This window comes from Sminthopsis crassicaudata, chromosome 2 (genome assembly GCF_048593235.1).
Source record: "Sminthopsis crassicaudata isolate SCR6 chromosome 2, ASM4859323v1, whole genome shotgun sequence".
NCBI lineage: Eukaryota > Metazoa > Chordata > Mammalia > Dasyuromorphia > Dasyuridae > Sminthopsis > Sminthopsis crassicaudata.
In genome coordinates this window covers 452,725,030-452,788,179 of record NC_133618.1, presented here as the reverse complement: position 1 = coordinate 452,788,179, position 63,150 = coordinate 452,725,030, and the positions used below count along the sequence as shown (strand labels likewise).

General features: G+C 42.3%; 2 protein-coding genes across 8 annotated transcripts; both read right to left on the bottom strand.

Moving 5' to 3' along the window:
• Positions 1-2,467: 2,467 nt before the first annotated feature.
• RBCK1 (RANBP2-type and C3HC4-type zinc finger containing 1) lies at positions 2,468-28,366 on the bottom strand. Of its 3 annotated transcripts, none has more exons than XM_074292829.1 (13): positions 28,185-28,366; positions 24,422-24,491; positions 23,343-23,487; positions 21,574-21,667; positions 20,777-20,975; positions 20,285-20,424; positions 14,873-15,046; positions 12,457-12,617; positions 10,957-11,068; positions 9,476-9,655; positions 8,425-8,523; positions 6,403-6,578; positions 2,468-2,504 (listed from the first exon to the last, which is right to left on the bottom strand). In XM_074292829.1, the coding sequence occupies exons 2-13, from the start codon at positions 24,441-24,443 to the stop codon at positions 2,483-2,485; spliced, it is 1,524 nt and encodes a 507-aa protein (XP_074148930.1). In that variant the 5' UTR covers positions 24,444-24,491; positions 28,185-28,366; the 3' UTR covers positions 2,468-2,482. The 3 variants fall into 3 exon arrangements, with proteins under 3 accessions (XP_074148930.1, XP_074148928.1, XP_074148929.1); XM_074292827.1 differs by lacking the exon at positions 2,468-2,504 and adding an exon at positions 5,310-6,073 and having other exon boundaries at positions 6,435-6,578; XM_074292828.1 differs by lacking the exon at positions 2,468-2,504 and adding an exon at positions 5,310-6,073 and having other exon boundaries at positions 6,435-6,578; positions 24,422-24,513; positions 28,185-28,309.
• Positions 28,367-33,992: 5,626 nt separating this feature from the next.
• Positions 33,993-46,490, bottom strand: TRIB3 (tribbles pseudokinase 3). Of its 5 annotated transcripts, none has more exons than XM_074292826.1 (4): positions 42,282-42,468; positions 38,517-38,759; positions 36,330-36,622; positions 33,993-35,422 (listed from the first exon to the last, which is right to left on the bottom strand). In XM_074292826.1, the coding sequence occupies exons 3-4, from the start codon at positions 36,482-36,484 to the stop codon at positions 34,939-34,941; spliced, it is 639 nt and encodes a 212-aa protein (XP_074148927.1). In that variant the 5' UTR covers positions 36,485-36,622; positions 38,517-38,759; positions 42,282-42,468; the 3' UTR covers positions 33,993-34,938. The 5 variants fall into 5 exon arrangements, with proteins under 5 accessions (XP_074148927.1, XP_074148926.1, XP_074148924.1 ...); XM_074292825.1 differs by having other exon boundaries at positions 38,504-38,759; positions 42,282-42,409; XM_074292823.1 differs by lacking the exon at positions 42,282-42,468 and adding an exon at positions 46,379-46,490 and having other exon boundaries at positions 33,995-35,422; positions 38,504-38,803.
• Between the last annotated feature and the right edge of the window lie 16,660 nt (positions 46,491-63,150).

Below are 63,150 nucleotides of genomic sequence, written 5' to 3'. Positions count from 1 at the left end.
AATGTCCTGCCTTAGAATTAGAACTAGAACATTGATAAGTGGGCTACAAAATGGGAGAAAGATGAAAAGTACTGCTCCAGTTTCGTGGCCTCAATTCTTTCTGCACCTCTTATATGTCACATTGAGGACAGCTTGTAGTGCAGTTTGAAAAGTTCTGGGTTTGGCAGCCTGCGTTCCATCATCAGTTCTTCCACATACCAGCCCGATGATTATGAGCAAATTATTTCCCCCCTCTAGGTCTGTTTCCTTCTCTGTGAAATGACAACAAGGATATTTGCAAAATCAGTCTCATTAAGTAGTTTTTAGATAAACACAGTCAGAAAAGGAAATAGTGTTACTTTTTCCCCCAGTGTCTAAGTTCTTTAAAAAATAAAGGCAGGACAGACCCAAAGCTGGACCTCGTACAGTAAGTCTGGAGTGTGAAAGACAGGAACAGCTGGCATGGGAATGCACTCTGATCTCAACTAGGAAGGACTGCTTTCATTCTCTGGTTTTGTTTCTTCTATTTTTTCCCCGGCTCTTGTGGTTTAGCCACATCCCCTTCCTTTTTCATAAAAGGTGATAGTTTTCTGCTGCTGCTCTGAACTTGTAATTACCACTTCTCCAGCCATGATCTGTTTGGAAATTCTCGTGTGATATACTGTGGCAGAGCTATTGGAATCCAGAAAAGAGCACTCCTGCTGTTTTATATCATCTTTTCCCTAAGTTCCCATGTCCAAAGCTGAAGGCAATATGATTTTAGGCCCTGGAAAAACCACCCTTACCTGTTCCTTAAAGCCCATTATTCCTGTAACAAGCCTTTCATTGCACGATTCCTTCACTGCTAATGTAGAATCACTCATCCATACAGTGAGAGTGGATAATTATGAGTGTGGAATCAAGAAGCCTCCTAAAGTTCTGAGTCATCTACTGAATTTTGCCTAGGATGTGATCCGAGCTGGTGAATAGTTTACACATTTTAAATATTGGTGCCTTTAGACAGTACTTTAATTCACAAGCACAAAAGCAGAGCTCACCTGTGTTTATTATCCTCATTTCCAGAAGAGAATGCTGAGGTTTAGAGAGTAAATTACTTGTCTTGGTGCAAACAACTTTGATGGAGTTCAAAAGATGATTGACTTTTGCCACCCCACCATTTCCTGCTGCCCTTCTAAGTGTAGATTGGTTAGTTGAATGAATGAAGGAGCAATCAGTCAGAGAGAAGGAAGGGTGATAGGATTCTTCAGGAAATATAAGTGTGATTGATTTCAGAGCCTTTCCTGAGAGGAAAGGGCTGGGCAAACAGGTGGGGATGAAGTGAAGCAGTGTAGAGAATAGGTAGGACTTTTTTTTAGTTCTCCAGCTTGTCCTGGGATTGAGCTTGCTGGTGTCTCCAGTGGCAGAATGTGAAAATCCAGAAGGGATGGGAGTTCCCTAGTACCCCTTATCAGTAAGAATATACCCAGAGGAAAATGGTGAGGGTAGACTTGGATCTTTCCTTCTCTTTCTCTGGATTTCTGCACATTATCAATGCCAGCTGGGGACCAGAAAAGCTAAAAGTTGGAATCGAATTGCCTAGGACCTGGTAGGAAAAATGTTTGTATCCTCCTCTGGGGCCAGGCTGAGGAACCATGGGCTTGCAGTCTGCTGGGCAAGCCTTACCTTGGCTGTTGATGGGGTGGGCTATGGCTATGGCTGTCTCTTTTTCCTTTCTCTCTCTCTCTTTCCCCATCTCTCTTCTTGATTTCCTCTCTCCCCATTTTCTCTCTTCCATCTTCTTCTTTTCCTTCTCTCTCCCCTCCCCAGTTTCTTCCCCAGTCTCACTCCTCCTTTTTCCTTTCCTTTTCTTTTTCCTATTCTATCTAGAAAAAAAAATTGAAAGATTCCAGTGAGACTTTGGAGGAAAATATGCCAGATCCTGAATGGGCTTATGAACCACTTTATTTTAAAAAATTGTATTCGTGTATCAAAATATGTCTTAGTAGTTTTAGTATAATTATTTTATTATTTCACTGCATTCCTTTTAAAAATGTTTCTGTGGAAGTATTTTTATATCATCAGTTTTCCTTCTCCCGCTCCCAGACAGTAATTGCATTATTTTTTTAAATCATAATTTTATTTCATATATATTTTGTTTCTGAGAGGTGAAAGGAGATAATGATTAAACGATAAATAGTCTCAGGTTGGAAAAATGGACTTCAAGTATGACCTGTTCACATACTGGCTGGGTATATGACCCTGAAGTAAGTCACTTCCTCTCAGGGCCCTACACAATTCTCTAAAATTCCAAATTATTCAAGAGGTGATCATCTATTCCTCACCAGGAGCACCTTACAAAGGAAATCATAGGTCCAATTTAAAAACGGAAAAAAGGCTTTATTTTGTTTTTCTATCAAAGCCAACTTTTATTTAATAGAGATATAGATTAAAAAAGAAGAGGGAAAGTGGTACAGTCCTAGAAACTAGGGGGGGTGCTCATCAATTTGGGAATGACTGGAACAAATTATGATATCAACATCATGTGCCTGTTAAAAAAAATAACAAAAGGAGTGGTTGAAAAGAAACCTGGGAAGACTTGGAAGAACTGATGCAGAACAAAAGGAGCAGAATCTGGAAAATAATTTATGTAATAATAACATTGTAAAGACAAGTAAGTTTGAAAGCTGGAAGAATTAAGATTAATGCAATGACCAGTGGATACTGAAATAAGTTTACCACCCACTTCCTGATAGATAATGGATTCAAGATGGACACTGAGACCGATATTTTTGAAGAGTTAATGTGGGAACTTGTTTTCCTCGCCTACACATAAGCGAGTTTTTTCTTTTTTTGCAATTTGTGGGAGTTGGGTAGGAGGTTAAAAAGAAAGAATAGAGAAGCTCACACAAGTATATGTGATATTCCCTGATTTGTGCCAAAAAGGGAAGCATTTTCCCAACTTTTTCTGGGGTGCAACTAGGTATTATAGGCCATTATAACCAACAGCATGCAGCTGTTTCCAGGTAATGTCATTGTCCATATGATTTTCCTGCTTCTGTCTGTATCACTCTACAATAATTCAGATGAATTTTACCATGCTTCTCTGAATTCTTCATAGTCCTAATTTCTTACAGTGAAAGATGATTCTGTTACATAAATTGTACCATAACGTGTTTATTCGTCCTCTAATTGATAAACATTTACCTTGCTTCTAGGTCTTTACAGCCATACACACACAAATGCTACTATGAATTCCGGGTGTATTTGGCTCTTTCTGTCTTTGACATTTGGTGACCCATTTTAAAATACCAGCTGGGATGCTGTGAGACAGTATATCCCATCATTCTATAACTGACACGGGTCTTTGATGGAAATTATGTTCAACTCAACTGACACTTTTATTCCTTTGGTGAAAGTAAAGTTTTGAATTTAGCCATTGATGGAGCTGTTGCCATTAAGCAGAGATGATTGTTGTTATTTCTTTGTTTTCAAAGAGAACCAGTGACATCAGAGGGTGATGATGTCTTGCCTTGCCAGGGAACTGAATTTAAGTGAGGCAGAATTGCACAGAGTCATCAGACTCAGTCTCCCAGGTCAGCAAAACCCAGTGACAAAATCAAGTCAGGATGACCAGCGATGGCTCAGGATGCAGGGAATGACCTCAAGCGTCTTCGCTGTCCAGCTGAGCTAGATGAGCTTGTAGCACTTGCTTCAGCCACCTTCCTGGCTTTTGGAACAAATTGTTCACACCTACCCATTCCACCAGAGGAAATCTTGGAGTACCTGGGGGAGACTCCCCCTGCCTCACCAACAGGTGGAAGCCACAGTTATCCTCAGCTTGGTCACCACAATTACCCTTAGCCTGGTCTGGCCTATGTGCTAAGATGGAGTATGGCTGCAGCTCATGCTCACAGCTTCTTGGAGTCATAAGTGAGAGCTGTGGGACACCAAAGGTGGATGAGGGGCCCTCACAATGGAGGTGCAGGCCCTCGCTCAACTCCCCGTGCACGGAGATGGCTGAACTCAGCAGTGCTGGCTGTTTGATTTTTTTACATTTTTGGTAGATCAGAATAGTTTTTTTCCCAGGGTATAAGTAACTCCCTCTATCAATGTGCAAGGCATCCATTCTGCAACTGACAGGTGAAAAATAAATGGCTTGCCCAGGGTTACTAAGTCGTGTGTCAGAGGTAGGTCCTGAACCCAGTTCAACCTAATTGCTCTATCCATTATTAGACATGATGCCTTTCATGGAGCTTTACTGCTCTGATATTTCTTACATCAAAGCTATTTGAAACTACAGTGAAATGTTTTCTTCTTAAGGGTCACACACAAGGTGGGTAGAGAAGTTAAAATAATGAGAAGCAGGGGCCTCCCCTTCCTCCCTGCTCTATATGAAGGGTATATTCTGCCCCACCATTACATGTAGATATTCACGTTCTCCCTATACTAGAAATCATATCACATAACAAGGCCTCGCTGAAGAAACTATTTAACCTAATGGAGACATTAGACTGGGAGGAGGTGGAAAGTGCTCACACCTAATCTGTAAGTATTTTGAAGTGCTATCTTGTAGAAAGAGGACAAGCTAGATCTTGTAGTGGATAGAGCACTGAGCTCAGAATCAAGACACATTGGGGGCAGCTAGGTGGTGGAGTGGATAGAACACCAGCCTTGAATTCAGGAGGACCAGAGCTCAAATCCAGCCTCAGGCACTTGTGGGCCCTGAACTAGTCATTTAATTCTGTTTGCCCAGAATTTTCACTTGAAGAAAGAAATGGCAAACCACTGCAGTATCTTTGCAGTTACACATGACTGAAAACAACTGAACAACAACAAACAGCTTGTGGAAGAGGGCAGAATGAGAAGCAAGAAGGCAAATTTCACCAACTTCATCTAAAAGTTCTGTGGACTACCTCAAGAGATAGTGAGTTTTCTGTTCATCTTTAAGTACAACATGGAGGACCACTTGTCAGAAATATTCTGGTCAGAGAAGATTCATGTTTCTTAGAATAAACCACTGTATTATGTTAATATCAGCTTTTATAAGTGACAAGCAATGATCAGTGGATGGAGAGAGCAAAACATAACTCCTTTGGTAATTCAGCCAGACCCCTGGCATGAGGAGAAAGTGTACTGTAGGAAAGGCAAGCACCTAGATCAGGCATCTGTTAACTTGTTCTGGGAACATGAGCAAAGTACTTGTTCTACATGGCCTCAAAGGCCAGGACTAGGAATGGGATGGAAGAAGTTGCATGAAAGTATATTTAAAGTCTTAAAAAAAAACCCAAATCTTCCTGACCATTAGAGGTTGCCAAGGACTGCCCTTCAGATAAGCTGACACATACACACTCTTAAGCTTCCTGTTCCCCAAAGAAAACTTTAATGTGAACACAGGATAGAGAAGGTCCATGATGCTTTACCCCAGGCAGAGGACTTCCCTCAGTAATCCAAGGGCCCAGTAAAAGTCAGAAGCCTCCCACTCAAATATGCTGGGGGTGGTCTACAACCCCAGAAGAGGGGATAAAGGAAATACCCCTCTCTGTGCCTGGTACAAGGTAACGATGCCCTGTGAGCTATAGGCATGTAGGTGGTCGGTGGCCAGAATGTGAGTGACTGTCTAGGCTATGAACTGTAGGTGATTAAGGCTCAATGTTGTCCACTAGCCAGAGCATGATTAAAGCCAAGAGCCAGGCAGTGGTAGCAACAGCAGCAGAGGGGGGGCTGGAGGTCTGTTCTGCTGAAGTCTGGCCAAAAGTTGCCAAAGAAACGAAGGCACTGGAATGAGCTCACATCCCGAAGAGTCTCCGGGACCTTCTGGTTCCTCCCCAGTGATGCTTTTGGTAGCATAGGAAGGCCCCAGAAATCTATAACCCCTGGGACAGGCAGCCCTGCTAGGGACCCGTGGGTCTGGGACAGGAAGGGGTGCAGGAGTTAGAGAGGGGGTGTCTGCTGGGAAGATTGGCTCCCTGAGGGTTGGCTTTGCCCTGGTGTCCTGTTATGGTCAGGATCTGCTCTCTGCCTCCTCAAGGACTCCTCAGTGGCAGTTCTGACAGCTGGGATGGCAGGGAATTCCATTCAGCCGGCAACGGCAGCCCCCACTGGTATCCCCAACGCCCTAATTAGCAGAGGGAGGAAAGAACTTTAGGGGAGATGACCAAGCCAGAAAGGAGAGGAATAAAGCAGGACCATGATAAGTGCCTTCCTCTCTGCCTTTCTCCAGGACTCACTTAGCGATGCCCATGAGAGTCTGGGGACTCTGTACAACACAGCACTTGCTGAAAGCCAACTGTACAAAGCACACAGACCCCTCCTCCAGACCCACCCGCTTCCAAGGGCCCATCAGACTTAGAAACACGAGGGCACACCCACTGAAAAGATCAATCAGACCTAGGACTTCTGCAAGGGCCATAGGAGGACAGCTGGCCTCTCCAGGACTCTACCCACCCAGTTTTCTGCCCCCAGGGCCCAGGACTCACTCCAGGGCCCCAGCGAGGCCCCTTGGTGACCCAGCAGATCTCCGTGTGGCAGACGGTGCAGCGGATCCAATCACAGCCGTCCTTCTTCTGCACCACAATCTGGCACTGAGGGCAGTGCATGGCCTCGCCCTGTTGCAGCATCAGCTACAGAGTGACAGAGAGTCCGGTTGTTAGGATCATCCTCCCAGAGTCAGCTGGCCAAAAACAATGGCTTCCTCTTCTATGGTGTGACACACAAAGTGATTCTCTCACAATGGCCCCAGGAGAGGAGGTTATACAAGGACTACCAGAGGCAGAACCAAAAATGCCAATTCCCTGGGGAAGACACCACAAAATGTGGCCCTGGCAAACTCAAGTGGGGAATGGGGCAGGGGAATATAAAAGGAAGACAATGGACAGACTTCCAGGCCAAATCAATGGACCCCAATGAGCTTCAGATCCCACACCATGAAGCTAGAAGTAAGGAGGTCGCCAACGTGACAGGGCATGGGACAGGAGCAAGGCTGGAAGACAGTTCTTTGGGCTGAGGGAGGAGGAGAAGGAAGTGCTCCACCTGGCATCTTTCAATTTTAACCATTTTTGCTAAATAGGAGCTAAGCTCAGTTGTTTCTCCCTATGGAAGGGATACAACTGTTGTCAATGCCCACAAAATTTTAATGCCCCAGGCCAAAGCCCTGATCACACTGCTCTAGTTGTGAGTCTGGTGATTATGTTCTCCATCTGCCCAGATGAGGCCTGGATGAGGAAAACAACCTAGCAGAGTTAGTGACCGAGGCTCCTGATTTCTCTGCCTGCAGTAAGCCCACAGCCCTTCTCCTTGCATCCACCTTTGGCCAACTAGTCCCACCTCAGCTCCTCATCTGGAAAATGAGGGCAGCGGGCATTTCTAGCACTTCTCCCCTTGCTGGCCTGGTCTTCCCCTTGTCTCTTTCATTACCAGGCTCGGCTCCACCCTTATGGCTCCTTCATATACCACTTCTTCTATGAAGGCTTTCCTGATTGCTCCCTGCTGTAAGGGATCCCTTTTTCCTTAAATCCCTCAGGCTGCGGTCACAAAGCCTAGCTGGTGTCCCTCATTATCTGTGTATGCAATGCACTGGCCTCTATTTGATTTCCTACTCATGGAGAACAAGGATTAGGACTCTATTTCTTTTAGCTCTAAGCAAAGGATAAAGCTTCAAAAGATTATAGGATTTAAAGCTAGAAGACATCTTAGGTCAGGTGTCAAGAGGTCCTGAGTTCAAATCCAATTTTGGAAACTTACTGTGTGGCAACAGGCAAGTCACTTAACCACTATCTGCCTCAGTTTCTCCATCTATAGAGTGGGGAATGATAACAGCACCTACCTCCCAGGATTGTTGTGAAAATTAAATGATATAATATTTGTAAAGTGCTTAGTAAACAAAGTGCTGTTAAATGTTACCTATTGTTATCATCTAGTCCAATCTTGTTTTGGAGATGGGGAAAAATGAGGCTCAGAAAAGAAAAGCAAATTGCTCAATTGATTCAGACAGATTTTGTATGAGTTGCTAAGAGTTACCATTAAAATACAAATTTTTTTACTCTAAATGCAATGTCCTTTATAAATCACCTAGTTTTTTACATAGTGATCACCAGAGTTCAAGGCCTGGCTATGATGCCAGCTCAGTGAACGTCATTTGAACCCCTTAATTTCTCTGAACCTTACTTTCCATATCTATAAAATGGGGATCTTTGCACCACCTACCCCCCAAGGCAGCTGTGAAGATAATGCTTTATAAATCTTAACAGCACTTTCAGAAATGAATCATTATTATTATTAGCCAGAGCCTACACACTCTCCAAAGCCAAGCTGAAGTTCCATTTCTTCCCTGAATTTTAGAACCAGGAAGGCCTTTGAGACCTTTAAGTCCAGCCCCTTTCCTGTTACAAATGGAAAAAAGGCCTGGTGAGGGAAGGGGCTAAGGCTGAGGCTGACTCACAGCACATCGGAGCTGGGAGAGGCCCTCACCTTGAGCATCTCTGTGGTCTGCCGGGCAGCTACATCGTTCTGCGCCCTCAGGGCCAGGTCGTCCTGGTACTCCTTGCAGTTCATGTTCTCATGAATGGCCTGTGAGTGGAAGCAAGCAGCGGATCTGTCTGTCTCCTGGAAGCTGTTCCTCCCTTCAGGCCGAGGTCCTCATTCTCAGGCCTCAGCAGGACACTGTGCCCAGGAGGAAAGCCCTGGGGTCAGGGTGCTCCCCCAGCTGAAACCTCCATGCAGTGGCCAACAGGACAGTGCCGGGGACCCAGATCCCACCAGCTTCCCTTTTCTTCAGCTCTCTCCCAACCTGACTTCCTGAGGCAGAGAGTCCATTCCTCAAAGGCCCCGGTCATCCCTAGAAGTACAGCTTCTAGAAGCTTTTTGTGCACCACAGACCCCATTTGGCCAGTCTGGTGAAGTCTTCCTCAGAAAGACAATGTTAAACGCATTAAAAATAAGATAGGATTACAAGGAAACAATTTTGAAATAGTTCCCAAGATATTTTTAAAAGGTCATGGAGCTCTGGGTTAAGAACCCCTGACCTAGAGTCATAAGACCCTAACATCTTACAGTGGCATTCGGTAGTTTCCTATGGCTGGTGATCGTGGCAATGGCATTGTTTTGCTTTGGTACCAGCTAAAGAAGCCACTTGCTTGTTTCTCATTGGCTCCCACAGTATTTGTCTCATGTGTATTTGTGAGGGTTAAAATATGGGGTCTGTGCTTCTTGTGGGCTGTGGCCCTGGGCCTCACTTCATTTTGTCCCTCTGCCCGCCTTCCCTTTATTCTGGGCTTCAGAAATGGATTCTGTCTGCTTGGAGATGATGCTTCTGATATCTCCTGAATAGGAAATGGGTTTAGTTTTTTTTTTCCCTTCCCACTTCCAAAACACAGAAGCGATGAACTGAGCAATCTAGCCTCCCTTTAATAGGCTCCTGAAAGGGCAAGAGCAGGTGAGGTGGCTGGCAGATGTTAGGCAGGATGGGTCTGGGGATGTTGGAGCTGAACGAGGGATGTGGGGATGGGGCAGGGATCCTGACCTTGCAGAGTAGGCAGTTAATGTGTCTGCACACGGGACAAACGAATTCGTTGACATCATCCTCAAAGAAGCACCAGCCTCGGCAGTCATTGGTCTTACAGTGGTAGCTGAAGGCACTTCTGTTCTCAGCAATGGAGATGCCCAGGTCCAGGAAACGCTGATAGTCCTCGGGACTCAGGAGCTGCCATGACAACTTACCTTCACTGGAGGGCCACTTGCACCAGACACCTGCCTCTCCAAGCATCCTTTCAACACAAAGCCCTCCCCAATGAACTCCACCCACCTCTGAGGTCTCCATTCCTCTGTAACACAACATTTCAGTGCCATCCCAAAGACTTTCCCAGAGGTAAGGCCTTTCTATCCAGAGAAAGCTAAATAGTTACTTCTCAGGAATATTGTAAAAATCACAGCAACATAGATTTAAGGCTGGAAGGAACCTTAAAGGGCCATTCAGCCCAATCTTCTACTCCCTTTTTACTGATGACAAAACTGAGGCTCCGAGAATTGAAATAGTGGGCATCAGAGCCAGCATTTAAGTGAGCCTAAGTCTTAAACCCATTCCAAATCCACAACTCCTTTCACCGAACCCCACTATCTCTTGATTAGATGACCTCTCATGTTCCCCTTTGGCTCTGAGACTCTAGAATTCTTGATACTCCATTGAATTACTAGTCTGACGCACCTTGATTCTCTTCTCTGAATATTATTCATTCATGGCCCAGCTTGGGATTCCCCTCCTCCAGGGAGTCTTCCCTGACCCCCTCAGTTTCTATTCACCTTTCTTCCTCCTGAGCTCCACAGCCCTGACTGTGAATCTCACACCTTTAGGCCTCAAATGGATTCTGTGCCTGTGCCAGTCGCGTGTGTGTGTGTGTGTGTGTGTGTGTGTGTGTGTGTGTGTGTGTGGTCGTCTCCCTGACAATACAGTGAGAGCAAGGAACAGATGCGGGTCTTTGCTCTCCCTCTATTCAGAGTTCTGATCACCTAGTTGTGAGCAGATAGTAGTACTACGGTAATAATAACAATAATATACTAAAGATTAGGATTGTTTGCTGTCTTGGGGAGAGAAGAGGAAAGGAGAAAAATTTGGAACACAAGGTTTTGCAATGTTGAAAACTATCTTTACATGTATTTGGAAAAATAAAATACTATTAAAATTTAAAAAATGATGATGATGATAGCTAACATTTCTTTAAGACCAACTACATGTTAGGCATTGTGCTAACTGCATAACAAACATGATCTCACTTGATCCTTACAACCTTAATAGGCAGGTGCTATTATTATCCCCATTTTACAGATGAGGAGACTGAGGTATAGTGACTAAGTGCCTTACCTAAAGTCACACAGTTAATGTCTGAGGTCACATTGAACTCAGGCCTTCCAGACTTTATGCCACAGACTGAGATCTTGAGTTCCTCCAAAGTTCCTGATTCCTCCCTTATCTTCAGTCCCCCAGCAGCCCCCCACCCTAGACCTTACCGCTCGGATCTCTCGCTCCTGCAGCTTCCCTGGACAAGAGTAAGTGTCATCAATGTAAGGGCAGGATACCTCGGCTTCCTGGCTGTTCAAGATTGTACCCTTAAGGCAGTCCCTGGCAAAGGAGTGGGGGAAGAGGAGAAAAGAAGATAAGGAGGGGAGGGTCTTTGGTCAAAGTTGGCCTGGAAGTTTAAAGAAAGGTAGTGTGGCCTAGTAGAAAGCATACAGTTAGAATCAGGACATCTAGTGCAAACCCTTGATCTGACTGTGAGTCAGGACAAGACAATTCATTAGTACTCATCTGGGCATGACCAATAATAATAACAGCTAAACATACAGTGCTTTTAGGGTGGTAAAGTACTTTAGAAATATCTCTTTGCTCTTTACAGCCACTCAGGAAGGGAGGTGTTATTATTATCCCCAATTCAAAGATGAGAAAGCTGGGACCTGGAGCAGTTAAAGGGCAACACTTCTTGACTCCAAGGTCAATACCCTTGTCACTTCAAGGTATTATTCTAAGCCTCAGTACTTTCATCAGTAAAATGGGGATAATACTTGAAATACTTGAGCTTTGGAAAGATTCCCCACCTGTGCAAATATTTACAGCAGCACTTTTTGAAACAACAAAGAACTAGAAGGAAAGTGGGTGACCATAGAATTGAGAATGGTTAAACAAATCCTCACATGACTGCTATGCAGAAAGCATTTTGTAAACTCAAGATTCTATAGCAATGTGAGTTGTTATTATTTTCATTTTAAGGCACTAAAGATATTTAGCCTGTAGAAGAGAAAATTTAAGAAGGTTATCACTGTTCTAAAAACTTCAACTCAGAACAAAGGGAGGATGAGAGGAAAAGTTACAGGGAAGAAGTGTGGGGTTTAAGTAAAAACTTCCTATCTTCCTACAAATTAGAGCTGCTCCAAAGTAGTATAGACTGCCTCTATAAGCAGTGAGTTCCCCATCACAGAGGTTTAAGAATGTAGCCTCTATAAGTTGTGAGTTTGCATTCACTAAATGTGTAAGAGAGTAGCCTTTATAAATAGTGAGCTCCCCATCACAGAGATGTAAGAATGTAGCTTCTGTAATTTGTGAGCTCACAGTCACTAAATGAATAAGAATACAGCCTCTATAAGCAGTGAGCTCCCCATCACAGAGGTATGAGTGTATGTAGCCTCTATAAGCTGTGAGCTCCCTATCAGTAGAGGTGTAGGAGGGTAGCCTACATGATCACTTGTAAGGGATGTAGCAGGAGGGAATTCCTGCTCATGACCCAATGGCTTTAGGTAACCTTTGTCCTTTCCACCTGAGATTCTGGGAGCCAAGGTAAAGTAGTATCGTCCCACTCCACCCTCCAGCCCCCCTCTCTGCTCCAACCCCTTAGGCTCCTGGACTCCATAAGGGACAATCCCCTCCCTTTCAGGCTCAGGCCCAGGCTTGACCACAAGAAAGGAGTAGCCCAGGCCAGGCTGGTGCAGGGCAGGGGTGAGGGAGCCAGGCCGTACTTGCAGAAGCAGTGCAGGCACTCGCGCAGGACAACTCCCTCGCCAGGGCCCAGGGACAAGTAGCAAATGGGGCATTCTACCACCTCGGTGCTCGGCACTAGATTCCGCTGGTCCAGCTGCAGGAGCTGAAGGTAGTTCCCCTCCTGCTGTTTCTGCTTCCGCTGAGCAAATAAGAGAAAGGAGTCACAGCAAGAAAGAACACTAAGGTTCCTATGAAGAAGCAGGGTCACCTGAGAGTCAGCATGGATTCATAAAGCATCTGTCAGACCAGAATAATCTCATTTCACTGTCATTTGTCTAAGTTTTTCATTGATATCTTTTGTTCTTACATAGCCTACATTTTCTCTTAATATTCCTGTCCTTCCTCCTTTTCAGACTCCTATCTTAAGTCAGGATTATAAGACTGCCACATAAAGATGATTTAGCAATAGAGAACATCAGACCAGGAGACCAAAGAGAGAGCTTTGGGAAGATCCCGGACTTGTAAAATATTTATACCAACACTTTTTGTGACAGCAAAGAACTGGAAGGAAAGTGGCTGTCCACGGAATGGACAATAGCTAAACAAATCCTGGTATGTGGATGTGATAGAATATTATTGCCCCATGAGAAGTGATGAATATGAAAGATGTCATCATGACTACAACAATGCAAATAGAATTGAAATAATCAAAATTAAATGCCATGAAACAATTTTAATAACCAAGTCTGGCCCCTGACCATCGCACCTTGCCCATCTTGTTTGTAGAGGTGGGGCACTATAGGTATGGAATATTCCATACACTAATCAGACATTTTCTATAGGTTCTTTTTTTTTTTTTTTTTTTTTTTTGAGGCAATTGGGGTTAAGTGACATGCCCAAGGTCACACAGCCAGGAAGTGATATATGTCTGAGGTTAGATTTGAACTCAGGTCTTCCTGACTTCAAGGGTGGTGCTCTATCCACTGTGCCAATTAGCTGCCTTTAGGTTCTTAATTTTAATGAAATTTCCCCCCTCTTTTTATTTTTTATTATAAGAGATGACTCTCTGGAAAGGGGGTAAGATAGGGAAGTCATGGGGAATGTAGGCAACATAAAAACAAGAGTATCAATGCACTTGTTTAAAAAAAAACCCAACAATCTACCCAATGATCAGAATAACAATGAAAAACACATAGAAAAGACATGAAGTTACTAGTGATATAAAAACAACATATCAATAAAAATTGATTTAAAAAAAACCAACTGCCACAACTATGTAAGAGTTGTCATATATACACACACACACACACACACACACACACACACACACACACACAGTTCTTTTTGTTGTTTTCTGCATACTGAAATGTTCATTCCTTGGTGATTAAATTCAGAACAATAACCAAAAAAATTAAAGAAATAGAACTCTGAGAAATTCCAGATTTTAATTCTTAATCCCAAAGAATTGTTGGGAAAGCACGCACCTGTTTCTTCTTCTTAGAGAATGTAGGGCTACGGGTACATAATGAGGCAAAGCCAACATGTGCCAGTTTCTTTTACTTAATTAAATATAAGGGAAGCTTCTCTTAGGGTGAGACATATTGAGAAGAAACTGATGTTTATAAAAAACAAACAAACAAAAATATACAGAATGTACTGGCACTTAATGGGATCTTAGAGACGTTTTAATCAAATCCTTTTTTCTTATACTTGAGGAAGAAGGGGCTGAGAAAGAGAAAGTTGTTTGCCTACAGTCACATGCTGAGCCTTGGTAATTCCAAGGACTCAAATGCTAGTGCAGAGGGCCTACAATTTATGGCCCATATGCCAAATCTTCAAGCTATTTGCCTGTTTTTGTCATGTTCTTGCAAAAAACCCAAGAGGTACAAAATCTGTTAGGTCAGATTTAGCTCTCAGATTGTAGCTGCTGAGGACCCTTGCCCTACCCATTCCCCCCAACCCAAATCCTGCACAAAACCAACTGTACTCGCCCAGGATGGAGAAGATCTGGTCACACAAATATTTATGTGAAAAAAAGACTTGAGGGTTTGGGTTGACCATAAGCTCCAAAAATGAGTCAGTAGTATGATGTACCAGCTTAAAAAGCCAGAAAACGTTGTCAGGCTGTGTTAAGAGAACCACAGTATACAGAGAGAATGTGCTATGTTGCTACATTTTAGGGCATGGTCTATACTTGAACTCAGGTCTTCTGGTGCTCATTCCTAAGGCAGCTTTTTTGAAGGTCAGGCTAAGAATAAGCCGTTGCTGTGAACAATGAGCCAATGACTTCTCTATCCACCCTGATTTCTCTTATGCAGAGTGCCCTGTGTTATGGTCACAGCAAGAAAGGCCTGCTTAGTGTGGGAGAGATCTGCTTCCAAGGGGCTCAGAAAGGGGAACAGAGGGGGGGACCCCAGCCTGGACATTCCCAAAGGATTCTGGGGCCTGACCTACCAGGTGGTACTGGCGCAGGCTATCTTCCTCATTCTGTAGCCGTGCCTGCTCCTCTTCATCTGGCTGGTAGGAGCTGGGCACTTGGTAACCTTCAGGTCTAGCCTCACAGCACATCTCACAGCCTGGCCTGGTGGGCTTGTTGACAAAAGTGCACCCTGGACATTCCCAGCCAGCCTGGGCAGGAAGAGGGAAGGAGGGTATGATAAAATATTTCTACCCGGTGTAGATCTTGGTGGCTACTGCTCGGTACCAGCCCCCACATCACTCTTCCTCTGATCTCAAGGAGTTGAACACCTGGTCTCCGTTGTCTCCTTTCCAACTCCCTCCCTTATTCTAGGGGATTTCAACATCCACATTTCTTAACCTCCCAATTCCTATGACCTACCTCTTATTCCACTTCAGTTATAAAAAGAGATGAGCATACATTTGGCTATTACCCATCTGCCCATAGCTTTCTAACATTCCTTCTTTCTCTAGGCCTCAATCAATTCTTCACCCCTCATCCAGACTGCCACTTCCTCCACCCCCTCAGGTCTTACTCAAGACATTGTTACTTCTGCTCAGAACTCTCATCCCTCCCTTTCCAGTCTCTGCCCCAGTCAAGTCACCCCATGTTGTGCTCCATTCTCTAATTCTTCGGGTCACTGTGCATCCCTTGCCAAACCTCAGCCCTAGCTTATTCCCATTCTGTCCCCCCTCCCTCACTCAGTGCCTGACACAAGCTAAGTCTTAGTAAATGCTAGTTTCTTCCCTTCCTGAATGGAGATCCAGAAGTCCATGGGCTGGTGATTGAACACATTATAAATTCATGTTACAAACCTCACTGTCTCAAGGAAGTGTGATTCTTTAATTCTTCCCTAATTGATTCCCTGTCTCACACCCCAAAGAAGCTATTTCAAATCTTCTCCCATCAAGACTCCGCACCTCCCTCATCCCTCTCCCCCTCAACTGAGAGCCTTGCTTCTTCTTCTTTTTTTTTTTTTGGCTGTATTTCTTGGTTTTATTCAAAACAATCCATGTTTTTAGTGTTTCATGGTAGATATTACACTCTGCTTACAATTACAATGTTCTGCTTCATTCTTAAAAAGAAAATTCTAAAACCCCAGCCCATGTGCAACACAAGAATATGCAAAACTACTATACACATTTTGTATCAGAGAGTATAAGATTCTGGTGTATTATTAGACAAATTACAAGAATACTCAAACTAGACACAAAGGGTTAACTGTTAGCTCTTAACTGCAAATCTGGATTTCTTCCTTTTAACTCTGAGATGTGAAAAACAATTTAAGAGAAATTATCTTTTTATTGTTTAAAATGAATTCAAAATTTTTGTTCAAATATGTATTTTCCCATTCAAAAGAGCTTACTCTTTTTTCAATCTCCCATTTTCCTATTTCTTTTTCATTTCCCTTTGTGCTCAACATTTGGATGCTATAATTAGATTAGGTGCATAATTCTGCCAGTGCTTCCTATTCCATCTATAAAATAGTTGTTTACTTAGAGGGCCTTGCTTCTTGCTAAATTTTAAATTCTCTTTTATTTGAAACTTAGACACCGAAAAAAAAAAAAAAAGCATTTTCACATATACAGTGGATCACAAAGACTGTTTTTAAAATCAAGAATCTCTATTCAAAGTATTTTTTAAAGAAAATAATAAATTCCACATATTAGTTTCACAACTCTCCTTTTCTAGGTTTCTTTCTGACCTTCATTTTGATGTCTTCTATTCATTTTAAAAAGGTTTTGATGATCCTCATCTAGGGAAACATCAGTATTGCTAACCATTTTCTACCTCGCCACCCCCAATTTAAAAACTGATTGGAAAAAAATTCTTGTAATAAATGAGCATTGCCAAGCAAAACAAATACACAGATACTATGACCAAAAACGTGTCTTTGTATCTTGAGTCCATCACTTTTCTTATGGAGGTAGGTTATATACTTCATCATAGGTCCTTTGGAGATAGGATCAGAGTTCTTAAGTTTTTCAAAGTTGCTTTTCTTTATGATGTTGTTCTTACAAAAACTGTTCTCTTGGTTCTGCTCACTTGATTGTATAGCAGGTCACACTAGTCAGCATTCTTTATGATCCTCTTGTCATTTCTTACAGAGCAATAATATTATTTACATGCATATTAATTACATGCATATACCACAATTATCCAGAATCTCAAAATGAAGGACACCCCTTAGTCCTTTTACTTTTAATTCCCCTCTTGAGGGTCAGCTTGTTGCTGTCCACCTCACCCACACATACACCCCCTCCTCCATTAATTATGCGTCCTCTTAGTACCTCTCACCTTCATTTGTTTCCGTTAAGTTAAAAGTATTTCTACACCAAATTATTTGTGGGTCTATTTCAGATAAAATTTAGTTTATCTGATCCCTTTCCCCATGTTTGTATGTGCTTCTCATAAACTTAGATGAGACAGAGTATGTTCTATCCTTTTCTTTTTTTTTTCTATGAGTCTATTTCTTTTATTCTCCCTTCTTATTCTCCCTTCCCCTTTAAATCTTCAAATCAGAACTAATCCATCCTTAGGAGTCCTCTTTTTTCATTTAATTCTCTCTAAATTTTCATTTAAGGTTCTGAAAAGACACTTGTTTCTTTTCCTCCTTTGGATTATTAGCACTACCACATCATATACAGTCCCTTCCAAATCCTCAAAGGAACATACTTTTTCTAGGTTTCCTCTTGATTCGTATTTGTACTTAAAAGTTCCTGTTTAGTGTGATCTTTTCATCAGAAATGCTTAAAAGTCAAATGTCTTCTTTCCCCTCATAGTAATGATACTTTGAGCTGTAAATTTATATTTTTTGCCTTATATGATGTTACAAACCAAGATTTTAGTCTTTCATAAAATGTTCCCAGTTCTGTGTGATCCTAACTATGGTTCCTTGGTATCTGAGCTCTTTCTGGACACTTGCAGCATTTTTTTCCTTTGATGTATGTGTGGGGATGTCCTGCATGTTGGCTATGGCATTCATTCCCAGGACTTTGGGATTCCTTTCAGGAGGTGACCAGTGAATTCCTTTACTTTGCCCTCTAATTCTAATAGATCTGGGAAGTTTTCACATGTCCAGGCTTTTCCCCTCTGTCAAAACATGGTTTTTAGGGAGCCCAATAAATTATCTTAAATTATCTCTCCTTGACTTCCTTTCCAAGTCCAGTTGTTCTTTTCTATCAGATATCATATACTTTCTTCTATTAAAAAAAACAAAAACCCCAAAAAAACACCAACTTGATTTTATTCTAATATTTCTTGCTATCTTGAGTCAATGATCTATGTTTGGTATATTCCAGTTGTTTGGGTAAAGTTTATCATTTTTTCTTCTAAACTATTTATTCTCCATTCATTTCTTTTCTCTAGGCTTTTATTCCAGTTTTCTTTTTATGTCTTACTTCATTTCTTCTAACTATTCATATAGTCCTTATGGAAAATCCTTTTTTTTTTTTTTTTTTTAAACTTGAGACTGCCTGAAGTTGTAATAGGTCTACTTGCTCCTTCTTTTAGGATTTCTAGCATCACAATCATTTTTCATTCAGATGTGTGTCTTCTTTGATTTATTCACTTTTTCCACCTTTTGTTCCTGTACGAGCTTTGGGCCAGTCTTTATCTCTTGCTATATTTTTGAGTGGGTTATCATTCCAGTTTGCTCTCTCTCTCTAATTCTGAGTTCCTGGGCTGATTTCATCTTCCCATCCTCAACCTGAGATCTCTAAGGTTTGGAATACTGGATCTTCAGAGCCTTTATGGCAACTCAGAACCATGTACTAGAGACCTCGGGGGCTGCTGTTCCCTAGAGCTTTTAAGGACTCTGAATTTACAACCACTCTGATGATTGTTGTCTCCAGACACAAAACCTTGCAAGCTCTACCAGTCACTTGTCCTCCACTGGCTTCTTGGGCTGAGTTATCAATGCCTGGCAGCCCCCTTTACAACTATCTAGGGCATGGGTTCTCAAACTACGACCCTCAGGCTAGATGTGGCTGCTGGGAACGCTTTATTCAGCCTGCCGGGTTATAACAAATGGGCTGAGGGGCGGAGACAGAGTGTGAGTTTTTGTTTTTACTATAGTCCAGCCCTCCCACAGTCTGAGGGACAGTGAACTGGCCCCCTATTTAAAAAGTTTGAGGACCACTGCTCAAGGGGACGCTCCTTAACTTTCTGTACAGTTCTTATATAATTTTTCATTGAATTTCTTGATTCAGCCAGGTATGAATTTCTGGGTTTTGCCAGAGTGGATTTGGGGGTGCTTGGCAGTGTGCCTCTCTGTTCAGGCAGCTGTTTTGGTCAACAGTCTACTTACCTACTTTCTTAAGAAAACTGAGGCCATCTAATGTGAGCTCTATCCTCTCTCCTTCTCATTTCAAAATCCCTTGATATCATCCCTGACTCTCATTCTGTCCTTCAATTTCTTATAAAGAAGTGGCTTTTCTCCTTGCCAAAATAATCCTTCTACAGCCACCTTTAATTCCATCCTCCTCATTTTCTCCAGTGTACCATATACACAATCATCCTCCCTTTCATGAATCGCTGAACTTTCAAACATGCTCAACTCTTTTAGACTCCACTAACCACCCAAATATTGTTCTTTAGTTTTCCTCCCTTTCTCAGCCAAATTCCTTTAAAAAAAAAAAAAAAAATCTATCTATGCCTTTTGCAGAGTGGATAGGGAAAATCCTCTGGAGTTTCATGACACTACTGTCTTCTGGTTCTGTTTTTTACCTATTCCTTTCTATCTTTTGACCTCTCCTTTTCATTCTCCTTTTCTGATTGGTCACACATATCCAGTGGTATTTAATTATCACCACTTTACAGATGACTCCCAGATCTATATATACAGCCTCAGTCTCTCCCAGTCTCTGAGCTTCAATCCCAAATCACCCATTATCTACTGAACATTTCAAATTGAGTATCTTAGAGATACCTCAAATTATCCTGTCCAAAACCAAATTCCTTGTCCACCCCTGCCCTCAGAAAAACTCCCCTGTCCCATAGAATTCTTCTTTCAAGACACTGCTCAGGTACCATCTTCTTATCTACATGAAGCCTTTACTGATTCCCCCTAACTGCTGGTACTTCCCTCCATAAGTATCTTGTATTTAACTGCTTGTGTATTTTTTCTCTTTATATTGAATCTGTATGTACATAAAACATTATACACATATCCTTTCTCATCGTCTTCCCTATTAGAGTATCAAGTTCCCTAAAAGTAGATATTGTTTCAAGCTTTGCATTTTTATCTTCATCACCTAGAAGAGTGCCTGACACGTAGCAGGCCTGTAACAATGATGCTTGACTGAGACTATGAACGGGGCTCAAAGACGCAGGAAGAGAGTTGGCTTGGTGAAAGGGTTTCAGTGGTGAGGGCCAGAGGACAGGCATGAGCAGAGTTAATCCCTTACCACGCAGGGATCAGGGGCTGCTTCCACAGTAGAGGGAGCAGTAGTTCCAGCATCCTCAGATGGCACTTTTTCTTGAGATTCCGTGGCTCGGGGTTCTTGTGGACCCCGAGGCTGTAGAGCGAGGTCTCTGAAGCCCAAGTCTGCAAAGGGGAAGAGGTATCAGAGGCACCCCCAAGCGCACCCCCATGCCCACCATGGCCATCCATCTAGTTGTTCGTATGAGCCTTACAATTCCCCTGCCCTCTGCCTGAAAAAGGCCTGAGTATTACTACGTCCATTTTATAAATATGGAAAAAGAGGATCAGAGAGTGGAAGTTACCTACTCATGGTCATATGATGAAAAAAACAGAATTCAAACCTGGGTTTTTTGGCTCCCAAACTATGTATTCTAGCTATGTATTATGTGGACAGAACAGAAGGTACCCTTATGTACTCTCCTAGCTACTACTAGACTTTGCCTCAGAGCCCAGGACTGGCCCTCAGCACTGTTACCTTCTAGGACCCGTAGTTGCCGCTGCCGCTGTAGCTCCTGCTGACTAAGCTGCGTGTGGTGGGCAGATAGAAGGTAGAGGTAAGCCTTGTCACCATCTTGCCTCACTCCATAGGAATGCAGGGTATCCTGGTCACGGGGCAGCCGCTGGCCAATTACCCACCTCTGTAGGCTTGGATGAAAGCCATAGTCCAGAAAGACCTGGCCAGTGGGAAAGAAGGGAAAAACAAGAGGAGAAGGAAGGTAAGAAAGGAGAAGAGAAGGAGGGAGAGAGAAGGTAAAGGGTAACAGAAGAGACAAGTTGGGAGAAAAAAGTAGGGGAAAAAAGGGAAAAGTGGGAAGGAAGGAAAGGGAGGCAGAGGAGAAGAAAAGATAGAAAAGATAAGAAGGAGGCAGCTAGGTGGCGCAGTGGGTAGAGCACCAGCCCTGAAGTCAGGAGGATCCAAGTTCAGGTCTGGCCTCAGACACTTAGCACTTCCTAGCTTTGTGACCCTGGGCAAGTCACTTAACCCCAGCCTCAGGGGAAAAAAGAAAAAATAAAAAAAAACAAGAATAAGGAAGATGAGGGATGGAGATGGGGGGGAAAAGTCATATTCTTTCTGAGGTCAAACAGTCCCAGAAGAAGAGTTCCCTGCTCCTCTTCAGTTTTCCTCTAATCCCCAACCTAAGGAGTGGGTCTGACCAGGTCCAGCCTAAGGCTGAGGGAGTGATCCATTCTGGCTTCAGTGACCAAGCCATTCTTGTTCCTTGAAACCCAACTCTTTCAACTCCAGTCCTGGCCAGTCCCAGCTCTCCATACCATGTCTTTCAGAGAAGCCACGGTCATCGTGGGCCGCACCATCAGCCAGATGTGAAGAGTGTGCATTTGGGCGTCCTCCACACCTACCCACAGCCTATAGGAAAACAACGGGAAGAGAAGCTGGATCACACACAAGGACAGAATACAACCTCTCCTCTCTCCTGCAAGCCTATCACACACATGCCTTTCATGGAGCAAATAAATCTGTCCTCGGACCCCAGGGGACACTGATCCCACAGGACAAGCAACTGACTGCCAGGGGAGAGTCCTCTGATTCTAGGTTCTGCCCCATTTGGCTGTGTGATATTGGGCAACTTCTCTAGAGGCTGCCTCTTTTATGGGGCTCCCGGGAAGGCTGAATGAGATGCTTTACTTAAGGGGTGTATAAAAATAAAGTGTTACAGACAAGGGTCACTGCTGTTAAAAGTCACAGGTTCTCTGCTGGCTCACCCAGGGCCTCATCCCAGCAAGTATTCAGTCTCCAAAAACAGCATATAGTGCTCTGTCTTCCATTCTCTTTGTATCTCTCATTCTTTATTCCCTATGTCTCTATCATTCTCCTTTCTAGGGCTTGATCTTCAGTTCCTTCTTATCCCCATAATCTTGTTTTGGACATTGTGTCCTTTTTGGGGGGAGGAGGGAAAAGGTCTAGAATTCTGGTTTTATTGGTATAAGATATTCCCCAATAAGGAAACTTTCTCTACCAATGCAGTCACCTCTTGTTGTACAAGTTATAGTCTTCACTCAAGTTTCCTGGACATTAGGAGATTAAACTACTTGATGAGCATCACACAGCCAGCAAATAGCAAAAGAGAGACTTGTACCCAGCTCCTAGTAGCTTTAAAAGGAACTTTACATCAACTACACCATATTATCTCAATATTCTTACTAAAATATATGTCCAAATCTGGACCAGTTCTCCAAAATGCCCTACAGAGATGTAGGACAAAAACTATTCATGACACAACCCAACTGAGGAAAGAATTCATCTGCTAAGTTAGGCTGCCTGTGTCCTTAGTGTCTTTGCTAGAGCTAAGTCTCTGCCTTTTGAGAACTCACTACCTATTAAGAGAGTGAACACAGGCATCCCTGGCTGGATAACACCATAGGGCTTGTATTATGAAGTTCTCCCTGTCTCCTAAGCTAAAATCAAGCCTATTTTTCGGCATCTTTCTAGAATAAATGCTCTCTGAAATTCTGTCTCACATTGGTCCTTCCCTTTAGAACAATAAAATCCAAAGCTTTCCTACATTTTAAAAATCTGTTTAACCTATTCTAACACTTGCCTGCCTTCTATCCCATCTGAAGGCCAGAATTTAGGAGGAGAAGGGACTTTAAGGGCAATGATAATAATAATAGCTAGTACTTTTATATTGCTCTCTAAGGTTTCCAAATTTCTTTATAACTATCTCATTTTATCCTTACAACAATGCTTGGTGCTATGATTATCCTCATTTCACAGATGAGAAAATTGAGGCAAACAGACTTGCCCAGGGTCATACAATTCCTTAGGAAGGCTAGTAACAAAGGTCAGATTTTGAACTCAGATCTTCCTGATTCATACACTAACCCACTTCCAGATTCATCCTCTAATCACTGCACCATCTATCAGCTACTTCTAATCATCCCACACAAGGCCATATCCTACTTCGAGGAGGCCCTAAGAAATATCACCGAGACAGTCATTAGAATTCTCTCGGAGATCAAGGCTTCCCCCAAGACCATCTCCCAAGCTTTCCCTTCTGCCCAGTCTGCTGCCCAGCACTCACTTGATCTCCTGTTTGGGATAGACTTCTGATTTAAGCTGCAGCGTCAGTAGAGCCCGCTGCTTTGCCAGCCAGGTGGCACAGCTCACTGCCATCTTCTCATCCCCACCAGCCACAGCCCGAGCCAGTTTCAGGGCCATCTCTTCCACTGCAAAGGATGTAAAAAGGACTGTAAGACAAAGTATTCATCTGGAGGAGGGAGGTAGGGGGAAAGGATCTGCTTTTTATTTGGGGCAAGAATGGATCTCCAGAGATCCAAAGTTATTTTTCTTAGGTCTCAGAATAAGTTCTACAATTTCCCCCCCTTTTCTAGCTCATTTTATTTTATATTATTTATTTTTATTAAAGCTTTTTATTTACAAAACAGGAAGTCTAAAGTTTGGTCAAGGCCACAGAGGATTGGCATTTCCAAAGGGGCAAAAGTGAACTATATCCTAGGGAGAACAAAAGGTTAATCCTTATCTCATCAAACCCCACTCAGTCCAGGGAAATAGAAATGAAAGACCTAAGCCAGAAGAGGTGCCCAGGTTAACCCATCCAAAGTCCTTCCCAGTCCTTCTAGGCATTAAACTCTCCCACCCATCCCCGATCTCCTAGATAATTATTTACAAAACCAACAACAACAATAGTTTCTAATTCTATTTTACTTTTACATATAAACAGGATTTCCCTTTCAACAACCTTATAGCATAGGAAGGGCTGATATTAGTACTCTTATTTTATAGAAGAAATGAAATTCAGAGAATGAAAGTCATTTGCCCAAAGTCATACATAAAGGATGGGGCAGCTAGCTGGTATAGTGGATAGAGTCTTGGAGTTAGGAGGACCTGTGTTCAAATCCCACTTCAGACATTTACTAGTTATATGACCTTGGGCAGCTCACTTAACCCTGTTTGCCACAGTTCTTTATCTGTAAAAAGTGCTGGGGAAGGAAATGGCAAACCCCTCTGGTACCTTTGCCAAGAAAACTCCAAATGAAGTTATGAAGTGTCTTGACAGGATTAAAATGGCTCAATAAAACCAACATACATCTAGGTAGTGTCAAAGCTGGATACTGCCCAACTCTGAACCCAATGTCCTACCTTTCTTGGTCTTCTCTTCCATTAGGCTGGATTGTGCCCATCACACTCAGATCCAATTAGCAGGGTCAGTCTGTGGAGAGACCATCCAGAAGCTATGGGAAGACCCAAGCCAAGTAGCAAACAAGGAAGAAGAAAAGAGATAATGCCCAAAGAGTAAAATTCCAGTTATTTTTCTTAGGTCTTAGAATGAAGTTCCACAATTTTTTTCCTTTTCTCGCTAATTTTATTTTATTTTTATTTAAAGTTTTTTACTTACAAAACATATACATGGATAATTTTTCAAAACTTTATGTTCCAAATTTTTCCCTCCTTCCCCCCACTTCCTCCTCTAGACGGCAAGTAATCCAATACATGTTAAATATGTTAAATCCAATATATGTATACATATTTATAGTTATCTTGCTGCACAAGAAAAATTGGATCAAGAAGGAAAAAAAAAAAAAGATTTTTGCTTTGAAATGTCCCAGCCACTTTTTTCTTTTCCCTCTCTTCCCACATCTCATAGGCAAGTATTTTCTTTTTTTGTTTGTTTTTAAATAATTTTTTTTTACCAAACACATGTAAAAACAATTTTTAACATTTGTTTTTTAAAATTTTAAGTTCCCAAATCAGTTCCAATTGTTCAATATGAAGAGAACCAGATACACACAGCAAAAGAACTATGGGAAATGAGTGTAGACCACAATATAGCATTTCTATTCCTTCTGTTTTGTCCGCTTGCATTTTTTATTTCCTTCTCAGGTAATTTTAATTTATTTCTATGTACTATTTTTCTTGTGCAGCAAAATAACTATATGAATATGTATACATATATTGTGTTTAACATACACTTTAACATATTTAACATGTATTGGTCTACCTGTCATCTAGGGGAGGGGTTGGGGGGGAAAGAAGGGAAAAAATTTGGAACACAAGGTTTTTCAAGGATAAATGTTGAAAATTATCCATCATATGTTTTGAAAATAAAAAGCTTTAATAAAAAAAATTCTAGGTTCCAAATTCTCTCCCTCCCTCCCTTCCTGCCAAACTCTTTGAGAAGGCAAGTAATTTGACATACATTATACAAGGGAAGTCTTGTAAAAGGTATTTCCATGTCAGCCACATTGCTAAAGAAAAAGAAAGTTATGGTTTTTTAAAAGTATGCTTTGACATACATTAAGATTCTATCAGCTTTTTCTCTAAATCTTTTCCATTCTAAGTCTTTTGAAATTGTTTTGGATCATTGTATTGCTGAGAATAGCTAAGTCATTGTACAATATTACTGTTACTGCATATACTGTTTTTCTGTTCTAGTCACTTCATTTACATCAGTTGGTATAAGTCTTTCCAGGTTTTTCTGAAAGCATCCTGATGGTCATTTCTTACAATAAAATAGTATTCCATCACAATCATATATAACTTGTTCAGCCATTACTCAAATGATTGGCATCTCTGCAATTTCTAATTCTTTGCCAACCACAAAAAGAGCTGCTATAAATGTTTTTGTATATATAGGTCTTTTTCCTTTTTTTTTTTTTTAAATTTCTTTGGGATATTAACCCAGTAGTGATACTGCTAAATCAGCATATGCAGTTTTACATAGCCTTTTGGGTATAGTTCCAATTTGTTCTACAGAATGGCTGAATTCAGTTCACAACTCTCCCCACAATGCATTAGTGTCCTAATGTTTCCCAGACACCCTCCAATATTTGCCATTTTCCTTTTATGTTTTATGAGTTAATCTGATAAATGTGAGGAGGTACCTCAGAGTTGTTTTAATTTGCATTTCTTTAATCAATAAGAATTTAGAATTTTTTTCATGTAACTATAATAATTTTGATTTCTTCATGTAAAAATTGACCATGTCCTTTCACCATTTATCAATTATGGAATGACTTGTATTCTCATAAATTTGACTCTGTTCTCCACGTATTTGAGAAATGAGAACTTTGTCAGAGAAAGCTTGGAAAAAAAATTCCCCCCCCAGTTTTTTGCTTTCCTTCTAATCTTTGCTGCATTGGTTTTGTTTTTACAAATCATTTTTAATTTATTGTAATCAAAAATATTTATTTTACATCTTATAATGCTATCTCTTGTTTGATCAAATTCTTTCCTTTTCCATAGATTTGATAGTAAACTATTCCATGCTCCCCTAATGTGCTTAAGGTATTACTCTGTATGTCTAAATCATTTACCTGTTTTGACCTCATCTTGGTACATGGTGTGAATGTCGCTCTATATCTAGTTTCTGCCTAACTGTTTTCCAGTTTTCCAGCAGTTTTTGTCAAGTACTGAGTTCTTATCCCCAAAGCTGGGATCTTTGGGTTTGTTAATATTTATTAATCAATTCCACAGGTCCCCCACTCCATTCTTAGTCAATACCAGATTGTCTTGATAGTCATTTTCAATTTTCCGTCCTCTGTGTCTCTCAGACTCCTCCCCCTTTCTTCTGTACCAGCTCTGAGTGCGACCAAGCTGCAGCAGACATTGTTTCTAACTTCTGAATGGGAGTTCTAGTCAATATCACCTTCCTGATACACAGTTTCTACTACACCCCCCCCCCCAGTCGTCCCCAAGCCTCTGGCACACCAGTCTGCCCCACGCTCATTGGATGGTGAATTCTGAGGTTCTAGGTTTTTTAGTCGCAACATCCTTTAATTCTCCTGTACTATGGCTGGTGTTACAATGAGTTATCTTCTCCGTGCTACTGTCGCTAGTGAGGAGAGGAGCGCCAACAACAGGCAGTTACAAAGGAAAGAAAAGAATTCATTGTTGGTGGTGACAGTAACACCAGCAAATCTGGAAAGGGATGGGGGGGGGGAGCTGGCCAGGAGGGCGCAGAGGCCCCAAGCCTGTCACAGAACCCCAGATTCAGGGTGAGGGAGGAGTGCAGAACATGCCGCGTCAGATCTGGACGGAGCTAGAACACAGGGTGTCAGAACTAAAAGAAACAACATTAAGGGCTGGAGGAAAACTTAGAATGTGCAATGTCAGGGCTAGAAGGAACCTTAGACACAGAACGTCAAAGCTTAAAAAAAACAATGTTAGGTTACTTAGAATAAACACAAAGTTAGAACTCAGACCTTGGAACATAGACCGTCAGAACTGAACGGAGCCTTAGAAGACAAGATTGGAGCTGGAGAAGACTTTAGACTATAGAACGCCGGGGCTGGGAGGGAATTTAGAACAGAGACTATTAAGAGCTACAAAATTTAAAACATAATGTCAGGACTGGGAGGACTCTAAGAGCACAAAATGTCAAAGCGGAAAACAAAACAGCAAAAATGGACCGTTAAGAGCTGGGAGGAGTCTTTAGAATAACACATGTCAGGGTTACGGGAGGCCTGGAGACACAGGACGTCAGAGTTTAAGACTCTTAGAAGACAAGACTGGAGCTGGAGGAGTTTGGACTATGGAAGGCCGGGGCTGGGAGGAACATGGGGACACGGAACGCCAGCCCGGGGACCTCAGCCTGGGAGGAATCTTAGGGCGCACACACAGCCCCAGGCAGGAGGAGAGCACGATTTCAGAGCTCTCAGAGGAGGTGTCAGAACTGGAGGGGACCGGGAGGAACAGCTCCCAGAGCTCAGCTCCCTGATTTTCGGGGGACAACCCCGGACGGGGTCATCACCAGGCCCGCCGTTTTCGGGGCCTCCAAGCTCGGCGAGGGGAGGGACGTGAGAACAGAAACCCGAAAGTGGCTCGGGGCCAGGAGATGAGGGAGCGGGGCCAGGAAGAGGAAGAGGCCGTGGGCGGGGGGGGGAAGGGGGGGGGAGTTTCCCACCTCCTAAGGAGAGCCGGATGGGGGAGGCGCGGGCTGCCAGGCGCAGGCTGTCCCTGGCTCCGGGGCAGAGCTGGAGCTCCGAGGGCGCTTCCTTTCAGGCCCCCGCGGGCGGCTATCACCGGGGCCCCTCCCCGGCCCTCGAAGGCTCCACTCACCGCCCGGTCCGGCCCGGGCTGCGGCCTGAGGAAGGAGGCGGAAGCAAAAAAGAGTCTACCGCGCCAGCCCGAGAAGGGGCCGAGGCGGAGGGGCGGGAACCGGCTACGTCCAGTGCCCGGGGGCGGGGACTAGGGGCGGGGCCACGGATCGGAGAAGCCTCATTGGATGGCAGAAGCATCCGAGGAATTGACGTGGGAAGACTAGTGAGGGGTGGAGACCTGGAGCTGTAGAGAATACTAATACTAATAATAATATCACGCTAACGCTCTAACGCTTTCCAAATTATCATTCATTTGTTGCTCAGTATTTTTTCAGTTGTGTCCGACTCTTGACCCCATTATTTTTTTGGGGGGGGATTCTTGGCTAAGATACTTAGATTTGCCATTTGCAGCTCATTTTACAGATGAGGAAACTGAGGCAAACCGGGTTAAACGACCTGTCCAGTCACGCAGCTAAAAAAGTATCTGAAGCCGAATTTGAGCCCCGGTTCTCCTGATTCCGGCCCGTTACCCCCCTGCGCTACTGAGCTGCCCAAACGAGGCATAGAGAGCTCTAGAGCCCATTAGTCTTCCAATTCTACAGAGGAGAAAATAGGGAGAAAGTTCTTCCCCAGGTCACCTAGGTGGGTGGGAAACTGGGCCTGGTACAGTGATGCGGCCCTGAGGAAGTATAATCAACTAACAAATATAGAATGTTCTGAATTTTCTTTTTTAGGGTCTTGAGAATCAACTTTTTATTCACAATTTTGGTAGTATCTTTTCCAAACCAAAAACCATTCTCCTTAGCAGAAAAACAGCAGGGCTGAGTGCTCTCCTTCTCTAAATTGATTCCTTATTTACAAAGAATTTTCTTTAAGAAAAAAAATTAAATTCAGCAAAATTTCAAAAAATTGGCACGTGCAATACTTTACATCCATGGACATTCCCTTCCCCCTTGCCAAGAAGCAAGAAGACATGTCTTCTCATATCTTTTTTGGGAAAAAACTAATTCTTTATATTGTGTATACTTTTTTTTTTTACTGTGTATATTTTCACAAGGTGACCTTTCAATTGTTTTGTGGTGATTGTTTTTCCCATTTACATCGTTGTAATTGTTGGATGTATTGTTTTCCTTGCTCTGCTTAATTCTTCATCAGTTCATGTCTTTCCATTTGTTGACTGAAATTTTTAAAAATTCATTTAGATACAAAAGATACAAAAAAAAGACATTTTCATATACACAGCATGGCATAAAAAGAAGATTAAATATAAAACCATGAATTGCCATTTCATACCATTTAGTATTTTTTAAAATAATAAAGAGTGCAATAATATGTAAGATTACACATAATTTTCAAGGCTACTCTGTTTCTCTATGTTTTCTCCTAAATTTTCTTTTTTTCTCTGCTATGTACTTTTTAGTTTTTTCCTCCTCCCCTTAGTACCCTGTCCTAAAGAAGACCACCTTTAAACACAAATATATATATATATAGTTATAAAACCATTCTATATAGACATCTATTTATCAATTCTTTTTCTGCAGGTGGATAGTGTAAGTCCTTTGTTGCTGATTTGAGTATTTATAATACTCAAAAATGACCTTTTTTTACAATATTTTTTATTTTTCAAAATACATGCAAAGATAGTTTTCAACATTCACCTTTGCAAAACCTTGTATTCCAAATTTTTCTCCTTCCTTTCTCCCCACTCCCTCCCCTAGAGAGCAAGCAATACAATATAGGTTAAACATATGCAATTCTTCTAAACATATTTCCACATTTACTATGCTGCACAAAAAAAAATCAGCTCAAAAAGGGGGAAAATGAGAAAGAAAAAAAACAGGCAATCAAACAAGAACAATAAGAAAGGTGAAAATACTATATTGTGCTCCACATTCTGTCCTCCATAGTCTTCTCTCTGGATGCAGAATGGCTTAGTTTTTTAAAACAATATTGCTGTTACTGTCTACAATATTCTGCTCATTTTACACTTCATTATTTTGTTTAAATCTTTCCATGGTTTCCTAAAGCCAGCCAGTTCGTTGTTTCTTTTAGCACACTCATATTTCATCATCCATTTGTTTGCTGTTCAATTGTTTTTCAGTATGTATCTACTTCTCCATTACCCCATTTGGGGTTTTCTTGGCAAGGATACTGAAGTGGTGTGTCATTGAGGCAAATAGGCTTAAATGACTTGCCCAGGTTCCCACAGCTAATAAGTGTATGAAGTCACATTTGAACTCAGGAAGATGAGTCTTCCCATCCCCAGAGTTAGCTATTCATTGCGCCACCTGGCTCCCCCTAGTCTTTCCATATTTCTCTGTATTATTTATCAGGGTCATCATATTTTATAGGAAGTTAAGTGACCCAGTGGATGGAGTACTGTGTGTGAAGTCAGAGAAAGGTTTTGGGGAAGTTGAAATTAGAAACTTATGAAGTGAACAGAATGAGAATGAAGTGAATAGAAGCAGGAAAACATTAAGCACTGTAACAATAATGTTATAACAGAAATCAATGTGAAAGTTTTAGCTACTCAATCAAAATAATAACCGAAGACAATTCCAAAAAACACATGATAAAAAGGTCTATCTCCAGAGAAAGAGAACTGATGAACTCTGAATGCAGAGTAAAGCATATTTTCTTTAACTTTATTCTTCTTGTTTCTTGTCCTCTGCCATATGACTTCATGTGGTAATGTTTTATAGGACTTCATATGTATAATGGGTATCAGATTTTATGCCTTCTCAAGGGGTGGGGGAAGGGTAAAAGATTCTTTGCAATTGAAAATAAAAATTAAGGAAAAAAAAGAAAAATCATTTTAAGAGACTATGTTAAATAAAATTGAACTGGCTGTTACAGCTGGGATTACAACACAAATTAGATAATTAAAAATGGGAAAAAAAAAAAAAAAAAGACCAAAAGAAATTGAAAAGGGAGAGAATGAGAGAATAATCCAGTTCAGAGTGTTAAGGAAGTCAGAGGGGTACAGACAAGTGGGAAATGATGAGTTAACTATATTGTACCCCTTCTTAAATAGATGATCTGTAGGGATTTTCTAGTAACTGTTTTTTGCCTTTTTTGGGGTACTTGATACTTAAGCATTGTGCCGAGCACATAAATATGAAGCAGCAAGATGGCACAGTAAATAGAATATCAGGTCTTGAGTCAAATACACTCATCTCCTTGAATTCAAATCTGGCCTCAGACACATAATAGCACTGTGATCTTGGGCAAATCCTTCAACCCTATTTACTTCAGTTTCTTTGTATATAAAATTACTGCATAAGTAAATGGCCATACATGTTTGCCAAGAAAATCCTAAATGGGGTCACAGAGAGTGAGACACAAGCAAAAAGAAAACAAACACAAACACAAAAAAAAGTCAACAACAACTGGCACATACTAGGTGCTTAATAAATGTCTATTGATTCAGTAACTAAATAAAATTAGATCTGTTATGACATCCTTCAAGGAACCTTGTTCATCCTCTATCCTCTCCAATCAGAGGGAGAGAAAGTCCCCAGAAGCAGTTGATACTGAGGAGGTGGTAGTTTCGAGAGAATAATTATTTTGGAGGAATCACATAGTATCCAAATAGAAGATATTCTGGGTCTGCTATACAAGGGAATCTCAGACAGCATCTAATCCAGGTCTTTTCTTTTACAGATGAGGAGACTAAGGTCTGTTGGAGGGGTTATGACTTGCCCCCAACTGAATAGGTAGGAAGTACCAGGTCCCTTGATCGTAAACCATTGCTCTTTCCACTATGCTATTTTGTTACCTCCTATCCCTTATAGGTGGTGAGACAGTTTCTCCTCTACCTGTCTTTTAAACTTCAAGTTAGAGGCATATATACCAAGGAGGATAACAGAGAAAAAAGGTCATATATATAGAAAAATACTTATAGTATGCACTTTTTCATGTAGCAAAGAACTACAAACTAGAACCAGAACAGTGAGTGCTTGTCAATCAGAGAGTGGCTGAACAAATTGTGGTACATGCACATAAAACCATATCACTGGATCATGAGAAATGATTAAAACAAAAGATTCAGAGAAATCTGGGGAGACTGATATTAACAGAGGAAAAACAAAATAAACAGAACCAGAACATATTCCACAACATAAAGGAAAACAACACTCAAAGAATTCAGAAGGTGATATACAGCAGTGACCAGTAATGGTTACAGATTAAAAGGACAAAATGTTTTGTTTTATTTGAATACACTAATTTAGAGTGACAGAAAGCTGAACAGAAAGCTGAGTCAGGAAGATCTAGACTTGAAAATTGTGTTTAGGAACTTGCTAATCATATGACTGTGCGCAATTCTAATCTCTGAGTTTCCATTTTTTCATCTGCAAAATGGAAATAATAGCTCCTATCTTAGTGTTCTGTGGCTCAAATAAAAGAATTTATGTAAAGTGCTCTATAGACTTTAAAGCCACATAAAAATGAGAGCTACTTATTATTTGTTTACAAGGGAGGGCTCTATTAAAGAAGTCAATAGGAAATGACCTTAAAAAAGAAAATTGCAACATTTAAAAAATGAAATTCAATGAAAAAGTCAGTCATGGGTGTTCTCTCTGCAAATGACATTGATCTCCCTAAACAACTCCCATTTTTCTTACTCATCCAAATCTTCTCTTTGTCTTTGGAATTCCATTCTTGAAAATGAATACAAGGGATAATATTATAAAAAAAATTACTCATGCATATATACTGTGAAAAAAAAATTCCAAAAAAAAAGGAATTCCATTCTTGAGAATTTGACAAAACCTCCTACATTGACTTCACCTAAAGGCTTTTATTTTATGGGTTACCACACAGCCTTTTTGAATCTCTTGAAATCTTTATGTTATACCTAATGTGGAAATGTTTTTCATGACAACATGTATGATAGCTAATTCTATTTCTAGCCTTCTCAATGAGTGGGGGAAGTGATGAAGTAAGGGAATTTGGAACTGAAAATTAAAATTAAAAATTAAAAACTGAATCTTCAAGTTAGTCTGTTCCCAACTTTCCTCTCATCTTTAGGAATTCTGAGATGGAGAGGAGCCACTTCCCTATAGGGTTATCCTCATTTCTACTTTAGTTTTGCCATCCACTCCATGAGGTAATCAAAAATTGGAATCAAGTCCAGGAAAGTCTCTCCCTTTGTGACTTCCTTCAGTTTCTGAAGATGAAATTATCCTTAAGACAATCCAAGAGTGAATTTATTCAGAAATTAGGAAGATGCAGTTATGAAAGAAGTGGTCTCAAGGTCCTGCCATGCTGGCTGGATGGTTGAGCAAGTTACCATCTCCCGGTGCCCTCAGGAAATTCCCCTAGACCATAAGCTGCACAGAAGGTCCTGTCTATAGCAGCAGAGAGAAAATCCTTTCAGGAAGTTCCCATGTCCCTTCAAAAAAAAAAAAAAGAGTGTACTTGGCTCTTCCAGTAATCTGTAAACAGCTTATTACCTCATGGAGAAATTGTTAAAGCCTAATTTAAGGACTAGATCAGTAGAAGCTGTCATGATTATTCATGAGGTTTCTGCTAGGCCTCCCCCACCTAAAGGCAGTTCCACTGCCCAGTAGCCTCCTCATCTCCCTTCCCTTCCCCCTACCCCTTACTCCTTCACTCCCCTCCACCCTAAGATTTAGGAAACCCAGCAATTCTCTAAGAAGCTGGTTTCAAGCCAGAGAAAGGGGGGTGGGGTGAGGTGGGCCAAGGAAACCATATGGGAAAATGGAAGTATTTTTTAAAATGTCCTTTATTAGTTCAAAGACAAAAATAGATGCTGCATATCATGTCCTTGCCCCATAGAGTCAATTGGAGTTCCCAGGGGAACTGAGGAAGCAGGTGTCCAGGCAAAGGAACAGACCCCTAGGGAGAGGGTCCGGTTCTTAGACTGAACACTTTGACTGGCTCAGAAATCTTACAGCCTGAAAAATGTTGAATTGGTGTTTGGGGACAGGGAAGGAAAGACAGTTCCCAGAGTAAGCAAGCCCAGGGCCTCTCTCAGAGCCTGAGAAGAAATTCTTCATCCTACCCTTCCCCAGTCTACCCTTAGCTGCCTGAGCCGGTAATTGCTCTTATGTTCTGGAACTCTGGAACCAAGTATGGCAGGCTTTGAAATGGGTGCCCTCTTACCCCAGAGGGCAACAGGACACCCCAATAATATAGTTACCCCAATAACATAGACCTTCCAGTCTACCCAGGAGGAGAATACCTTCTTCCCAGTCTTCCCACCCCAAGTCAGGCCTCCCCTGATGTCTTATTATTAGCTAGCTTCCTTCTGGAACACTCAAAGTGTCCATGGGGAAGGACCCTGAGAGGGCTTTCTAGGGTCTCAATTCTGGAAATGAAGGCAATGGAGTGACTTCAGGCCCTTGTACTGCCTATGTCTGTGGGACCCCCATGCACGTGGGCCCGGGGGTGTTCAGTCTGAGTTTGCCACATGTATGCACCCATTGTGGGCAGCAGGTATAATCAGTGCACCCACACGCCTCCCTTCTTGTCCACCGTTAAGGCACTTGAGTGGAGTTTGGCTTGATTTGTAGAGGAAAGTTTCCATAAAGCTGCAGCCTTGGCCAGTAGGGCCAGTCAGAGTAGAACAGAGCAGGGAGATGCCCTTCCGGCCTAAGTGTACAGCTCCTCCTCCGTCTCCTGCCCAGCCTCCTCCTCCTGGGGGTCTTGGCTGTTTGGCACCACCTGCTCTGCCCCCCGGGCTCCAGGTTCCTCAGAGGGGCTCCCCCCTCCCTGTAACCAGGGGTGCAGCAAAATGCCTTGGGCGGTGAGCCTCTCGCTGGGTTCCCGCCTGAGCAGGCAGCGGACAAGGCATCGGGCCCGTGCCGAGAGGCCCCTGGGGAGGGCAAAGGCACCCCTGCGGATCTTGCCAAAGAGCAGGGCAGGGGCCGTGTCCTGGAATGGGTAGCGGCCGGCCAGCATGGTGTACAGTGCTACGCCCAGGCTCCACACATCAGCTGCCTTGCCTGAATAGGAGTCCCGGGAAGTGAGGATCTCAGGCCCCACATAGGCCGGACAGCCATGCTTATCCCACAAGGAGTCATCTGGCCCCGTTAGCAGACATGAGTCCTCAAGATTCTCCAGCGCCAGCTTCGTCCTACGTCAAGGGAGAGAGAAAAGAAGGATTATTCCCTTCCTTCCCGGTCTCACTCCCCTATCATAACAAGAAGGTTGCTTCCCCTCTAAGATTACCTTCTTTCTTTCCATTTTCCATATTTTTGGGGGACAGAACATTTTCCTTTTTGTTATAGCAGAAAAAGCACTGGGCCTGGAGTCAGGAAAACCTGAATTTAAATCTGGGCTCAGACAAGCCCCGAGTTGTGTGACCTTGGCCACATCATTTAACCTCTGTTCCCTCAGTTTCTTCACCTGTGAAATGGGAGTAATAGTAGAACATACCTCCCAGTGTTATTATGAAGATCAAAAGAGATAATAATTGTAAAGCACTTAGCACAATGCCTAGCCCACAGTAAGTGCCAAATAAATATTAGTTTTAAAAATTATTATTATTATCTATTCCATATGTATTTTGAATATGCAAAATTATTTGCATGTGGCCTCCCCATTAGATTGTAAGCTCCTTGAGGGCAGGAACCCTGCTTTTGCTTTTAATTAAACCTCCAGAATTTGTCACAGTTCTTGACACAAAGTAGGAGCTTAATAAATGTTTGTGAGTTTCCCTTCAGCCTGACAGTCCATGTTCTATGGTGCCTAATAATAAACACACGTTTGTTATGAGCTGACATCTTGTGTTCTGTACTTCCTGGCTGCAAGGGGAGGGAGCTCATGGACTCTCTCTCTAACTGGGGTGCACACGCTTTGCAGGAGGGATTGTTTCATTCGCTATATTCATGCTGCGGGAGCCTAGTATCGTGGGTCCTTAGTGAACAACTGCCCATTGATGGATTGACGGATATTAGCCAAGCCTGAGGCTGAATGGATGTGATTATGGGAAGTGAGGGCAGGAGTGTTAGGGGTGGGGATGTCTGCTTTCCCGGACTCACCTCTCCGGGTTGACAAAGACGAACTTCCGCAGCTTGAGATCCCGCAAGACCAGGTTGTGCTGGTGGCAATGGGCCACAGCCTGGGCCATCTGCAGGAAGAGGGAGGCTGCCTCGTGCTCAGGGACCCTTCTTCGCTCCCTCACGTAGCTGTGCATGTCGCCATAGGCCCGTGGGAAGAATACATAGACATGGTGCTTGCCCAAGACCGCCTCAGCCACGGGAGCTACGTGGGGGTGTCGGGGGAGACGGGCGTAGGGAGACAGCAGCTCTTGGTAGGACCCAGCCAGATACACCTGAAAAAGGAAGCTTGGGATGAGTTGCAATCCCAGAGATGTCCACCAGGGGCCAGCACCCACCAGCACAACCCAGCAGGTACATTTTGACTTTAACTAGGGAAATAAAGACTCTTAGACTGCTAAGTCTAAGTAACCTGTCCCAAACCCTTTTATATAGGGGAAGACCGTTATCCAGGAGGAACTGACTTAGCAAGGTCGCACTAGCAGTCAGCCCCAGATCTAATATGTCAATGAGCAGGGGCAAAAAAGGAACCTTAAGAGCAGGTAATATTTTAAAACCGGTATCTTTGTGTCATGGACCCTTATAGCAGTCTGGTGAACACTTACTCAAAATAATGGTGGGGGGTTTTTCATCACCAATGCTAAATTTCAGCGAGAGATTGGTGTGTAATAGATATCTATATCCATATATCTATATCATCTATGTACACATACATATATATAAAATGCATTTTCCCATCCAAGTTTATGAACCCCCTAAAATCTATCTGCTAATAGGGTAAGAACCCCGATCTAAAAAAAGACATCACAGAATGGAGTGCCATCTTCCGATCTTCCAAGCAAAGACTGGGCTGTATGATCCTGGACAAGTCATTGGCTAGAGTGGGAGAGCCTCCCGATAGATACAAGCTGGCAACTCCTAGGGCAGTTATTAGTCAGGACCTCGGGACCTCTATTTTCTCCTTTGTAAAAGGAGCAGACTGGACCAGAGTGAGAATTCTTAACCTGTTTTGTGTCATGAACCCCTTTAGCAGTCTGGGGAAGCTAAAGAATCCCAGCTTAGAAGAATATTTTAAATTCATAAAATAAAAAACATCTAGGATTACAAAGGAAACAATTTATATCAATTATATTGAACTACCATTATTTTAAAAAAAATTTAAGTTTGTGAACCCCCAATTAAGAATTCCTGGGCCAGATAATTTTGGAGATCCCTTTCAGCACTAATCTTCCAAACTTTAGTGGGTCTTCAGCTCTGGATGTGGAAACTTGAATATTCTCTGTTCTAAAGACCACTGAGACTCTGACTAAAGTGTTCAAAGTGGAAATTGCATGATGCCTTATTGAGGATGCTGTGGAGAGGAATACCAGGAAGGTACATGTTGGACGAGAGGATTTCAGAGCTCCTTCCCAAAACATAGAATCTATGATTCATGTAAGGCTCTTTAGAGTTCTGACATTTTGTGTCCCAACTAGAAGGGAAGGGAGTGAGCATTTATATTGGGCTTAATAGGTTTCAGGCACTCAGTCATTTCAGGCATGATCTAATTTGAAGTTTTCTTGACAAAAATACTGGAGTAGTTTACTGTGTCCTTATCACTTAGCCACCTGACTGCCCTTTTACAACAATTTTATTTTATCCTAACTCTGTGAGGTAGATGCTATTACTATCCCCATTTTATAGTTGAGGAAATTGAGGCAGACAACAATTTAATTATCTGCCTAAGGTCAGACAGGAAGAGTCTAAAGTCAGATCTGAATTTAGGTCTCCCTGACTCCAGGCCCAGTGCCCTAAGCACTTTGCCTCTAGCTGCCTCTAAGGGTATGTTCTAAAACTATGCCCAGGAAAACTGCCTGTTCTATATTCTGATGAGCCAAATGCTAGCATCTGAAGATGGGGACGTCTGCAATGAACTCTGCTTCCTGCTCTCCCTGAAATCCTCTGGGTCCCTCCAGCTTCCACATCATAGCTTAAGGACAACCCAAGAGCTGGCAGGCAACAGGCTAGAAGTTGACCCCCCCCCCTTTGTTATTGTGCAACATGCCCCTCCTGCATCCACTACACCCCCTCTCCCCAGGACATTCTCTGTCCCCATCCTCTGAGATTGTGGAAGAAGTGACAATACAAACTGAGGGGTTGGGGAAGGTGGGTCCTACCTTACACACATACTCAGTGTTTGTGGGGCAGTGCACTGCCCGGTAGGCCTTGCCACCTTCCTGGGCCTCTAGGAGTACGTAGGGTCCCAGTCTGGAAAAGGCAGCAGGAGCATCAGAGGTGGGCTCTGGGGGCTTGATGAGGGGCTCCTGGCAAGGGGCTGGGCAAAGCTGAGGGTCTGGATGGGCTCGCTTCAGGGGGGGCTGCTCTGGAACTGAGTCGTCATCATCATCCTCATCACATTCCAGCTGCTTTTTCCTCCGGAGAGAATCCATAGAGAGTGTCATCAGAGTGAGGTTCATCTAGAGGCCAGAAGGTGAAAAGATTTAAAAAGTGCACAGGAAATAAGGGTCCCTAGGGAACCTTAGGACATCTCATGCTATCCCCTAGGAAGTCCCTGGATTTAGAGTTTTAAATAGGCTTTCCTACTTACTACCTCTGTAAACCAGTTAAAAACTCAGCCTCAATTACCTCATCTGCACAGTAACTTCCAGTTTTCAATCCTAGAATACACCTATAAACAGAACCTATTGTGTAGGTCAAGAGTGAATGGTAAAAAAACATCATGTGATGTTTTGAATGGAACAGAAAATAATTAATGTTGGAAGAGATCAAAGAACATAGATGATGGAATATCAGAGGTAGAATGGAAATGTAAACAGGATGCTAAAGTTGGAAAGGACCATTTTACAGAGAAGAAAACTGAGGTTCAGAAAGTGATATTATCAAGAGTGCACAGCAAATTGGCAAAATCTAGACTAACACTTCACAACTATGAGGTAGCCTATTCAAGTATGACCCCAGGCAAACCATTTAATCTCAATTTACTCCAATCTACTGGGGAAGAAAAATGGTAAACTACTCTGGTATCTTTTCCAAGAAAACTCAGGAACAGTATTGGGATACTATGGTCCACTGAGTCAAGAAGAATAGGACAGTACTGAAAAAACAGCAAGTTAGAGTGAACAGGCTAGTCCTGCAGTCAGAAAGATTTAGCTAGCTTCATGTCCTGGGCCTGATACATAATGACTGTATGAGCATGGAGAAGTAAGTCACTTCACTTTCCAGTGCTCCGGCCATTCTCTCTGAGAGGGGATTGCTGACTTTCCTTAGTGGATTCTTTTCAGCCAAAGTGATATCCATATGTGTGATTCCATCAGGAACCAAGTAAACTAGGGCAGAGCCATGAGAACCCAGCATTTTCAGGGCCTAGTTGAATAAGGGTCCATGGTCTAGAGTCTTGAATTTAAATCTCTCTGGGTAAAGCCCCAGGGGGCTTCAAAGGTCACTGAGCCCAGCCCTCTCATTTTCCAGGGGGCACTGAGGCCAGGAAATTGAAGTCACTTATCCAAAATTACATAGGAAGTGAGTGGCAGAGGTGGGATGCAAATAGAGGTCCCCTTGACTCTAAATCCAATATCCTTTCCACCAAACCTTCAAAGATAAGGTTTGTTCTCTAAATGTGACCTTCCCGGCCTCACAGGATTCTCAGCTCTCTGAGGTAGATGAGACACAAATCATTCTTTGACAAATGGAGATGGTGAAACCCAGAAAAGGTCACATAGCAAGTCAGTGGGAAAGCCTGGCTTGAAACTCAGGGGTCTGAATCCTGAGCCCTTCCCTTTGTACTCTTCCCAGGGACAAGAGGTGGTGCTCTTAGTCTGGACAGAAATCAATGTTAGGTGGCCCCCCGGGGGAGAGCCCTATTCTTTCTCTGGTCCAAGATGGCTACCAGGAAGCCATCCTATCTTTCCTGATATCCTCTCCTATTCTCTTAGCCAGCCTTTCCCTTTCCTGCTATAAGTCAATGTCAGGTACTCATTTTTAGAGCCCCAGGGATCAACAAACATACAACAAAACTTATATATCATGACCCAACCCATGAGGTCATCCTTCCTCTTCCCTCTTCATCCTGGCAAAAGAATCCCAAATACACACCCAAATGGTTCTTTCCTCTCAGTGATCCTGTATATACAGTTGAGTTCTTATCTAGCTCCAGACACTTTCTCCCTAGCTGTGTGACCTAGTGCAAGTTATTTAATTGCTGTCTGCCTCAGTTTTCTCAACAGTAAAATGGAGATAAGAATAGCACCAACTTCCCAGGGTTGTTAAGAGGATCAAACGAGATAGTTATTTGCAAAGTGCTTAGCACTATGCTGGCACATAATGAGCAATTAATAGATGCTTATGTTTATTCCTTTTATGGAAAACTTTCAAGATATACATGTATCCCCCCAAGACACCTAAGTGAACTTTGATAAGTCACTTAGCGTCTCTGGGTCTCAATTTCTTCATCTGCAAAATAAGGAGTAGTTCAAGTAGTTCAAGACTTGATAATTATGATACCCTGAATATACCTCCTCCTCCAATAGATTTAATATACATAGACATGAAAGACAAAACACACACACACACACACACACACACACACACCACACGGGATACAAAGATAAGAAGCAAGGACAAACAAATTGAATTCCCCAAACATGCAAACTTCAAGCAGACATATCCAGAAACCTCTTGGGTTGGAGGAGGAGCAGATATTTCCCTGACAACAGCCAGTACTCCAGTGAGACCGGAAACTATGTGCCCTTGGGGCATGTGCCAGGGGTGGGCGGGGCCACCTATAGCTTGGAAACAGTGAGGGCAGTGGGCATCACCAGGGTTGGATCGGCTTCAGAAGGCCCCTCTGGCATCCCCTAGGGGGCTGCGCTCTGTCTCTCGTGCCCCTGAGGAAAGCTATTAGTGTAGGACACAATAAACCTGGCCCCCTCAGCAGCACTAATTTGAATTCAGAGGATATGGGTTCTTAATTTACTCATTTAAATTAGACTACTCACTTTCCCAGTCCGGGCTTCAGTTTCCCGTCCGTATTACAATGGAGACAAAATCCTAGCAATAGCTAGCTACTTGTCTGGGTTTTATCAAGGAAATGGCCTTTTAAACCAGAGAACGCTGGGAAGTGGGGGCTGTTACTGTGCTTACTCTAAGGCACCGGCACAGCGATCGCTGTAGGCAGGCGGGGTGGATGTTGACCTGGGTTCAAATACCCATTCGGTCACTACATGAGATGACGGCCCTTCATCTCTCTAAAGCGAGATGATGGGATTAGGTGACCTCCGGGCCCTTTGTAATTCTAAATCTGAGATTAGTTTGGCTGTTAAGAAGCAAGTTGGCCCTCAACCTACACACGCGCGCGCGCACACACACACTCACACACACACTCACACACAACACACACATGCACAAAACACACACGCGCGCATACAACACACACAATCACACGCACACAACACACACATGCACAATCACACACACTCACATACACGCACACAACACACAATCACATGCACACGCACATACCACACACACCACACACCCAAACACACGCACACACACACGCACGCACACACTCCTCTTCAGTCACCTTCTCACCCCGGTCCCCATATAACCCATCCCCGCTTCCCTGCCTGCTCATACACAGCCTCCTCTCCGCCGCTACCGGCCAATCCTCGCAGCCCCGACGAAACGTAAACAAAGAATTCGGCGCCGGTCCTCCGCACCGCTCAGTGCGGACCTCAGTTCTCGGCCGCTGTCCCCTCCTCGCCTCCCTGCGGCCGCTTCCCCAGCACTTTCACAGCCCGCCAGACCCACACCTCCTCAGCCTCGGCCCCGAGAGAACCGCAGTCCCAGCCGCTCGTTCCCAGCAGCCGCCGGACGCGGGAGCGCCTCTCCGGACACCCCGGTCCCGCGCCCGGGCGCCCAACCCTGAGGCTCTACCTTTTTCTCCCGCTCGGGGACTCGTTTGCCTGGGCACGGCTGGCTCGCGCGGGGGCCGGGGAGGGCTCAGAGAAGCCCCTGCATGTTGGCTCCGCTTCCCGCCAGTGCGAAGCCTCCGCCGCTGGCTCCACAAGTGTCTCGGCAGCCTCGCCAGATGCCCGCCCCAGCCACCGGCCTGGGGTGATGTAAAGCTGAGCTAATCTCGGGCCCGGCTTCCCCCAGCTCCCTCCCCCTGCGGCGCCGGACGCGTCCCGCTCCGCCTCCCGATTGCAACATCTCGCGAACCCCGCCCGCCGGGCCCCGGGCTCACATCCGCGGGAGGGAGGGCAACCTCCCGACCCTCGTACCCCCACCTACTACTGCGGCGCCTGTCGGCCCCTGAGGCTTATTGTCTTGGGGAGCCCAGCCTTGCCCAAACCCTGAGCGTGCCTGGAGCCAGAAAGAGAAAGCCCCATTAAGATTAAGAGGCAGCAGGTGTACTACAGGTAGGAGGCAATCCCCGCCCTGCTCTGGAACCGGGGCAAAATCCCTTCCCTTTCAGAGCCTCAGTTTCCACTTGTTTCTTGTAGGGATTTGTTGACTAAGGTCCCTTTCTTCGGCTGAAACTTGCAACGTTCTAAGGCCCTGCAAGTTCTCTCTTGCCAGGAGTCCCCCACCTCAGAATCCGATTAACGAGAGACAGTTACTCCGATCCCACACTGCGAGGAGAGAAATCTGGGGTAGGAAGACGGCTCGTTGAGCAGCGTTCATATACAAGGAAGAAAAGATAGCATCTCGTCAGTAAACCTTCCTTCAGATGTTTGCTCTTGAACCTTGTCACAACAGACCTCAAAACTCATCCAGTCTAATCCTTCACGGGTGAAAATTCCCTCCACATCAAACAAGATAAGAGGTCATGCGGCCTCTGCTAGAAGGCTCCATTGACAAGAGAACTCACTGCTTCTAGAGAAAATCCGTTCTAGTTTTGAATAAATCTAACTTTTAAGAAGCTTTTTTTCCCACATTAAACCTAAAATCTCCAAATTTTAAATCAATTTCACTTTCTTCTACCCTCTGTGGTCAAATATACACATTGAATCTTTCTTCCACAGTGATGGCCTTTCAAATACTTGAAGTCCTCCAATCATTTCTTCCCGATCAACTCTTCTCCAAGATAAACATTCCAATTCTCTCAAACCGGTCTCCTAGAAAGCAGATCTGGAGGTCACCTTGGAGGCCTTCCTTAATGCCCTGCAGCTAATGAATGTCTTCCCTCTGATGTGGCTCCAGAAGAGATCAAAATACTCCTTCCTGGAGCTATCTAGCCAGATGGCAATGTAGGCTACTGGTGTTGCTCCTGTCTGACCATAGCAGGTCTGGGGAAATGAGGGGTTAGGGGAGAGGATGATATTGAAATGGTTTGCCATATCCTTTTCCAGTGGATTAAGGCAAACGGAAGTTGTGACTTGCCCAAATACAGCCATATATGAACTCTAATCCCAGGGCTCTAGGCTAAGCCATCTAGCTGCTTCATTGTAGGCATAGAGGAGCCATGTCCTTCTTCATTCCTTTGCCTTTTGACAAAGGCTTCCCCCCCCCCCCCACAATTTTGCTCATAGATCTTTAGAGCCATGGAGGACTTTTGAGATCATAAAGTAAGGCTATCTTATTTTACAAATGAGGAAACTGATTCAGAAACAAAGAGCAGTTTCCCCAGGTTCATTTCACTAGTTAGTAGTGGAATTTGAATTCAAAACTAGTATCCTTGCCATTGTTTCAAACTGCTTTGAAGAACCTTGTGGCAACCCCCACTCACAGTCCAGAGTAACCTGAGCTAAGAATCACAAGATTTTTGTTCTGCCAGAGATTCTCTACCATTTTGAGGTCAGGAATTCCTTTGGCAATCTGTTAAAGCCTGTGGACCCCTCTCAGAGGAATGTTTTTAAATCCATAAAATAAAATACAAAGGCAAGTAATTATATTGAAATGCAGTTACCTGGCACTAAATACACTTGAGAAAGACCCCTTCCTCTTCTTGTCCCTTCCCCACTCCCATCTCAGTTGACTCCCCTGTAAAAGGAGAAGATTGGATTAAATGATTTCTTGTTTTTTCGAGTTCTGACGTGTGTTAGGATTCCAGTTTGGAGGCCACTCATTCTGTTGGTGTTTTTTGTCCCCTGAGGGTCAGATGTTGTCAGTCACTCTGGTCCCCTGTGCTTAGCAAACATCTTTCATCAGGTGAGGCCTTGAAACCATTGCACCCAAAGAAGCACTGGATCATGGGAAGATGGGGACAGAGAAGCATCAGGAGTTTGAGTTCAGCAGGGATTGTGGGGAGGTAAGGGGAAGTTCAAGATTGAAATTAGGATTTCATATACTGCTCACATTTAATCCCATTTCAATCCAAAATAAAGTCAGCTTCCCAGCTAGATAAGAAAACCTCCTTCTGGAAAAGCAGAAGTTTGTGAGAATCCCACAGAGAAATAATGTGGCTTGGCAGTAGGAAATGTGGTCTCAAATCCTGACTTGGATATTTACTGCCTGTATGGAATCACATTGCCTCATCCATAAAATAGCAAGAAATATTCTTGTACTACCTACTTCCCAGGTTTGTTATGAATAAACCTTGCCAAGCTAGAAAAATGAGAGTATTTAAGATTAAGCAATTTCAATAGCTTAACCAAGTCAACAAACACTTATCATGTGCCTGTTGTGTACAGATGGCATTGAGATTTTTTAAAGTGCTACAGGTCCTCCTCTTCAGGAGCTCAGTCTACTGGAGGGGTGAAATATATGGGGACACAAATGCACCTTTATAGTAAGTTGTATTCTCTGCAAAGAGTTCTTGTCTTTGGCATTAACTGAACCTTCTAATGTTTAAAAAGATACTGCTGTTTCTGAAGGTACTGCTCCGTTTAAAAGCATCCCAGCACCTCTAAAGTTTTTCACCTGACTGGAGAACTCTCTGAAAGGAAAAAAAAGGGGGGTGACTCTCAACCTGGTCAGGACTTCCATACTCTGGGTCCCCTGATAACTAGTTTATCATTTCTGAGCTCACTTGTATGCCTAGCCCTGTTCTTCTGGAAGACATAGGAAAAAAAAATTGTATAGTTCTGCCCCCGGGTATTTCACAATCTAATTGAGAAGCAGAATGTTAGCTCCTTGATGGCAGGGAAAATATTTTTTATGTGTTTAACATGGAACAGGCTCTTAATATTTGTTAAATTGAGAGAAGACCCATGTAGGGAAATAGAGACATATATCTGTTCCAAATATGGAACACCTGTTCCTGATAAAATGAGACTGGAACTAGAAAGGGATGTTAAAGAATGGGAAATGTTTGGAAAGATACAGAGGAGAGGTGAAGACATATTAGCCAAGATTTGAAGAGCACAATATACATAGAAGATGCCTATCTGAACGAAGAGAGGGTTGAAAACCAGACTATGAGAAGTTCCACTGAAGGAACAACTGGGGAGATAGTCTGGTTAGCCTGGGGAAGAAAGAATTGAGCAGAAATAAGAGAACTAGCCCAGCGTTAAATTTGCTGGATTAGGAATGATAGGACCTGGTTTTTCAGACAGACTGATTCTCCTATTTCCTGCCTGTGTGACCTTATGTAAGTGATCAAGCCTCTCTGACCTCAGTTTCTTCTTCTGTAAAATGAAGGTGTTGAACTAGATGATCTCAAAATCCCTTCCAAGCTAAATTGTACAATCCTATGAGAAGTGGTATTATATTTATTCTTCTTACCCCAAAAAGGAAAAACTAAAAGAGAGGAGTAGATGCTGCAGAAAGGTTGATTTAAGCTTAATATTAAAAACAAAACATTAGATCAATCAGAGCTATCCAGATGTAGATTGGGGGTGCTTTAACAGAGTGTGGAGTCCTCATCAGGTCTTCACACAGAGAGTACATGACCATTTGGCAAGGTTATAATAGAGAGAATTCATATTTGAGATATCCCTAGATTACATTATCTAACTTTCAGCTATAGCATTTATTTACATGATCGGTAAGTAAATATCAGGCTGAGGACACAAACCTGATTCTTAAAGTTATATGTTTGGACTTCTAGACTTCAAATTCCATCAGGGTAAGGTGTGTGCAGCACTTACCTATGTTTTCTTCCAGTTCTAACACTCTGGATTTTGGGGCTTCTATGAGAAGGCTTAGGAAACCTGAGATGAACAGCCAAGCTTGAAGCCAAGCAGAGTAGTCCAAGAGCCTAACACAAGCTGAGCTGTTCAGAGGCTTAAAGAGGAGGAAAGCCAAGCCTGGACCCCACCCAGAAGCAGGGCAGGCAAAGATGACAGAGCAGTGAGTAGCCATCCTGATGCAACATCCCTGTAACCAGAGAAAGTGCTTCCCCAGCAAGCAAGGTTAGAACTGGGCCAGGGCCCAGAATGCTAGGCCTCGGGGCAAAGTGTCAGAAAACTCATGACCCTTGCTCTCTCCTTGTTATCTCCAATCCCCACAAGCTTGCTTTGCTCCTCCAGGACACTTCCAATCACTAAGCTGTTTCCTTCTCTTGCAGATCACCTCACCTAATAACTTCTCTATCTAAGAAAGAATTATGGTCTCAGAATACATCACAGCCAAAAGGAATTTTAGAGGTCATATATTTCTCACCCCCTATTTTTCTTTTTCTTGCTGAGGCAACTGGGGTTAAGTGACTTGCCCAAGGTCACACAGCTAGGATATGTTCACTGTCTAAGGTCACATTTGAACTCAGGTCCTCCTGATCCAGGGCCACTTCTCTATCTACTGTACCATCTAGCTGCCCCTCACCCCCTATTTTTCAGAAGAGAAAATAGAAGCAAAGCAACTTTGCCACTTAGCTGTGTGACCTTCAGCAAGCCACTTTTCTCCTAGGGGGGTCAGTAAGATGAACTCTTCAGTCAGTTCTAATTTTTATTATCCTAGAGGACAAAAGCTGTGTCTTATAGAGGGCAGGAGCTAGAAAGAACGTTAGTAATAGTTTAGTACAACCCTCTTGTTTTATAGAAAAAGAAACTAAGAATCAGAGACTGCACATGATTTGCTCAAGATAATACATACAGCATCATCTAAGCGGAGCCTGAATTCTAGTCTGGGAGCTTGGGCTACTTCCAGGCTCCTGGAGCCCATTCATCTTATGACCATACACACCATCTTTTCCTAAAGAATTCCTCTTGACTTTTCCAGCTTGTCCCTGGTACCCAGTGCCAAGCTCAGCTTTGAAAGAGACAGTGAGGTGAGATGAAGGCCCTAGCCTTTTCTTCTGGTTGCTGGGAGTGACTGGGAGAGGTTGAGTGCAGGTAGGAGAGAAACTAGTTCCATTAAAAATGTCCTGAGGCTAATCTAATCATTTTAACTCACATTTCTCTAGGGCTTTAATATTTACAAAGCACTTTCCTTTTTTTCATCACCCTCCTGAGGTTTGTAACCTCAAGTCTGATGTTTCTAGATCACAAAACTGGTGTTAAAGGTTGAGATTCCAAGCCAAGTCCCTCTAGACTTCAAGCCCAATCCTCCCTTTGCCTCCTCATTTTTTCTTTTCTTTTTTTTTTTTTTTTAAATGTAAGATACACATATTTATTAATACATTTAGATGTTATTGTATATTAATGCATTTATAATAACCATAGTAATAGCATTACTAATATGATGGCCAGGCTTTGGGAGGGGCTACAAAGTTTCTCAAAATATAATGCCATTAAAAAAGTTTTTTTTTAATTTGTATATTTATTTCTTACAACAGCTTTATTTCCAAATGTACCTCTCCTCTCTTCTTTGCCCTTGGGATCCATCCTATGAAACAAAGAATAAAAGAATAAAAGAAAATAACTAACCAATGCATTGGTCCTATCTGATACTAGATGCAGAATTCCACACCCTTAGCCCCCCATTTCTACAAAGGAGAGAAGCCCAATCTCCTTTTCACTTTAGAACTCTGTCAGCATATAGTTATTTTATAGGGTGAACGTGGAATAAAATCATGCACCTGAACCTTAGAGATCATAAAGACTAATCCACTCATTTTTATAGAACCCCCCCAAAAAAACTAAATTTTAAAAAGAGAAGGGATTTGTTTAATTCTCACATTGAATCCTATGTTTCAGTCTAGAACCCAGGTCTTCTGTCTCCTTGAACAGTTTATTTCACCATTAAGTCTCACATAGAATTTTAATTTAATTGCAATAAACTCATATTAAGGAGTTTCTATTTTGATCAGGTGCAGTCTTAGACTCTAGAGCTGCAAAGACCAAAATCAAACTGCTAGTGCTCTGCCTTCAAAGAGCTTATATTCTACTAGGATTGTGATTTATGATTCATTTCACTTCAATATAATACTTGCAGAGCAGACCTCATTCTTCATGCCTAGATTTCTGGGGGAAGTGGTGTGGGAGAAAAGAAGGATAGTGATGATTGGGAGTGGTCAGGAGCCCACTGGGGCTATGAGGCACACTTTACAGAACCTCTCTCCTGCTGTGACCTCATTGATATTCCCACCATTTTATAGATGAGAAAATTGAGATTCAGAGATTTGAAGTGAGAACTCACCAATTTGTTTTATAGTTAAGACCAAATGCCAAATTTTAGAACTATCCACATTTTTAAGCTTTCTAAAAGGGGAAGCAAGTAAAAGGCAGCTTGTGATGTAGAACCTTGGTCCCCACTTCAGTATGAGTGATAGCAACAGAATCATCACAGAACATCAGAGACAGAAGGAACTGATGATCCGGTCCATCTAACTCGGAGATGTGACTCAACCAAGGGGACACTGTGGAATAGCAGAATGAGACTCTGACTTCCTGGAAGGGTTTTTTACTCCAAATTCATCTCTTTATCCAAGACCCCACATCTTCTTCTCTTAGTGAGGCAAAGGACTTATAGGTCTCAGAGAGGAAGCCCAGGCCATCTGTCGCAGGACATCAGCTAGCAAATTATCTGAGCTAGAATTTAACACCACTGCTTTTCAGTGTAGGCAAACTATCTCTTAACAGAACTGTGTTGTCAAGTTGTGGATGGTGCACTGCAGGGGGAGGAGGAGGATGCCATCCAGTCATTTTTCAGTCATGTCTGACTCTGCATAACTCTATTTGGAGTTTTCTTGAAAGATACTAGAGGAGTCTACTGTTTGCTTCTCTAACTCATTGTACAGATGAGGAAATTGAGGCAAAACAGGGTTAAGTGACTTGTTCAGGGTCACATAGACATGTACTAATGTCTGAGGCTGCATTTGAACTCAAGAAGATGAAGTGGCCCAGAACAAGTCACTGCAGCACCTAAGTGCTCTATGGGTTTAAATCCTGGTTCTACTGTCTATAATGGCTTTAAGGAATCTTGTACATCTTTCTTATTTTTCAATTTTTTTTTTTTACATAAGTATATGACAACTAGGATCACATAGCTAATAAGTGTTAAGTATCTGAAGCTGCATTTGATCTCAGTTCCTCCTGACTCCTGGGCCAGTGCTCTATCCACCACACCACCTAGCTGCTCTATCTTTCCTTACTTTATGAGGAAAGCACTTTGTAAGTCTTAAATCTTAAATAAAAAACAGAGGTGTTTTCTGCATCAGTCCTCACAAGTGGGGCAGCTAAAAAAAAATGAGAGTTATCACATGGGCAATTTTTATATCCTGAGATCATAGACTTACTTGGGGTCATCATTTTATAAATTTATTTTATAATTTTATAAATTCATTTTATAAATGAGAAATCAAAGAATCTAAAGTAAGATTCAAACTCAGATCTCCTGACTCCATAGGTTCTTTGATTCTAGAACCAGCACTCTTTCCGATGACCAATCTCTCCCTCTCTCCAAAAACTACATCGAGGACTCTGGAAAAGATTGAGGTCACTGCAAAGAGAAGAATAGAGCTGGGATTGGGGTCTCTTCCCCTCTCCATAGTCTGAATCATGAGGAGAGGAAGAAAGGAAGGAAGGAAAGGAGGGAGGGAAAAAGGGAAAGGAAGGAAAGAAAAAAATGAAGGATGGAAGGAAGAAAAGAAAGGAGGAAGGAAGAGGCAGAGAGAGGAAAAGAGGGAAAGAGGAAGGAAGATAGTAAGGAGGAAAGGAAGGAAAGAGGAAAGGAAGGAAAGAAGAAAGGAAAGATGAAAGGAAAGAAAGGAGGGAAGAAGGGAGAGAGGAAGAGAGGGGGAAGGGGGAAGGAAGGAAGGAAAAAAAGAAGAAAGGCAAGATGGAAAGAAGAATGGAAGAATGGAAAGAGAGAAGGAAGGAAGAGGGATGAAGAAAGGGAAGGAGAGGGAGGAGAGGGGGGAGGGCTAGAGGTTCCCAACAGACTAGTTCCAGATGGGTCCCCAGTGGGGCATCTCTACTCACTGACATTGTTTGTCCTTCTTTCTTGAAGAGAACCATGCCATCAGGGAGGTGATGCCATGACATGAAATCCAATTCAGGATTTAAGGGAAGAAGCACTGTGAAAGGTCACTTTCCCCTCCAGAGCCATCTGGGTCCAGTGACTAGACACAGATCAGGATGACTAGAGATGGCATGTAGGGTGGTGCATGAAAATGTTGGAGTTAGGAGATAGAATATCTTGTTTGAGGAACAGCCAGGAGAACAACATCACTGAAATGAAGAGTACTTGGAGGAATGGAAAGTGCAAGACTAGAGAGGTAGAGAAGGAGCAGATTATGACAAAGTGGGCATCCAATGACACATTTATCACAGGATACTAGTGGGACAAGGTATGGAACATGGGAGGTTGTGAGCCTCTGAGATGCTCCCATGAAATATGTGTGCACTTGAGATGAAAGCCTACAGACTTCATCACCTCATGCCTGGGTCATTGTAATAGCCTGCTAGGGGATCCTCCTGCCTCAAGTCTCTTCCTACTGCCAATCCATCCTCCATTCAGTCACTAAAGTGATGTTCCTAAAATGCAGGTCCTATCATGTCACCTCCATATTCAATAAACCCCACTAGCTCCTCTTTGCCTCCAAGAACAAATACAAAATACTCTGTTTAGCATTCAAAGTCCTTCATAACCTCTTGTCTTTCCAATCTTCTTACACCTTATTCTTCCATGCAGTGACACAGGTCTGGCTGTTCATGGAATTCTCTCAGGTCCAAGCATTCTTTCTGTTCTTCATGCCTGGAAAACTCTCCTTCCTTTGCTCCAACTACTGGCCTCTCTGGCTTCCTTAAGTCTCAACCAAAATCCAACTTTCTATTGAAAAGTGTCCCCAATTCCTTTTAATTCTAGTGTCTTCCCTCAGTTGGTTATTTCTTATTTATCCTTACTTTGAATATATTTGTTTGCTTTTCTTCTCTCTCCATTAGACTGAAAGTTCCTTGAAGGTAGAGGTAGGATGCAAATCCACATCTAGGATCCATTGAAAGCCTTCATGTAGAAAGTGATGCTGGAGTTGAGTTTTGAAGAAAACCAAGGATTCTAAAATGTGTGAATTAGGAGGGATTGCATTCCAAATATGGAAGATAGGCAGGAGATCCCTTATACATGAAAAACAGCAAAAAGCCCAAGGTGGTTGGACCCTAGAGTACATAAAAGGGGAAAATGCAATATAAGTCAGAAAAGGTAGATTGGTGGAGATGAATGAAGGTGAAATTCATAGCTGACCAAAAAGAGTATCATGGACATCTTTGTGATGGATCTTAAAAGAGTCACAGAATGTCAGCATGTGGGAATGGAGAAAAATAATGGTGTTTGCCTCCCAAGTTGGAAAGTATTCATACTATATGATTTTATGTGGCAGTTTTAGCAAATATAGATAGAATCCGCTGAACCAATGGAAAATATTAATCTCATCCTTGTTTCTCTTTAAAGAATTTGTGTTTAACCTAGACCAGACAGATGAGCTTGTCCTAGGCAATTGAAAATGCAAGGGCTAAAAGGCACATTTAAGTGATCTGCTCTAACCCCCTCCAAATATCCAAAGAGCTGTGAGGAACAGAGGTGTTTTCTGCATCAGTCCTCATGAGTGGGCAACGAGGTGGTGCAGTGTATAGCACCTGGGCCTGGAATCAGGAAGATATCTTCCTGAGTTCAAATGTGGCTTCAGTTATTTACTAACTATGGAACCCGGGCAAGTCACTTAACTGTGTTTGCCTCCATTTCTTTATCTGTAAAATGGACTAGAAAGAAAATGGCCAACCATTCCCTGCCAAGAAAACCTCAAACGGGGTCACTAAGACTCGGAGGGGACTGAACAACAGCAACATGCTAAATCAGGACCAGACTTATCCACGAGAGAGGTGATGGGCTCATAAGACATATGTTTTTGATACAGCCAATGGGAGATTTATTTTTTATAATTGCTACATATTTGTTACAAATATTTTCTTTTTTCTTTTCAATTCATGGAAATAGGAGGGGGAGAATAAATACTTGTTAAATGAAAAACTAAAATGTAAATGATAAAAAGAAAAAAGGGAATTCTTTTCAGAGGACACTCAGAGGGCAAAGTTCCTGCTGCCTCCAGGAGAGTCCCAGGAAAAGCAGGTAATACCTTCTGCTCTCAAGCCTATTTCCCATGATCCTCTCCTCTCAGTTTCCTTCCTCTCCCCTTCCCCCTCCCCAATACCTGGCAAGACTCAGAAGGTGGGGCGGAGGGAAGGGGGTGGATCCCACCCTCTGGTTTTCCTTTCTCAGAAAAGCTCTAGGCCGGCCAAAGGAATTGTCTGCCGGCTGGTTGCATCAGAAGGGATTACGCAACGAGTTAGCCTCTTGGCTTCACACCCCGACTTTGTTCCCAAGGGTAGCCCCCCTCTCCGGCACCCAACCCACCTCCCGTCACGTGGATCTCCCCTCCCCCACATCCTCTGGGACTGCATTGCCTTGACAACCTCCGGTAATCAGAGGAAGTTTCTGGAGGCACAGTCCAACCCATCTCCTTTGGAGGTCTTTGTGGTCTTCTCGGCGGCAGATTTTAACAGGTGTGGCTAAGGTCAAAGTCAGCCTGGGAGAGCCCATCTCCTTCCTAGTCCCCAGACCAAACGCCAACCCTGGCTTTCGGGGTCTAGATGAATCTCTAAAGTCCTTTCCAGCCCTAGAACTCAGTAATCTACCTTCCCTAGCTCTAACATTTTACTTTTAAAGGTCGTTAAAAAAAAAAAAAAAAAAAGGAAGATAGCGCTATTGGAGTCTCAAGAAGTCCTGGATTTGAATTCTGCCTTTTGATATTTAGTAGCTGTATGACCCTGTGCATCCCCTATTCCAACCCAATTTTCCTTCTCTGTAAGATGGGTGTAATAGTATCGTCTACCTCCCAAGTTTCCTTCTCTTAAAATGGGTATAACATTACTGAATTATTTCTAAATATTAAAGAAGAAAGTACATATAAAGCCCTTTACAAACCTTTAAGATAATGTCAGCTATTATTTGTTTTTTTCTCTCCACATTTTTATTTTAAAAAAATTAATATTTCTTCCCTAGTTACATGTAAAAATAAATTTTATTTTCAAAGTTTAAGCTCCGAATTCTCTCTTCTCTCTACCTCACTGATAAGCAAGCAATTAAGGCCAGCTATTCTTGCTGAAACCTTCTGTGTCACAAGGTTCTCTTTAATTATGACATAATGTATTCTAGGTACTTAGGCCCCTTTAGCTTTCAGACCTCAAATCCTATGAGTCACCATCAAAGGAGAATAACAGAATGAATGTTGCATTAAAACAGTGGATTTGAAGTCCAGGGATGCTATTTAGTACCTGTGAGCATGTCACTTAAGCTCTTCAGGACTCAGTTTCTCCTTCTGTAAAATGAGGAAGGAGAGCTGATGAAATATTCTTTAAGGTTCTTTCCATGCTCTCACTCTTCAAAGGGAAGCTCAGGGTCTCCTTGGTTCATCCAAGTTTTCCAGGTTTGTCCCTCTGGGCCCAGTCCTGTGCTCGGGGAGGCCAGGGCAGGCCCAGTTGAAAAGGAAGTGGGGGAGGTTGGGGGGGTTCTGAGCAGGCTTAGGGAGACCAGCCTCATACAGGAAGCTGTGAGTGGACAGAGGGCATGGGAGGGATGCAGGTGGGAAAGACACAGAATATCCTCTTTTCTCAGGAGTGTTTCTGGCCCTTCCCTGATGGAGACCAAGCTGAAGACCCGAGGGAGCAACGGGAGTTTAAATTTCCATTTCTGGCTCTCCTTCCTCAGACATCCGCTGCTCTTATGCAATGCCTTGGCCTCCCCTCTCTGGGATTGTTCCCACGCCCCCATTAGCTGGAGGCTGCCCTTGTTAGTACTCTCTCCCTTCTTCATCTCACTAGCACCCCCCTTCCCGGAAGTCTTTTCCATTTTTTCTGACTCTTAACCTTTCTTTGGCCCTGAAACTTCAGGGGAATGGGAGTAGAGAGGCTCAGACATCATGATTCCCCTCCTCCAAATAAGCAGTAGGAAAGATCACTGCACAGAATATAAGAGTTGAAAGGGCTCAGAGATCGACTTCTTCAAACTTCTATTTACAGAGGAGGAAACTGAGGTCCAGAGTGGGGTCCAGTTTTTCAAGGTTACAGAGGGCTCTCAAACCCAACTCTTGAATCTCAGTTCACTATTGTTTCTCCAGCCTTTCATCACCTCTCACATGTAGGTCAAGGCATTGTTATGCTTGTGTGTCCAAATCTTTAAACTGATGAAGGTGCCAGATTCTACTTAGAGGTAACTATCCTGAGACAGGTCAGGTTTGCTGGATCATACACACAGTGTTGTGTAAATGTTTAACAACCAGCTCTCCAAAAAATAAATAAATGAGCATATGATACACTTTAAAATTTAATTTGCTTTATTAACATTTTCTCCATTCTTTCCTTGAGTCTAGACAATCAACAAAACAATAAATCAAGCCTTGACTTTCAAAGTTTGCCTATTTCTTATGTATAAATGCTCATACTAAAAGTTTAGTAATCAGTTCTCCAAATGAGAATTGGCTTCAACGTGCCCCTCTATTAATTTCTTTGAACCTCAGTTTTCTCCTCTATAGGTGAAGAGAATGATTTTCTGGCTGTAACATTCTGGTATTTGTTTAATGTTGCAAGAATAACAACAAATGGTTTACCCAAAACACCTCTATGTGGAAGGGCATGCAAGGATTATCAGTCCATTTTATAGGTGAGAAAGTCAAGTTTCAGAAAACATGATCATACAAGTTTATGAAGTGGTAGAACCTGAGCCCAAGACTTGGGATTTCAAGTCCACTGTACCACCTTCCTTAGAAATGGATTCTATATCTATTCTATATGTGTTCATAGGTTCAGTGTGTACATGTACTATATACTTGCCCGTTTGTGTTTTGGGCTAGCTGATTGTATCCACATAAATTCTTCTTGCTCTAGTGTGTATGTGAGTGTGTGTGTGTGAGGGCCCCACAATACAGTTGTGTCAATTCCTGTGTAGTCTTTGGTTTCATGCTCAAGGCTCTGTATTAAAGCATCAGACTCCATTATACTCCTAGGCTAATTGACCTGCCTCAGCCCCAGTTATTGTTTATAGTTATCCATGTGCTCAGAGGGTCATTCCTAGGCTAGGATGCTTACAGAACTCAAGGAGTCTTGTAGCCTATCATCCATCCCTGTTCACATAAGGCCAGATGTGCCCTCAAATGCTCAAACTTGACTTATCCCATACCCTTTAATGTCAGTGGCAGAATCCTGGCAAATGTATATGGATGTTAGTTTGACTATGTGGGCCAGGCACTATGCTAAGCACTGGAGACCAAGACCAAAACAATATAGTCTCTTCCTTGAAGGAGATTCCCATTACCAGGGATTATAATGTTTTCAAAGGAAATAAATACAAGGTAACTTGAAGAGGGAGAGAAGACCAAGATCTGATCCACTGTATCTAGAGAGGCTTGAACTGAGCCTTAAAAGTCTGTTGAGTACCTTAGGAAAATTATTGGGGTGATTTTAGATCCATATCTTAAGTGGAAACATAACATTCATGTTCTGCCAAATAGATAACAAAAACTTAAAAATTTATATATGTGTGTATATATATATGCATATGTTTCTATATATGTTATATATGGACATATCATTGTGATATAATTATATTATATATAATAAAATACATTTTAATCTGTATACATATATATAATAGGTCATAGATGATATGGGGATTTATTTTGTTGAATTTTTAATGTTTATGACAAGAGGTTTTCTTCTCTCTGCTTTTTTTTTTCTCAATGGGGTGTGGGCAATGGAAGGACAGATTATAAATACTTATTAAAATAAATACATTTTTAAAGAAAATTATTTGGGCAGCTGTGTGGAGAGTAGGTTGTAGAGAGGAAAGATTTATTTTCTGGTTATCCCCCAGGCCTGGAATATACTTCCTCTTTTGCTGCAACTATTGACATAGCTGGATTCCTTTAAGTTCCGGCTAAAATCCTACCTTCTAACAGAAAGCTTTCCCCAACCCCTCATTATTCCAATGCCTACCTCTATTAGATATCATCCACTTATCATGTATATAGCTTGCTTTATACATACATATTTGTTATAAGAGTATAAGCTCGTTGAGGTCAGGGACTATCTTTTCCCTCTTTTTGTATCCCCAGCACTTAGCACAGTGCCAGGCACATAGTAGGAACTTCATAAACATTTATTGATCAATCAAAAAACTAGAGGCAAGAATAATAATTAGGAGGATATTCCAATAGTATAGGCCTAACATGGGTCTGAACTAGAATGGAAGTCATGATGATAGAAGTACTGGAAGAGGCAGCCATATGGTTCAGTGGATAGAACAACGACCCTGGAGTAAGGGGAACCTGAATTCATATCTGGTCTCAGGCACCCAACAGTTACTAGCTATGTGATCCTGGACAAGTCACTTAACCCAATTGCCTCACTCCCACTTCACCTCAAAAAAGAAGCGATGGGTGTAAGAGACATTTTGGAAAGAAGGTAGAGTCCAGGATGCGTCTGAAGTTGTGAATCTGGGAGACGAGGCTCTCAACAGAGTTTTCAAAAGAAATAGGGAAGCTTGAAGGAAGACTGGGTTTGGGGAAAGGCTGATGAATTTCATTTTGTATGTGTCAAACTTGAGATGCTCATGAGACATTCAGGGGCAGATGGCAGTGAGGGAGCAGCACCCAGGAGAAAGATTAGGGCTGAAGAGAGATTCGGGAGTCATTTTAGAATAGATAACAATTGAGCCAAAGATAGAGTATTAGATAACTAAGGGAAGAAGTATACAGAAGGGAAAAGGTCCCCAGATACAAACCATGTTTAGAGGGTTGCATGTGGATGAAGAAGCTGCAAAAGAGATTGATAAGGGGCACCCAGACAGGTAGGAAAACCAGAGAGCCCAGCTAGGTGAGTCACAAAAGCCAAGAGAAAAAGAGCTTTGGGAAGAGGCGAGTGGTCAGCAGCAACAAAAACTGCAGAAATTGGAGAATAAAAAGGAAGGGGACTTAGCAGTTTTAAAAGTACTGAATGCCTTGGATAGAACATTTTCTATAAAGTGGTGGAGTAGGGAACATGATTACAAGGGATTGAATTGGGAATAGCTGGATGGTGAGGCAGTGGAGGAATTGAGAATAGATTAATATATTCCCCATTTCCACTCATGAAGCTCTGTAGGGATTATAAAGCACTTTTTTCACAATTACCCTATGAGATAGGTGTGATAAATATTACCACCCTATTTGCTAGATGCAGAAACTGAGGCCCAGGAGAAGCCACATGACTTTCCCATGTTTATAGATAAATACAATATCAGATCAAGTGAGATAAGGGAAGAGAAGAAATTCAGATAAAAGGTTATCAGATCTATTTCTTCCAGACAAGCAAAGGTCATTACCTATGGCCTTTGAAACCTAGATGCCAAAGGGATTATGGGACAGAAAACTGCCCAAAATGAGGGAGGGATTGAAGAGCTTTATCGGAGATGCCTAAGAAAGGAGGGAAGGAGAAGGCAATCATTGGAGATTAGAGAGCCTGAAAGTTCCACTAACCCATTCTATAAAACATGATTGAGGTGCAGTGAGTGTAAATGTATAGAAAGTTGGTCTTGAACCTGGAAGACTTGGATTTCAATCCTACCTCTGGCACATAACTGGCAGTGTGCCGAATCACATCATTTAACCTCCCAATATTCTAAGCAAGTTGCAACTTCTCACTTTCTAAACTATGAATTTTAAAGAAAGTATCCATTTGCATCAGTAGAGGGGTTTTCTTGCACCTGGGACTTCCTCCATATTGATGAAATCATCATTCCATTTCAGAACAAGATCTGTGGCTGGGATGGGCCACATGGGACCAGTTGAGCAACAGAATACTTTAGCTTCTCTTTTGAAGAAGATGGAGAGAATCTGAGAACAAAACGTAAAAGACAAGAGAAATAGAGGATCCAAGATTTCTTTTTTTAAGATGGCAGAGACCTGAGCATGTTTGTAGGGAAAACACTCTTTCCTTAGTGCCCAGGGTAAGAGGCACTAGAATGGGAAAGATTGAAAGTGAGAGGGAAAGAATGATAGGTTGCATAGCACAATGGAGAACTAGACTTGGAGTCAGAAAGACCTGACTTCAACTTCTCCCTCAGATATTCATTAACTGTATAATTCTGGGAAAGTCCCTCAACCCCTCTGGGCCTCAGTTTCCTTATTTGTTAAATGAGAGGGTTTAATGAATAAAAGACTTGGTGGCCTCTAAAGTTTTTGAGCTCTAAATGCAAGATGGTAGATCAACCCAATTTTTATAATAAAGTACTGCAAACATCCCATAAAAGAAAAATAAAATTCAAATTTCTTTTCTGGAAGTAAGGAGCACACACACAAAAAATCAAATCACAATAGTGCCATATCCCTAAACCCCATGATGTGGAAGGGATAACTATATTATTATTTACACTTGAGGAAGAAGAGGATGATAATGTCTTGAAGATAGCAAGTTAAGTGATATCTGAATAGAGACACTGAACCTAGAGACAGGAAGACTTGTCCGGACATAGTGGTAGGCTTGCATGTGTGTGTGTACACACACACACACACACACACACACACACACACACACACACACACAGAATTTTGTTTCAATTCGCTACTTATGTATAGTATAGCTAGTTGGTGTGATAGATACACTGGGCTGGGAGTTAAGACCTGAGTACAAAACCAATCTCAGATAGTCCCTAGTTGTGCGATCTTGAGCAAATCGTATAATTTGTTTCAGTTTCTTCATCTGTAAAATAAAGGAAACAATAGCATCTATATCCTACAGTTGTAATGATGATAAAAATGAAATACTTATAAAGTGCTACTATGTTATTTAAAATTGCCTTTCCTTCTTTTTACTAGCAGTCCAGTTTCTCAAGAAGTCAGTTTTCTCCTCCCAGGGTGTCAGGCAGGGATTGTGTTTGTTCCCTCTGGAGCACAAGAAGGTCTGAAGATAGGACAAAGGGACTTGATGAGATTCTGTTTATGATTACAGAGGTCTGCCTTTTGCCCTCTTGCCCTTTCCTCTAGAGGCTGATGATTTTCTGGGAGCCATTGGGACAGAGCCAGTCAAGGACTATGTTGTTGCTATATAACAGAGGAATTTCATTCCAGATTTGCAGGAAGCAGGGAGATCTACTCTGATTGAGGAAAAAAAAAAAACCAAAAACTAGAGATGATCAAAGAATAGTACTGTGGAGGAAAGACAAAACCAGTTGATAGAAACTATCAACTTTTGAAAAAAAGATGCTTATTAGTCAGCCTGGGATAGAGAGGTTATTTCCTTATTTAGCTCTCCTTTCATTTTCAGTGTGTGTGTGTGTGTGTGTGTGTGTGTGTGTGTGTGTGTGAGAGAGAGAGAGAGAGAGAGAGAGAGAGAGAGAGAGAGAGAGAGAGAGAGAGAGAGAGAGAGAGAATTTCAGCACTTTTTCTCTGTTTTCATGCAATCCCTTTCCTTGAATTTCATGTGAATTGTAGCAGGGCAAAGTGTTTTCTAATTATTCTTCCAATGTTCCAGGCCCACGGAATAGTGGGGAGAATTTTTGTTATGTCCAGTAAGCCTTGTGGTTGTATCAATGATGCTTGACTATAGGATCACAGAATCTAAAACTGGAAGAACTTAGAGGATAACTAGTTCAACCTCTTCATTTTACAGATAAGGAAACTAAGGTCCAGACAGGTAAAAAAAAACTTGTACAAGATTATACAGGGAGCATCAAAGTGGTATTTGGGATTTTTTTTTACCATGTCACAATGTATCACTGAATTAAGTAAGTATATAACATTTTGTGAGGTTGGTTTACTGAGAAATTCCAAAAGTGCGGTAGGTTATAGATTTTTTCCTAATATTCAAACAATTCTGAATCATATTATACCATCTCCTAGTATAAAGATCAGCATCCTACTGACATAAATTTTAACTCCTCAGCATTTTGAGCTACTTAGCTTGCTAGGAGGTTGGAGATGGTAAAGGAGAGAAGAGCTGACAAAATAACTTGACTGGTGGATGTCTTGAGTTGAGCACTACCTGGTGAACAAAACAAGTATTACACTGCTTGCTGAATAATTAATTAGGTAAAACCTCCCATGCTGGAGGCTTAAGAAAGGCAACGCGAGCATAGAGTGACATGAATGGATAGAATTACCTTAAATTAGCAAATGCTAATGCTAAGAGTGATGACTACAGAGGGAGAGTGTATAAATGGGAGTGGGGAGAAAGGAATATGCCAATTTCTCTTCTTATCTGGAGTACTGAGGGATGTAAGTGAAGGAACATCCTTAGCTGGAGAGGTTGATCAGTCATTCTCTATTTTCCAGGAAGACTCAGCTTTCCCTATGTAGTGAAAGATAAGTAATTGTGACAAACGGGGGATTAGATAAATCTGAGTTTGTTGACCACAGAATAGACATTCCAAAGAGAAACTTGGGCACACATTGATACAATATGGATGCTGTTGTTTGCTACTATGTATGTGTATCAACAAGCATGTTTATGTCTGAATATATGTTCATATAGTTGTTAGTTTGTGTTTGTCTACTTGTATGAATGCGTGCTTGACTGTATGCTTATGAATCTTATCTGCCTTTGTCTATGGGTACCTATCCATCTAGAGATGTGTATGTATATGTATAAACAAGTATCTCTGGACTTGTCAGCCTCTTTCAAAGAAAGCCATCTCACAACTACAGATTATACATCTCTTTTCATTGAGATGGCCTATAGTTTATTCCAACAGTCAGAGAGACAGAGACTAAGAGAGAGATAGAGATAGAGACCAAAAAAAAAAAAAAAAAAAAAGAGTAAGGATAGTTGAAGGCAGATGCCATAGTTTCAGGGCAGCTCATCTCTGCTATTGGAAATTGGAGATAGTAAGGTCCTTACCAATTAATCTATCAATCATTCAACCATCTACCTTTATTTCTGGGATTTTCCTCAATTGTTTCAGTGGTCCTCCATGAAATTCTTAAAATACAAGTTAATTTTCACAGAGGTCTAGATACTAAAGTTAGAAAAAAAACCTCAGATCATTTAGTCTAGTTCTCAGCCTTCAGACAGAACAGGAAATATCACCACCATTTTCCAAAGGAGGCAACTGAGGAATAGAGAAGGGAAGGGACTTGCTAAAATCACATTAATTTTTCTTTTATAAACAATTCAATTGAAGGTAATTATCTGAGCAAACCCTCTTGGATGATGCTGGCAAGGCAGGCATGAAGTTGATGGTGACATACTTGTAAGCATCCAAGGATTTCTGGGCTTACTGTTGGACACAGAGGCCTTCACAGAGAAAACATGATTCAGAACTTCCTCTTCATCTCTGCTTGCTGTGATCTTTGTCCTAAAGTATCATCTCTTCAGCTCTGCTGCTGCCTCCCTATGAAGCCTTCTTTGATACATCCAACTAAAACTAGTCTTGCCCCTATCAATTTTTCTTAGAGCATTTTGTCTAGATTGATCCTTTATCCTTATCATCCTGAGCTTTGACCCCATTTTGGGTTTCTGGACTGAAACTGAAACAAAGGACTGAAGTCCTTTGCTATATCCTTTTCCAGCTCATTTTATAGAAGAAAAACTGAGTTTGTTTGTATATATAAACCTGTCCCCATCCTTAAATTGAATGTAATCTTGATAGGATAATGCAGTTTATATAGCTCCTACTATATGTTTGGCCTTGTGCTAAACCCTTTATATATATTTCATGTGATCTGAGAGTTGAGTGCTATTCTATTCCCCATTTTATAGATGAGGAAACTAAGGTATGCAGAAGTTAAGTGACCTACCTATAATCATATGGCTAGTATCTGATTTTAACTTTAGTTCTTCCAAATTCCAGATCTAGCAGTCTATCACTGAACTACCTGTTGTTTAGTTTAATTCTTCATGACCCCATGAATCATAACAGGCCAATATTTGTCCAAGGTGGTTTTTTTTTTGGGGGGGGGGCGGGACAGAGATACTGGAATGGTTTGCCATTTCCTTCTTCAGCTCATTTTATGATGAAAAACTGAAACAAATAGGGTGAAATCACTTGTCCAGGGACACACAACCTGTAAGTGTCTAAGGCTAGATTTGAATTCAGATCTTCCTGACTCAGGGTTCAGAACTTTATTTAGTCACCTAGCTGCCTCCTAGCTGAAACTCGTAGGTACTTAATGTCTGTTATATTGAAACAAAACTCTGTATGGTGTACCTGCCTCTGTGTCTGGACACATGTAATCCATATGTAACATGTAACCCAAATGCCTGGTACTGTCTTTTCATTTGGAGGGGAAGAGACATTGTCTAGATCTGTAATTTCATTGGCAAATGGTATCCCCATTATGGAAATGCCTTCTACCAATGCAAAACAAGAACCTTTCTGAGTTTCCTGGTACAATGAGAAGTTAAATGATTTATCCAAAGTCACTTATTACAGAATGTTGTCAAAACCAGCGCTTGAACTCAGATCTTTCTGGCTTTGAGACTGCCCCTTTAAGGTCTGCCAGTCTACATGTAGACTT

Bases quoted from the DNA above. Each gene is read 5' to 3' on its own strand.
- RBCK1 (XM_074292827.1), bottom strand. From the start codon at position 24,443: ATGGAAGAGAAGACCAAGAAAG. The intron at 20,976-21,573 runs GTATGGAGAGCT...CCCACTGGCCAG, and splicing joins TGGCTTCTCTGAAAGACATG to GTCTTTCTGGACTATGGCTT. The intron at 8,524-9,475 runs GTCAGGATCCCT...TTCCACTCACAG, and splicing joins TTAACTGCCTACTCTGCAAG to GCCATTCATGAGAACATGAA.
- TRIB3 (XM_074292823.1), bottom strand. From the start codon at position 38,803: ATGAACCTCACTCTGATGACACTCTCTATGGATTCTCTCCGGAGGAAA. The intron at 36,623-38,503 runs GTAGGACCCACC...TTCCTTTTTCAG, and splicing joins ACACTGAGTATGTGTGTAAG to GTGTATCTGGCTGGGTCCTA. The intron at 35,423-36,329 runs GTGAGTCCGGGA...CCCTTGACGTAG, and splicing joins GTCTTTGTCAACCCGGAGAG to GACGAAGCTGGCGCTGGAGA.